The 72,089-nt window shown below is 39.0% G+C and overlaps 1 protein-coding gene and 1 non-coding gene across 2 annotated transcripts; one reads left to right on the top strand and one right to left on the bottom strand.

The window, feature by feature from the left end:
• Window positions 1-23,732: 23,732 nt before the first annotated feature.
• Window positions 23,733-39,520, bottom strand: LOC102390497 (hyaluronidase-4). The gene is made up of 3 exons (XM_006072804.4): window positions 38,600-39,520; window positions 32,665-32,754; window positions 23,733-24,149 (listed from the first exon to the last, which is right to left on the bottom strand). Exons 1-3 carry the CDS (start codon window positions 39,518-39,520, stop codon window positions 23,733-23,735), a joined length of 1,428 nt encoding a protein of 475 aa, XP_006072866.3.
• A 12,025-nt stretch (window positions 39,521-51,545) lies between these two features.
• LOC112586710 lies at window positions 51,546-51,765 on the top strand. The gene has a single exon (XR_003111199.2). It is a non-coding gene; the product is annotated as a small nucleolar RNA U3 (small nucleolar RNA).
• Window positions 51,766-72,089: the final 20,324 nt, after the last annotated feature.

The following is a 72,089-nucleotide window of genomic DNA, read 5'->3' as shown; positions in this document are numbered from 1 at the left end:
TATATTGTCACCCTGTTCATTTAACTTCTATGCAGAGTACATCATGAGAAATGCTGGACTGGAAGAAACATAAGCTGGAATCAAGATTGCCGGGAGAAATATCAATAACCTCAGATATGCAGATGACACCACCCTTATGGCAGAAAGTGAAGAGGAACTCAAAAGCCTCTTGATGAAAGTGAAAGAGGAGAGTGAAAAAGTTGGCTTAAAGCTCAACATTCAGAAAACTAAGATCATGGCATCTGGTCCCACCACTTCATGGGAAATAGATGGGGAAACAGTGGAAACAGTGTCAGACTTTATTTTTCTGGGCTCCCAAATCACTGCAGATGGTGACTGCAGCCATGAAATTAAAAGATGCTTACTCCTTGGAAGGAAAGTTATGACTAACCTAGATAGCATATTGAAAAGCAGAGACATTACTTTGCCAACAAAGGTCCGTCTAGTCAAGGCTATGGTTTTTCCTGTGGTCATGTATGGATGTGAGAGTTGGACTGTGAAGAAGGCTGAGCACCAAAGAATTGATGCTTTTGAACTGTGGTGTTAGAGAAGACTCTTGAGAGTCCCTCGAACTGCAAGGAGATCCAACTAGTCCATTCTGAAGGAGATCAGCCCTGGGATTTCTTTGGAAGGAATGATGCTAAAGCTGAAACTCCAGTACTTTGGCCACCTCATGCGAAGAGTTGACTCATTGGAAAAGACTCTGATGCTGGGAGGGATTGGGGGCAGGAGGAGAAGGGGACTCCAGAGGATGAGATGGCTTGATGGCATCACTGATTCAATGGACGTGAGTCTGAGTGAACTCCGGGAGTTGGTGATGGACAGGGAGGCCTGGTGTGCTGCGATTCATGGGGTCACAAAGAGTCGGACACAACTGAGTGACTGATCTGACCTGATCTGAATAGAGTTATATAATACCATCGTTCCATAGAATTTGGATCACTGAGAGCATCTACATGAAAGACTGAAACATTAGTGGTTTGAACAATTTCCCAAATGTCAGACCACAATTCCTTTCCCCATGATTCTCTGGAGTGAATTTGCCAGTTGTTTTTTACCCATAGGGGAAGCTAAGTAGCCAATCCATTGGCTACCAACCAAGAATCTGTGTATATATGACATTCAGTTAAAGTCTCTTGCTTTAATACCTGATAAACAGGTTGTAACTTGGCAAATGGCTACTTTCACCATCCTTAGTAGTTGTCATTAACTCAGTAGTGATCAGATTATATGCCACCATATTTCAATAGCGAGTGGATCTTATATATTTAGTTGATTCATCAGTGAACCATACGTGCTGTTTTTCTCGTGCAGTTAGAAAGTCAAAGGGCCTTCCCCATTTTATAAGCGACTCAGTTATCTCAGGCCTAATTAGAGCCTCTTGCTCGAGGCCTTCAACAGAATTTCAGAAATCTTTTCACTGAATGCAGCGACCCCATGTGGCCCAAGTTTGGCTCGGTTCTGACTATTCCATTTCCATTTTATTATGCTGGACTCCTGGGTTTGCCCAATCCTGTAGGTTTGGGGTGAACTTTGCACTTATTGCATGATTGGCACTTAGGTCTTAATATTACAGTATGATCTACAGTCAATTGTTCCATACCAATCAAAGTCCAATAATAAGCCAATAACTGTTTTTCAAAAGTAGCATAATTTCTCTCAGCCTCTGGAAATTTCCTACTCCAGAAGCCCAAAAGCATTCTTTTGCCTTGCTGTTTTCTCCATAAGCTTCAATTAGCATATAGTTCATCAATAAATATATGTGATTTTATGTCCCCTGGTTGTAGTTAATGGGGTATCTGATCTCCATCTAAAGGTAGACTACTGAGATAAACTTTAGAATAATTCAATTAAACTTTTTAGCGATAAAACATAACAAGGAACTGTCTGGGAAGTGAGTCTTGGTCAACATGAATCTCAATTAACAAAACTGGTAGTATTCAATATTCAGTGAAATATATAATTTGTTTTGTGAGGGCATTAATCCTGCAGCCAGGAAAGGCTTTATCCCATCAAATTAAAAAAGTGAGGTTTGTCAGGGAGCTGGGAAAAGCCAGGCAGCTGTCTTGGATTTCCCATAGCCCCAGGTCTTTGATTTACAGCTATTGTTTAGTCATTTTACATTCCTTGATTTAGGAGTAGACTATTGCCGTGTTCTAAGGACCTCAGGATAGCAAGAATCTGACACTGAGGGGTTAATGTTTTGCAGCAGCAGAAGAGCTTGATCTGTGTGTGTCACTGTCTTCATAGATCAGTGTGAAATAATACATATGAACTTTACCAAAGTAACAAAAGATTGTAAAAACAAATATAAATCACTTAAAGGCAAAGAAATTCACATAGGCTATTATCAAAAGTGACATTCCAAGAAAATCTTATTCTCTTAATGGAGAGAGAAAATCAAATTTCAGTCTGATACCAGCTTACTGTTAATAATAAAATTTATCTAGTTAATTTTAATTTCATCTTAGAAGGTCCTTTCCATAAATCTTGATGAGATGATAGTATTTTTTTGCAAGAGAATCAGAGTAAATTCGTAGCTGTCAATAATAAAGGCTTAAGAAGGCACATTTCAAATTTAATTATATTTCAATTGACACACAAATTTGTGAAGTGTTCCATATTTTTGGTGAACTCCAGGAGTTGGTGATGGACAGGGAGGCCTGGCGTGCTGTGATTCATGGGGTCACAAAGAGTCGGACACGACTGAGCGACTGAAGTAAACGGAACTGACCTGACAAAATAACTTTGGTCACTGCTGTGACATATAACACTTTAATACAATAACTAGAATTATTACTTAGAACATTTTATCAGGACATATCAGATATTTATGAATTCTTTATAATTTTTAGAATATCTGCATTAGTAGTATTTACTGTACACAATAACCTGAGAAGACTTATCCCTTATTTAACAACACTTCCCACATACCTTGAACACACCAAATGAACTTAATTAGTTTAATGTCTTTCTTTGGGAGGCCTCAGGGGCCCTCTGAAGCACCCCAAAGTTACGAGGGGAAATATTAATTAATTTACTCAATTATCCAAATGTCTGCTCTCTCAGCCTGCCTTGAAGGCAGAGTGCTGCTATGTGACTGTGGGCAGGACAATTAGATCCAATCTAGACTTTGAATTGAGATCTTAGGAATCAAATCAGCTAAAAGGTAGTTGTGCCAGTGGAAATTTGGAAATTTCCGTTATTCTGGTAACAGAAATTCCAATGTCCAGGAGTGGCAGGGCCTGCCAAAGATCCAGAATCTGATATCCACGGTGTGAACGTTCAGTTTAGTCGCTCAGTGATTTCTGACTCTTTTCAGCCCCATGGACTGCAATACGCCAGCCCTCCCTGTTCATCACCAACTCCCAGAGTCCATCCAAACCATGTCCATCAAGTCGGTGATGCTATCCAACCATCTTATCCTCTGTCGTCCCCTTCTCCTCCTGCCCTCAATCTTTCCTAGCATCAGGGTCTTTTCAAATGAGTCAGCTCTTCACATCAGGAGGCCAAAGTATTGGAGTTTCAGCTTCAGCATCAGTCCTTAGAATGAACACCCAAGACTGATCTCTTTCAGGATGGACTGGTTGGATCTCCTTGAAGTCCAAAGGACTCTCAAGAGTCTTCTCCAATACCACAGTTCAAAAGCATCAGTTCTTCAGTGCTTAGCTTTCTTTATGGTCCAACTCTCACATCCATACATGACCACTGGAAAAACCATAGCCTTGACTAGACGGACCTTTGTTGGCAAAGTAATGTCTCTGCTTTTTAATATGCTGTCTAGGTTGGTCATAACTTTCCTTCCAAGGTAAGCATCTTTTAATTTCATGGCTGCAATCACCATCTGCAGTGATTTTCGAGCCTCCAAAAATAAAGTCAGCCACTGTGTCTACTGTTTCCCCATCTATTTCCCATGAAGTGATGGGACCGGATGCCATGATCTTAGGTTTCTGAATGTTGAGCTTTAAGTCAACTTTTTCACTCTCCTCTTTGACTTTCATCAAGAGACTCTTGAGTTCTTCATTTTCTGCCATAAGGGTGGTGTCATCTGCATATCTGAGGTTATTGATATTTCTCCCGGCAATCTTGAGTCCAGCTTGTGCTTCCTCCAGCCCAGCATTTCTCATGATGTACTCTGCATAGAAGTTAAATAAGCAGGGTGACAATATACAACCTTGACATACTCCTTTTCCTATTTGGAACCAGTTTGTTTTTCCATGTCCAGTTCTGACTGTTGCTTCCTGACCTGCATACAGGTTTCTCAAGAGGCAGGTCAGGTGTTCTGGTATTCCCATCTCTTTCAGAATTTTCCACAGTTTATTGTGATCCACACAGTCAAAGGCTCTGGCATAGTCAATAAAGCAGAAATAGATGTTTTTCTGGAACTCTCTTGCTTTTTCCAAAGGATGTTGGCAATTTGATCTCTGGTTCCTCTGCCTTTTCCAAAACCAGCTTGAACATCTGGAAGTTCATAGTTCACGTATTGCTGAAGCCTGGCTTGGAGAATTTTGAGCATTACTTTACTAGCATGTGAGATGAGTGCAATTGTGCAGTAGTTTGAGCATTCTTTGGCATTGCCTTTCTTTGGGATTGGAATGAAAACTGACCTTTTCCAGTCCTGTGGCCACTGCTGAGTTTTCCAAATTTGCTGGCATATTGTGTACAGCACTTTCACAGTGTCATCTTTCAGGATTTGAAATGCTCAACTGGAATTCCATCACCTCCACTAGCTTTGTTCATATGGATATAGAAATTTTCCTCACCCATTTATTGAATAAATATCTGTATTCTTCCACAATGCAAAAAAAAAAAAATTCTTACTCAATGCAAAAAATGAGTAAGATTATTCAGTAACATGAAATATACTGAAGGTATAAATTATGGTTTGAAGAGAACAGAATTTTCAAAAGATTATAATTTTATGAGTCCATTAAGAATTATAGTCCTCAAAACTACCCTTTATCTTCGAATTTTTAAAATATATTCTGCCTCAGGGTACGGAAAAAAGTGGATGTGCATAAAGTATTCATTAATAGGAAAAAATCTTTTTCTTTAAATTTAAAATTCAGTTTATGTTAGAGAAGGCTACATATGTACACACACACACACACAAAAAACATCTATCCTCCCACAAAGCTTCCTACTTTTGCTTTTGCTCAAAACATTGCTTTCCACTGATTATTGTCTCCCCTTTGGTCAGCTGTCTCATCTCTGCTACAGAATATCTTCTTCCATTTACTACAAACTCACAGAGTGGTTCTTGTCTCCTATCCTGGAACACTGTTCATCTCCTTATTCCAATTAATGGAAGGTATACATTCCACGGCAGGTGGCAGACAGAGCTCCTGATAAAATGTGCAAGTGCTCAATGAATACAGGCAAAATGAAGGAAGAAAATGCAGTGCCCATGTCTTCAGCTTGCTGTGTGTCTCCAATCGATGTTGCCCACACAGTCAAGTCAAGGCACTGGTACCGTCTGTCACTCTCCTAATTAAACAAGGCATGTGGGAAGAGAGTTCCTCACTTGGCACCTTCCAGACAATTCTTTCTGTCCTTCTCCTGACAGTGAAGAATAGAGAGGAAGTTGAGGGCACCCACTAGGGGGAGGAGGCCCATTGTGTACAGACACAAGAGTCTGTAGAGAAGTGTCTATGCTCTGGTTACTCCTATGTCCCTTCTCACTCCTTCCTGCCCAAAGCTTTACTTGCTTGTGCTACATTAAAAAAAAAAAAAAGCACCCCTCCCCACTGCAAAAGCTGTCAGTACTCACAACTAGGCCCTGTTTTTTTCATATTAGATATAAACAGTCTCACGGATGCCAATCTCAAACGTGTTTACTCTCACACTAAGTGAGACTAAGTAAGACTAAGCAAGGCCACTTTTGCATCATGTCTAAGCAGAGACAAAACTAGGAACAAGTGCTACCCAGAGAACACCAAACATCCCTCTCTTGCTAAATGAATGACTTCTGTTCTTTATTCAACATAGAAGTGCCCCTGTGTCCTGACCACATCCAATCCTGAACAAATCCCTGTTTTCTCAGACCCTCTGCCAAATCACCCAACTGAACCTAAAGTCGGTCTGACCCCCTCTCACTGAGACACTCCAGCTCCCATGGGTGCATCTTCCTTTGCTACCACGTGTCATCACCCAACTCACGGAACAACAGGTGTTTCCTGGTGGTCTCTGGGGCCCTGGCACCTGTGTGAAAAGCAGAGTATTTAGTGTTCTGAAAATTTGTATCAAGCACCTTCTGTATACCAGGTTCCCATTCTAAGTACTAGGAATACAGCAGTGAGCAAAACAGGCAAAACCCTCTGCCTCCACAGAGCTTAAGTCCTTCCAGGGGTGCATGCATGTTCTGTTGTGTCTAACTCTTTGTGACCCCATGAGCTATAGCCCACCAGGCTTCTCTGTCCATGGGATTCTCCAGGCAAGAATACTGGAGTAGGTTGCCATTTCCTTCTCCAGGTGAAAACAGATAAAAAAGGTGAATAAATAAATATACAGCATATTGGAATGTGGTAATAGCAAAGAAAAGAATTAAGCAAAGATTCTTTTTAGATATGAATGCATCAGTAATCTGAAAAGAAGAGATATGAAAAGAAGATACAGCAGAAGCTTGGAGGATGTCCAGGAAAGCATGGAGGTGGGGAAGGAGATAAAAAAGCCCTGAGGCATGCACATGCCTGTCATGTTTAAGGGAATACAAAGAGCCCACTGACTAAGGAAAAAAGACAGAAAGATAAGAGAGAGGGTCTTGCATGTCCTTGTTGTGGTTCTGGCTATTAATCTAAGTGAGATGAAAAGGGATTGCAGAGTTTGGAGAGAAGAATGACACTGTCTTACTTGAGTTTAATCAGATTCCTCAGGCTGCTGTGTTGAGGCCAGCCTGAAAGGGAAAGTGCACAGCAAAGTAGAGACAGGAAGCCTGTGAGGAGGCTCTTGTCAATCCAGGACAGAGATGAGAGTGGCCCGATCCAGTTATTTGGAAGAACTTAACAATATTGTTAGCAATCACCAAAACAGAAAAGGAGAAAAGGAAAGATATAAGCACCTGAATGCAGAGTTCCAAAGAATAGCAAGAAGAGATAAGAAAGCCTTCCTCAGCTATCAATGCAAAGAAATAGAGGAAAACAATAGAATGGGAAAGACTAGAGATCTCTTCAAGAAAATTAGAGATGCCAAGGGAATATTTCATGCAAAGACGGGCTCGATAAAGGACAGAAATGGTATTGACCTAAGAGAAGCAGAAGATATTAAGAAGAGGTGGCAAGAATACACAGAAGTGTACAAAAAAGATCTTCACGATCCACATAATCATGATGGTGTGATCACTGACCTAGAGCCAGACATCCTGGAATGTGAAGTCAAGGGGGCCTTAGAAAGCATCACTATGAACAAAGCTAGTGGAGGTGATGGAATTCCAGTTGAGCTATTTCAAATCCTGAAAGATGATGCTGTGAAAGTGCTGCACTCAATATGCCAGCAAATTTGGAAAACTCAGCAGTGGCCACAGGACTGGAGAAGGTCAGTTTTCATTCCAATCCCAAAGAGAGGCAATGCCAAAGAATGCTCAAACTACCGCACAATTTCACTCATCTCACATGCTAGTAAAGTCATGCTCAAAATTCTCCAAGCCAGGCTTCAGCAATACGTGAACTATGAACTTCCAGATGTTCAAGCTGGTTTTAGAAAAGGCAGAGGAAGCAGAGACCAAATTGCCAACATCTGCTGGATCACGGAAAAAGCAAGAGAGTTCCAGAAAAACATCTATTTCTGCTTTATTGACTATGCCAGAGCCTTTGACTGTGTGGATCACAATAAGCTGTGGAAAATTCTGAAAGAGATGGGCATACCAAACCATCTGACCTGCCTCTTGAGAAACCTGTATGCAGGTCAGGAAGCAACAGTCAGAACTGGACATGGAACAACAGACTGGTTCCAAATAGGAAAAGGAGTATGTCAAGGTTGTATATTGTCACCCTGCTTATTTAATTTCTATGCAGAGTACATCATAAGAAACGCTGGGCTGGAAGAAGCACAAGCTGGAATCAAGATTGCCAGGAGAAATATCAATAACCTCAGATATGCAGATAACACCACCCTTATGTCAGAAAAGGAAGAGGAACCAAAAAGCCTCTTGATGAAGATGAAAGAGGAGAGTGAAAAAGTTGGCTTAAAGCTCAACATTCAGAAACCTAAGATCATGGCATCTGGTCCCATCACTTCATGGGAAATAGATGGGGAAACAGTGGAAACACTGTCAGACTTTATTTTTTGGGGCTCCAAAATCACTGCAGATGGTGACTGCAGCCATGAAATTAAAAGACGCTTACTCCTTGGAAGAAAAGTTATGACCAACTTAGACAGCATATTGAAAAGCAGAGACATTACTTTGCCAACAAAGGTCTATCTAGTCAAGGCTATGGTTTTTCCTGTGGTCATGTATGGACGAGAGAGTTGGACCGTGAAGAAGGCTGAGCACTGAAGAATGGATGCTTTTGAACTGTGGTGTTGGAGAAGACTCTTGAGAGTCCTTTGGATTGCAAGGAGATCCAACCTGTCCATTCTGAAGGAGATCGGCCCTGAGATTTCTTTGGAAGGAATGATGCTAAAGCTGAAACTCCAGTACTTTGGCTGCCTCATGCAAAGAGTTGACTCATTGGAAAAGACTCTGATGCTGGGAGGGATTGGGGGCAGGAGGAGAAGGGGACGACAGAGGATGAGATGGCTTGATGGCATCACTGACTCGATGGATGTGAGTCTGGGTGAACTCTGGGAGTTGGTGATGGACAGGGAGCCCTGGCTTGCTGCTATTCATGTGGTTGCAAAGAGTCAGACACAACTAAATGACTGAACTGAACTGAACACAGAAAAATAATATTATAAATCCATAAATTAATCCTATTAACCTAGTGAGTCAGTGATGTTGCTCAGTTGTGTTCAACTCTTTGCAACCCCATGGACTATAGGAGCCTAGCATGCTCCTCTATCCATGGGATTTTCCAGGCAAGAGTACTGAAGTGGGTTGCCATTTCCTTCTCCATATTAAGCATATTAGAAAACAGATACATTACATTGCCAACAAAGGCCCTTCTAGTCAAAGCTCTGGTTTTTCCAATAGTCATGTATGGATGTGAGAGTTGCACTATAAAGAAGGCTGAGTGCCAAAGAATGGATGCTTTTGAACTGTGGTGCTGGAGAAGACTCTTGAGAGTCCCTTGGACTGCAAGGATATCAAACCAGTCCATCCTAAAGGAAATCAGTCCTGAATATTCATTGGAAGAACTGATGCTGAAGCTGAAGCTCCAATACTTTGGCCACCTGTTGTGAAGAACCGATGCCTTGGAAAAGACCCTGATGCTGGGCAAGGTGGAAGGCAGAAGGAGAAGGGGAGGACAACGGATGAGATGGTTGGATGTCATCACCAACTCAATGGACATGAGCTTGAGCAAGCTCTGGGAGTTGGTGATGGACAGGGAAGACTGGTGTGCTGCAGTCCACGAGGCTGCAAAGAGTCGGACATGACTGATCGACTGAACTGAACTGAACTGAAATTAATCCTGCTAGTTTTAATTTTGATCGCAACCCTAAATTTGTGTTATATACTCAGTGTAGCTTTCTTTCATACAGCATGGTGATTCATACTAATCTGTAAGATTAGACAGAATACTTTGGGAAGACTTATAAAAACACACACACTCATATATCTTAATATTAAAGTGCTAGTGGAAGGAATTAGGCTTCCCAAGTGGCTCAATGGTAAAGAATCCACCTGCCAAGGCAGGAGACACAGGAGACATGGGTTCAGTACCTCCGCTGGTAAGATCCCCTGGAGGAGGAAATGGCAACCCACTCCTGTATTCTTACCTGGAGAATCCCATGGATGGAGGAGCCTGGTGGGCTACAGTCCCTGGGGTCACAAAAAGTCAGATACAACTTAGCAACTGAGCACACTTGGAAGGAATTAATTTTACAGATCTACAACTGTTCTGTTTGTTTTCTTCATGATATTGGGACTTGTTTCCAAAACCTTTAAGATGCCAAGTGTGTCTGCCCCTAAATCCATAGGATTTAAAAAGATGTGCTGAAGGTCATGATCCCCATTTTTATTGGAAATTTTTAAAGGCAGTGTTTTATTTCCAAACCTTTAAGGAAAGTGCTTTCCAAGTGATATTTTGTTGTCAATAATAAATACATATGCTAAATATTTATCGAATGGAAAATAGAGCAAGGCTGCTGAGTTTAACTCAACTCTGTAGAAATGATTGTTAGGCCGCTTTCTTATAATAGGCTTCTATTTTATTTTTTTTCTCTGATTGATGTTATTACCTTAGCCTGTTAATCACTGTCTTATGCTGATGAATCTTAATTTCTTTGTCATTAAATATTAACATCATGAAAGTTGGCTCTAAGTGTTCCATTTATTAAGAGTAAAAAATGTATATTATAGACAAGGTTTTCCCATACATTTTCTTAAAAACTTAATGCCTATAGTATTACAATATAATCTACTAAATGATAAGATCTCTAAAGCTCCACAATTCTTCATTAGGTTATGAATTTTCTCATAACTCTATTTCATGCCATAATCAAAGAACACAGATGTCTCTCCATCTGAACAAATTTTAGAACTACTGGACTATCTTGATTGTACAAAACTGCTTCTCTTCCAGTCTTCCTAAAAATGAGCTTCTTTTGTAAGTATATAAAAATGCCTATTTACTGTCACTTTGTGCTAATGGGAAAGTCAGTCTTCAGTTTGAAAGGCCATGTTTTTTATGAAGCAAGAGTGTTTTACAACCTGAAAGAGAGTGTAATTATCACTACATAAGTGCATACACTTGTCATTGTTGTTGTTTATTTGCTAAGTTGTCTCTTTTCAATCCCATGGACTATAGCCTTCCAGGCTCCTCTGTCTATGGAATTTTCTAGGCAAGAATACTGGTGTGGGTTGCCATTTCCTTCTCCAGAGAATCTTCCCAATCCAGATATCAAACCTGCATTGGCATGTGGATACTTTACCACTGAGCCAGCAGGGAAGCACCAGTACATACATTTAGTCTTTGTCAAAAAGTATTACTTTTCTCTTAGGATTTGAAATTTCTTACATTCAAGATCAACAGCTTTCTTGGAAAAGCATACAAGGTCTTAGTACCACATTTTGAATAAACTGTTCCCTCTGTCAAACCAGTTCCCATGACCTCCTCCAGGGATCCTGCTGTTGTTAACTAAGCTGCTTAAAATAACATTGAAAGTGAAAGTGAAGCCGCTCAGTTGTGTCAGACTCTCTGCGACCCCATGGACTGTGGCCTACCAGTCTCCTCCATCCATGGGATTTTCTAGGCAAGAGTACTGGAGTGAGTTGCCATTCCCTTCTCCAGGAGATCTTCCTGACCCAGGGATTGAACCCGGGTCTCCCGCACTGTAGGCAGACGCTTTACCATCTGAGTCACCAGGGAAGTCAGGAAAATAACATTAGGTTGATTTAAATCCTCACTTTTCTACTCAAAGTTATTGAGCTGTAAAGCAATTTAGTGGTCTGTGAAATGTTACTAAGGTTTTTTTTTTCAATGTTCATAGTCAAGATTATAACTTAAAACATCCCATTATCCCAAAAAATGATGTAAGCCAGAAGAGCTGGGATACCAGGCAGAGTAGGCAACAGAAACTAGAAAACTAGGCTAAGGCCAAATCTCAGGTCTAGGGACTGCTGCTGCTGCTGCTAAGTCACTTCAGCTGCGTCTGACTCTGTGTGACCCCATAGACGGCAGACCACCAGGCTCCCCTGTCCCTGGGATTCTCCAGGCAAGAATGCTGGAGTGGGTTGCCATTTCCTTCTCCAATGCAGGAAAATGAAAAGTGAAGTGAAGTCGCTCAGTCATGTCTGACTCTTAGCGACCCCATGGACTGCAGCCTACCAGGCTCCTCCGTCCATGGGATTTTCCAGGCAAGAGTACTGGAGTGGGGTGCCATTGCCTTCTGCACTAATATTTAAATGGGAGAGTTTGATCTGGGTTCTCCAGATACCAGATCTGAATGTCAGGGTACAGACTGGAGTGGCAGGGCAGGCACTTGAAGGCAAAGGTTGTGGCCAAGTCACATTGTTTTTTCTTAGGCAAGTATGACTTAATTTCAGTTTCTGCCTTTGTCCTGACAGGAATGGCTTGGAATCTAGGGTTGCGCTTGCTTTGTTAATGGCACTCTTTTCTCTGTACAAACATACATATTTTGGCAAGGTAGGAAATTTGAGCAAGGTGAAATGTGCAAGGACTGGCTCTAAACTATAACAAAGAATGAGTAAAGAATGAGGGCATATTCCTGGTGGAAATAGACAACTGGAAATTTCTATCTGAACTACAAAAATGCACAAAACTTTTACCTAGAAATGTAGCTTCTGCTGTTCATTGCAGCATTGCCCATCATTTCCAGTTTGGAAACAGATGTCCATCAGTCAGGGACTGGTTAAATAAAATGTGGCTTTCCACACAATGGAATACTATGCAGCTGTAACAAAGAGGTTGCCTCTCCATATTGATACAGATATTCAACAGGTACAATTACTCGTTAAAGTATATATTTGTTTTATATATATATGTCTGCATATATATTTAAAATTTTTGAAGTATATGCTTCCATTATTTTTCTGAGTAAAAGATATAATATGTATACATAAGTGAAGTGAAGTCGCTCAGTCATGTCCAACTCTTTGCGATCCCATGGACTGTAGATTACCAGGCTCCTCCATCCCTGGGATTCTCCAGGCAGGAATACTGGAGTGGGTTGCCATTTCCTTCTCCAGGAGATCTTCCCAACCAGTATATGATATATATAATACATATATGTAAATATATGATATGTACAAAGGAATATCTCTGGCCATGAAATTAAAAGACGCTTACTCCTTGGAAGAAAAGTTATGACCAACTTAGATAGCATATTGAAAAGCAGAGACATTACTTTGCCAACAAAGGTCCGTCTAGTCAAGGCTATGGTTTTTCCAGTGGTCATGTATGGATGTGAGAGTTGGACTGTGAAGAAAGCTGAGCACCAAAGAATGGATGCTTTTGAACTGTGGTGTTGGAGAAGACTCTTGAGAGTCCCTTGGACTGCAAGGAGATCCAACCAGTCCATTCTGAAGGAGATCAGCCCTGGGATTTCTTTGGAAGGAATGATGCTAAAGCTGAAACTCCAGTACTTTGGCCACCTGATGGGAAGAGTTGACTCATTGGAAAAGACTCTGATGCTGGGAGGGATTGGGGGCAGGAGGAGATGGGGACGACAGAGGATGAGATGGCTGGATGGCATCACTGACTCGATGGACGTGAGTCTGAGTGAACTCCGGGAGTTGGTGATGGACAGGGAGGCCTGGCGTGCTGCGATTCATGGGGTCGCAAAGAGTCAGACACGACTGAGCGACTGAACTGAACTGAACTGAATGCTCAAGAGTTGGCTACATTGTTTGCCTAGAGCAAGAAGAACATCTAGGAGAAGGAGAGGAGTGGGCAGCGGTAGGGTAAGATTTTTGGGAGAGGCAACTTCTGTTGAAATTTTTGTGCAGTGTTGATGTAACAGCTCTTTGAAACCATTACTCAAATTTAAAAATATATTAATAAATTTCTTTGGAAACAAGAAAGAAGATGCACATTGATTCTATGAGGAATAGGCATGGCTTCTTAAAAACTGAGTTGATTTTATAACGAAGATCATTTTTAATAGAGTTACTTGAGAAAATGGTATGTTTTTCTGCAATCAAAACTCTTTTCAGGAAATAACAGGGGCTTTTTTTTTTTTTTTTTTTTTTGGTAGTTGAAGTAAACAGCATCAGCCAGAGCTTTAAGTTACCACTCTATTCTGACACATGGGTATTAAGTACTAATTATAGGTTGTTTAATTATCTATGGTAAAGGAAAGCTAACTGTGGTTAATGGCTTAGTAGGTGTTCAGTAGGAACACAGAGATAGACCTGAAGAAATTGATTAGTGTCATTACGCACCACAAAAGGCAGTGCACAATATCACTACATTATTTATTACAAATGGGAAAAAACACTGTAGAGTAATAGGATTTCTCAAACTGTAAACAGTACAAAGCTCTAGTTACAACAATAAAAGTATTTGGAGGAATTGGTAATGAAAAAGATGTTGTTCTTTATTTCCTTGACTATGCACTGATTTTGGTGATTTATCCAAGTAATTTTAAAAAATTAAGTTGTATTTCACCTATTCAACTTCAGATCATTTTTATTCTTGTATTTTCTTAACCACTTCAATTCCATTGTATCTTATCCAATTGTACCTTTCTGATGGAAATTAACTATTGACCTCTCTTTTTAAATTCTTCAGTCTTTATGGCCTTGTTTTTATTACTTTATTCTTTGCCACACCTCCCTATCGTAAACCCTTTCTCAAATCTAATTTCTTTCTTTGAATTCTCTCCAACTACCCTGGTGTGTTTACAACACAAAATAAGGAAATCTCAAGGTAATATAACAGAATTATCTTCTCCATAACAGAAGCCAGTATGGAGCAGAGGTTATAATCTTAGACTCCAGGGCCAGTTACCATCATTAGCCCACTATAAAAAGTTTCACTATCTCACTTATTCAATTTTATTCACACAGTTTTAATTTGCCTCCCCAGCATATCACAGTACTGTCTTTGGCGGGAGTAGGGGATGGGGACAATGGTATGATGATAAATAATGAGAGTGTTTTATGTATCCAGATATAGTACTGACATCCATCCTCTGCCATGAGCTTAAGTCCAACATTTGAAATTTATTCTTGTGAACTTAAACCCTAATTTTTAAATTTATGAATATAGAATGAGATCTAGCCATTCACTCCTTCCTCCACTCCTCTCTGCAACTTTATAGCACTTTGGTTGACATTTTCATACAGGGCAGATTTTTTGGCCAAGATGGCAATCCCTCTGAATTGAACTGCTCTCTGGACATCTCACCACCATGGCCTGAATTCCTGATACTCAGTCGTTTCATGCCTGAGTTTGCAGTGCCCTTTGGCATTGCAGCTAATATCCTTGTCAACCTTCACTAAGCTTGCCTATAAACTGTCAAATGCATTAAATTAATCCATCTGAAAAGATTATGGCACATAAAAAAGGTATGCATTGGCATAATTATGTTGGCATGTATTTTTCTTCACTTTCCAGGTTTGGATCTTGTATGTTTGGCTATCTAGATATCTCACATCTCCTTTTAAGGCTCCTGGCTTCCACTTAGGGTATAACTGATGAATGAATGATAAAGTTCTTGATGTTGCAACTGGATGTGCTGATCAGCCAGAGCTCCATCAGATTTTAATAACAAATAGTAGCTACAATCATGTAACCAAGAAATCATGCTTTGTTTTTAAAAAATTATGATAAACTATTGAAACACAAAATATAGTAACTAGTCATTAATTTGTATGAATTTGAAAAAAAGGATTATAGAACTTATTCTCTACAATGGTTACCTGTTCATATGATATGAGAAATGCATTCTACTTTAATATTACTAAAGAAAGTTGAGTTTCTGCATTACTTATAGTAACATACTAACTATAAATGTGAAGTAAACGCTTTTTTATACAATGGATTTTTAATTCCTTAAAAATGTTTATTTGTTCAAGACTGTTAATTGCATGCAGTCTAATTACATAAGCCATGTAACTTTAAACTACTTAAAATTAGATCTTAGTTTCCAAATGTAACCTTGAGAGAATCTCCTAATACAATAAGAAAATTCAGAAATGTTCCATTCATAGTTTCTTGGTTGGACTAAGGATGAACAAGTTTATTCTGGAATGCCTGTGACAAAGTCAGAGCTGTTCCAGCCTAAGATAATAGCGAATTCTTGAACCACCCAAAATAATGCATCTAAGAAATAGTGGTACTTGAAAAGTGGAATTTGGTTTTTTAAAATATACTTGATGAGAGACAGCATGGGATTCATTAATTTGGATCTATTATGAACACTGGATCAATGCTTAGGTGGAAAACTTCAGTCTGTGAAAAAGACAATTGGAGATTGCTCTTGTTAGAAATTAATAGCATCTGCAATTCTATTATATGTAGAAAAATTCAAGAAATGTGTTAGCTTCTTAAGGAGGCTAGGTTTCAACAAACAAGTAATTATAGATGACGGTATAGCTATAACTTTAATTTCTGAATTTTCTAAAGTTTTTCTCAAGAAAGAATTCACTTCCTATAGGAGTTTATTGCTAAGAAAAATATAGCATATACTATGACAGAGGAGCCTGGCAGGCCACAGTCCACGGGATCTCAAAGAGTTGGACACGACTAAGAGACTAAGAACAATGTGATTCTCAAAACTACTATAAAGAACATGAATGTCGAATATCTGCACATGAATATTTTATAACTTGTTATTTTTTTAAATTTTCTTGACATTCTCCATTTAACATCTTTCAATTCTTTCCTTCTGACCCTACTTAACCATTAAGAATCTATGAATACTTCAAAAAGAGACCTTCTTTCTGTTATTAAACTGAATTCTAATTTATATACAAGACAGAACTAAATTCTCTTAACTATTTCTACAATATCAGTATTGATTAGTAATACAATATCTCAATTAATAATGGTTCTAAATTACAGTTAGTTGCTTGGGGACTGGCAATGAAGCAGTTAAACATACCAAGTTTCATTGCTTAAGCTATCTTATTCAACTCATAATTTTTCAAAATTTTCACTTTAATTTTGATGTATGTAGCCAATGAAGTAAACAGCTTTTTTCTCCATCATTAGGAAATTTCTTGACTTTCAGATTTATTCTCTCCAATAGATTAAATGATTTAAGATTTGTCTTTCTCATATGCTTTCATACTTGTTTTTGAAAATCTCAACCTTTATGTATATGTCTATAGTCTCTTCCCAACTACTGATTTTCTTGTTTGAAGTGCCTGTTAATTTTCATCCTAAATTTTCAGTCCCTTTATTAGTACTTGGAAATAAAATTTAAAACCTACTTTTATAACAACAAAAAAAACAATTTCTGAACCAATTTAAATGTCATGTTTCCTGAAAACTGGAATGCTAGTGAAGTTGCTCAGTCGTGTCCGACTCTGCGACCCCGTGGACTGTAGCCTACCAGGCTTCTCGGTCCATGGGCTTTTCCAGGCAAGAGTACTGGAGTAGGTTGCCAATTGCGATACTTGTTCCAAATAAATCCTCTAATACTATCCAGTAGAGTAGGTATATAACTCTGTGACATATCTTTTAAAACATACTTAATGATTGTGCAAAAATAAAATCTTTTGAAAAAAATAAATGCATTTATACTATAAAGAAAACTGTTTGGGTACATAAAGTTAGCTTGAGGGATTCTTCACAGTTATCAGTTATAACAAATATTAAAATTTGGGCTCTGACATAAATCCATATGTTCTATGGCTTATCTAAGTGAGTTTTGGAGAAGGCAATGGCACCCCACTCCAGTACTCTTGCCTGGAAAATCCTATGGACAGAGGAGCCTGGTAGGCTGCAGTCCATGGGGTCGCGAAGAGTCAGACACGACTGAGCGACTTCACTTTCACTTTTCACTTTCATGAATCAGAGAAGGAAATGGCAACCCACTCCAGTATTCTTGCCTGGAGAATCCCAGGGATGGCGGAGCCTGGTGGACTGCCGTCTGTGAGGTCGCAGAGAGTCAGACACGACTGAAGCGACTTAGTAGTAGTAGTAGTAGTAACTGAGTTTACTAACCTGCTTCAGAGAATACATTCTGATGCTATTGTAAGTTAAATATTAGATTATGATAACCCAACATATTACAACCAGAAATCATGCATGTGGAAGAGAAATGAAACAAGGCTTAAATAATTATTTCATCCTCAAATACAAATTTAGGTTAAATAAAACATGACATGAACTTGAGTTTAAGTTCTATGTATCACCAACAAATGTATTTTTTTTTTTACAATGTTAGGTTTATAAAAGCAAACTCACATTTTGAAAGGTATTGAATTTGAAAAGAAGATAAGTTGGCCAAAAAAGAAACTGGGGTATTCCAAGAAATGAAACAAAGGAAGTTTTCTTCTAACTCCTCTGAGAAAGCATGTTTCTAAAAACAGCCCTTAAACTTTTTTCGAAACAAAAAAATGTGTATTTTACCTTTGCTTTTGTTTGTTGCCAGTCCTTTAGTCACCTGATGCAGAGCAGAGATTCAGTGGCAAAACGATACCCTGTGGCTATTCAGAGTAATGTTTTTTACAGAGGTGACTCAGTCCTCCAAGTTAAACTGGAGGCTGGCATTACATCCCTTTATAATCAAAATCAGACTCTCTTAAAAGCACATAGGTATAAGTGACCACTGCTTTCTGAAAGTACCTGGTTGAAATTCACTGACTTAAGAAGAAAACTTTGAGACATCAGTTGGAAAATAGAGAGGTAAAAATAACTGTACATTGAAAAGATTTCCTAGGATGTGCTATCCTTGATTATTGGAATAATTAACTCTTCGTGGGGTTTTAGCTCTTATTCAGAGTAAATCCATTAATATGCCAGAACCAGTGGCTCAAGATGATAAACTGGGAATATGTATTTACTGTGTCATCTGCAGTACTTCTCCTTAAAAAAAGTATAAAGCTGAAAACGAGAAGGGGTGTCGTGTCTCAAAGAGCAAAAACAAAATTGAAACAGAGATTTATAACAGTAGAAATTTACTTTAGAGGTGTGAATGTCACTTCCACTGAACAAAAAAAACCTTAGGTGCAGAGATAACAGATCCACAAAACACAAGTGCATGGAGGATCAATTGTCTGAGCAACCAACTAAAATACTGCTTCCAGTAGAGCAGAGTCAGTCAGACCATTCAGTTTCCCAGAGTATGTAGAAGGACAAGTAAGAGAGACATGTGACCCCAGGACACTTAAATATAGAGAAAGACCTTCCCAGGGAGGGTTCAGAGGGGCTGTGGAACCAAATACAAGTGAAAGTGAAAGTTGCTCAGTCATCTCTGACTCTTTGCAACCCTATGGAATTCTCCAGGCCATAATACTGGAGTGGGTAGTCTTTCCTTTCTCCAGGGAATCTTCCCAACCCAGGGATTGAACCCAGGTCTCCTGCATTGAAGGTGAATTCTTTACCAGCTGAGCCACAGGAGAAGCCCACCAAATACAACAGCAGGGCTAAACTGAATATAGGTGGATCTTCCCAGCAGGCATGGAGGGGAGAAAAAAGGAAGGGCTGCTCAGTCCTCGAGGGAATTATACTCCTCTTCCAAGATAATTTTCTCCTTACTTTGATAATTGTGAAGGTTCCTAGCAACCTGCCTGTTTTCTGCTCACATACTCCAGATGGACTCTTACTTGTCAACACGCCTCAACCCCTTTCACAGTCTACAGCCCATTCTCTCACTAAGAGTCCTGTTGAGTAAATATATACCCACACAAGTGCAGGAGGTTGGCAGGGGTTAGGGGAATCCTTGTGACAGTGTGCAATCACTCTGTTCCTTCATAAATATAAATGGATAGCCAAGGATTACATACATATACAAGAAAGGAATCTTTGAAATTAAAAATATGAGTGTCAGAATATGATGAAGCTAGCATTCTAAAAGAAAAAGTGGGCAAATCCATGATACAAAACAAAAAAGACAAAAGCTTAGAATACTTGAAAGAAAAACAACACTGAGTATAGCTCAAGAAGAGCTAAGATCCATCTGGTAGTAATTTCCTAAATGAACAAAGAGAATGAAAATGAGCCTTTTGAAAAATAATGAAAGAAAATTATCCTGAGCTGAAGCGTCTAAATTAGAAAAGAAAGCTAGAAGGCTTTGTAAAGAATATCTCCCATATACAAATAAACACAATGATATGAATTTACTAAGGAACAAAAAGTATGATTATGACATACAACTTCTGAAATAAAGATATACATTCTTTCTGATTTTAAAAATGAGTGGTGTGGAACCAAGTATCTCATCAAAAGGTCTGTTTCCAATCAAGCTTTTTAAACAATTAATTGGAGGTAAGAAACAACACTGCTTTAGACATCAAAGTATCTTTGTTCAGGTAATTTGGAAATGAGATGGGCACCCTTAGGGCTCCTAACCATCATCTTAGAAGGTATATTTCATTTACTAAAGTGGTTTGTAGTATCTATAAGTATTTTGCTTACAGTTGTACCCTTTATTAATGTCTCTTGGAGAATTATAACCATAGGGATGGTGTTTAAATTCTGGTCTTTTACTTAAGAAAAATGGAGGTGTTTATGTTTGTCTTTGGAGTAGATATAATTGATGACTTTTTATGAGATGGTTGTCTGGAAACTCAAAGTTATGCAAGTCTAAATAAGTATGGGGAGGGAGGAGGGAGGAGGGTTCAGGATGGGGAACACATGTAAACCTGTGGCGGATTCATTTTGATATTTGGCAAATCTAATACAGTTATGTAAAGTTTAAAAATAAAATAAAATTAAAAAAAAAAAAAAAACAAAAAAAAAATAAATAAGTAACAAAAATTCAATGTCTTCCATGATTTGTTTTTAACTTGCAGATTTTTAAACAAACCAAAAATTTGGAAGAACCTGTTGTTAGAAATGTGGCATCCTTTGGTTTTAGTTTCTTCTGCTTCCTATTAAATTTAAGTAAAATAAAATTGTAACTTTAAAAAATTTTTTTGGCTGGGCTGTGCTGCTTACAGACCTTAGTTCCCCAACTAAGGATTAAAAACCTAGCCCTTGACAGTGAGAGCACTGAGTCCTTACCATTGGGTTGCCAAGGAATTCCCCAAATTTAATATTTTTTATTTAGAAAAAGTTAAATGATTATTTGTGGGTAATAGGATTTGGAGTTTCCTTTTTATTTCTATGTATTTTCCATATGTCAGCTCTTTTCTTCTTGTCTGCCTTAATTCTTCTTACACATTGACTATTAAATAGTGGAGAGCAGTCATTTTAGATTTCAGAAAGAATATAAATGATTCTAATCTTACACATAGGAGTTTATGCCTTTGCAATCTTGCCCTCTACCTTAGGTAGCTCCTCAAAGTATTTCTTCCAGACAAATACTATGCTGCCTAAAATTTAGAAAACACTACAAAAAAAAAAAAAAAAGAAAAGAAAACACTACCTATCTCATTATATGTAAATATCAATAAAAAATTATGTATCTCTTAAGCTTCACATTCTCTTAACCAAGATATGAAGAGGCTAACCTTAACCCTGACCCTAATCCTTTTTTCCTCTGATTTATGATATGAATCCCACAACAGTTGAAGCTAGTGAAAATGTGCTTAAAAATATAATTGCCACATCAAACAGACAATCATAGGAATTTCAGGGTGGGGGCTTCCATGGTTGTTTAGTGGTGAGGAATCTGCCTGTCAATGCAAGAGACATGAGTTTGATCCCAGGGTCGAGATGATCCCCTGGAAGAGGAAATGGCAACCCACTCCATATTCTTGCCTGGAGAATCCCATGGACAGAGGAGCCTGGTGGGCTAAAGTCCATCCATATGGTCACAAAGAGTCAGATATGACTGAGCAACAAACAGACCCAATATCCCAGTTCAGAAAAACAACTTAGAAAAACCTGCATAATTATATTATCCTGTTTGTGTTTCTTTCAAAAAAAAAAGAAAGAAAGAAAACAAAACAGTGGAGAACAGTGATGTGTATACCATCCTTTATGTATTCACTAATTAGTGGGTAAAACTGGCTATACCTCTCATTCTCTCCTTATCTTCAAAATGATGATAATATTTGCCCTTGCCTGCCTTACTGTAATTCATTGAATATCAAAACTCAAAAAAATAATTGTTAAAAATCCTATCATCACTGTAAGGATAGAAGGAGCTATTCCTTTTCACTTATCATGGTCTAGTATTAACTTTAACAGTGGTAAAATCATTTCTAGCTTGAGCAGGAGAATCTAATTACTGTAATTGTACCCTTGGTACAGCAGGATACCAACAAAATTGAGAAACTTACAAATAGCCCCCAATTTAGCTTACTCTATTTCACTGCCTCTTTAACTTTTTACTTTTCCTGAAAATGCATAAATAAATAGACAAACAAATGAAATGGGAGTCTGAATCTGACTGTGGTCTACTATCAACATTCTACGTGGGCTCAGTCAGTTCAATCATACAACTCTTTGTGATCCCATAGACTATAGCCCACCAGGCTCCTCTGTTCATGGGGATTCTCCAAGCAAGAATACTGAAGAGCGTTGCCATTTTCCCCTCCAGGGGATCTTCCTGACCCAGGAATCAAACCTGTGTCTCCTACGGCTCCTGCACTGCAGGCAGATTCTTTACTCTGAGCCACTGGGGAAGCCCATCAGCATTCTATACACCTGGATAAAGTACATATAAAAGTGTAATAATTGGAAGATATCAGGCAGGAAAATACCTTCCCTAAACTATGAAGGGAAACAGCATTTGATGGGTTTGGGTGGACTCCGGGAGTTGGTGATGGACAGGGAGGCCTGGCGTGCTGCAGTTCATGGGGTCAAAGAGAGTCGGACACGACTGAGCAACTGAACTGAACTGAATGTCTTTTGAGTCTTTATAAAATAAAATTATCTGGATTGTAACTAGGTCAGATCAAGTGCCCAAATGAATTTTACAAAAGACTTGCCATTCATTAAGAACTAAAAGGAAATTAATTGCTTGGATACACTGTACTTCAATGAAGAACAAGCATCACAGCAAAGAATCTCCTATATAAATTCCATCTTATGGGAGTATAATAGGGCTTACTTTCTGATATTGATGACTGCCAAATGAATTTTCAAGAGCCCTAGTGATACTTTGGCTAGAAATGAATTCTACAGTATTCAGTATAGATTCCCTCTGGTCCCACGACTCGGTATCCTGGGGTCATTTGTATTGTATAGGAATTCCCAGTCTCTGGAGCAGAAACAGCTATAACCCAATGGTTGCCTTCCTTAGCTCACATGTGCATTCCATATCTCATATGACCTTATTACAAATTTATCTGCTATTAACAATCGGAGTCTCAGAAACATTGTAGCACCATCTAATCATAATAGATGCTCTTGTTGCTATCCAATTTAAGTGTATATTTATTTTTTAAAAAATAAAAATGAAGGGACATCTTTCTTGATCACTTTCCTTCAGAAATTCCTCTTAAATTATTATTATTATTTTAATTACCTTCATTCAACCTCTTAGTTCAAATAGTTAATGACCTGACTCACTCTTCCTCCTGCATCAGCCACACTGGCCTAAACCTGCTCTCACATAACAACTCTTGCATTTGCTCTTCCTTCATCGGAGGATGCTCTTCTCAGACGTCTTGTGATCTGGTCCTCCTACCTTCAGGTCCTCTCATTAGGGAGCCATACCTGACCACCCTGTAAACAATCTCCACTGCTCTCTCTTGTCCCTTTACCAAGCTTTGTTATTCTCCACAGCACTTAGCACCATTTGATACAAATGAATTTGTTTATTATTGTTCATCTCCTCACAAGAATTTAAGTTCCCCAAGGACAGAGACTTTGGTACATTCACATCCTTATCCTTAGAGCCTCATGTGAGATAAGCATCCAAGAAAGAATTGCTCTATCTAATGGCTCTATAGAGCCAAAGATACCCACCAACCCAACCCCTCCTTTTTTTTTTTTTTTTTTTTTTTACTTTTAAGATAACAAATATTTTAGAAGTATATTGAAGTTAAAGAAAAAAAAAAAAAACCAGCATCTTCTGCTTTTCAGAATTTCAAGGAAAAAATGACATTGTCATGGGGGTAGAAAAATGAAGAGAATCACAGATAAGGTCATGCTGAGAAAAACTGATAATTTAAAGTTAGCAATACAGGCCTTATTCTTCCCTCTCAGGACATCTGAAGAAAGTTGCTGGCAAGACTCTCCATGCCAGCCATGATAGCAGTGACACACAAACCCATCCTTCATGTCCTTTATTGTCTTCAGTTTATTGGCTGGGGAAATGATGACTCTCAAGCTCTTGCGTAGGCCATATTTCTTACTGCTACTTCCTGGCATATGCAGATAGGAGGAGGATTCAGATGTTTTCCGAATACATCTTCCGTTATTGTTACATAGACTTCGACTGCAGAGTTTGGCTGCAGTTGTCACATTAACAGCATAATGGCCCAATGGCCCTTGAATAAATTTTTGCACAGACAAGCAGGTCTCCTGTGGGAAAAACAGAGATCTATTTAGATCACTTTCAAAACATGATTCAATTGTCCAGGGAGTATTTATTAATATTGACTTTTGTATTTGGTAAGCCTGAGGAGAAAGAGTTTCAGTGGATTTAGCATTTAAATGAAAGACTAAGCCCTTATAAAATTCCTTTAGTGATGATCCATGCCTTTGGTTAAGAATACTCTAATGAACCAATTTCATACCATTTTCTGGGGAGGAGGATTCCACATTTTTCCACAAGAGTATCCTATAAGAGATATTTGTACTGACACTTTAAAAAGAAAATCTTTAATGTGGGGTGATTTTTTTGAATTTGTGAAACAGTTTTGGTGCTGATACTTCATATATGTTAACATCAGGTGAGATTTTTCTCAGACTACCAAGTTATCCCATTCTTCTCCTTATCTCTTCAGAGGTAACAGTTCTCCTGAAGTGGGGAGGGGTACTACTTACATCCATGTTTTTATAACTTTATTACATGTAAATGTAATTATGAACAATGTGTATAATATTATTTTGTGTTTTTAAATTCTTATACAAATTTATATCATTTGGAATAGTTTATTTTCTACAACTTCCTTTGCAAACATTTTCAAGATCCTTTCCCCACATTCATATATGTAGCTCTTTAAAAAAAAAAAAAATGTAGCTGTGGTTCAGTCTCATAGTAAAAATACATCGTACTTTATGTATCCATTGGCTGGGTTGTAGGAGGGATTCTATAAAAGATTATTATTTATTACCAAATTCCTGAGTCATTTGTATAGCATATGGAAAATTAGATTGTCTTCCTATAAATCTGCCACTAGGCACCATTGATTGTCCACAACCTTGAGTTTTAAGGCTAGTGCACAGTTCTACCTACTGATGATCACACTGTGCAGCTAGGATGTGCTGGCCAAATTGAAATGACACCATCAGCTAGCCCAGAAGAATCTGGCTAGAATCTTCATCAATGCTTGCCTTAATCCATAAAGGAAGTACCATGGGAAAATCCTAGTAGATTCATTAACAAAAGTGTGTTTTCTATCAGCACTTCAATTATTTTGATCAATACTAACTCTAATGGAAGGGCTTCCCTGATGGCTCAGCTGTAAAGAATCTGCCTGCAATGCAGGAGATGCAGGAAACTCAGATTTGATCCCTGGGTTGGGAATATCCTTGAAGGAGGAAATGGCAACCCACTCCAATATTTTTGCCTGGAAAATTCTATGGACAGAGGAGTCTGGCAGGCTATAGTCCAAAGGGTCGGACATGACTGAGCAGGCATGCATACATAACATGAATGCATAATTAAATTCCAATTAATTTAAAACAGTAGGACAGTTTCTCTTTGAGAAGAGGCCCCAAAACTGTGAATCCATGTGGAAAGGATTCAGGGGTTCAGATGGAAAGTCATAAGGCAGAATAAACTACTAATGGCAGGCAGTTGAACAAGGTGTCACTTTGGGCAATAACAAGTTCTGAAAATCCGTGTGTAATATTTTTGTTCCAGGCACATTCAGTCTAGGTCAGCCTCACATTATGTTTAGGAATAAATGCTATTTTTAGTCAAGGCATGGCTCCTTATCTGGGGCATCTGAGGAAGTTTGTAGGACAGATGGGAAAAATAGAACAGGGAAACCACTGAACAAAACAAGAAAGGGAGAAGTAAGAAAGAGGGAGGGAAGAGGAAGAAAGAAGACTTGGGGGAGAGACGAATGAAAGAGAGCACAGAGAACAGTTAAACCCAATCAGGTTCAACTTGGGTTTCCCTGTTTTGTCCCAGCCCTCTTCCTTGAAATTCCTTCTTCACTTATCTTCTGGTATATCACACTCTCCTGGATTTTTCCTTTCTCACTGAATGCTCCTTCTTAATCTCATTTACTAGCTCATCTTCCCTACCTCTTAACCCTGGAGTGCCCTAGGCTTAATTTTTCTCTTTTCCAGCTATACTCTCTCTGGTTAAACTTACCCCTTCTCATTGCCTTAAATAGAACTCCCAGATGTGTATTTCCCAGAATTTATCTCTAATCAACTGTACACCCACCTACCTATTGCACATCTCTACCTGGATGTCTCATGAACACTTCAACAACCTTAACCCATTCCAGTGTGATCCCCTGATCCTCTTCCCAGCCTATCTCAACATATGTAAGCTCCCTCTCTCCAATGCCTCAGGAGCAAAACCTGGAAGGTGCAAGCTGTGTGGGGGTTGGAAGCATCTCTAACCTCATGCAAGAAAGAGCCAGACCCTACATGGCAGCCATGTGGGATGGTCTTCAAGAGACCACAGTAATTTTAAAAGCCAGCATATAAATAAAAATTACTTTGCCTACTTTGCCTCCTCTTTATCCCAGTCTCCTGCACTCATCCTTGAAGCAAATGAGCAAAGAAATGAATGGTACTCCTCTTCCCATAACTGAGGCCCAAGCTTGGGGTGTGGGGAGGAGAAGCAAGAAGTTTTAACCTGGATAATAACAACCACCATTTACATGGCACTTGGCATGTGCCAGGTAGTGTTTAAGTGCTTTACATGTATTAATCATGTAATTCTTATAACAGCCCTATGAGATAGATACTATTATTCTCACCATTTAACAGATAAAGAAATTGTAGAGATTTGTTCAAGGCCATTGGCTAGTAGGAGACAAAAAGTGAACATTGGAATCCAAGTCGTTCAGTCTTAGGCCTCCTCCTCTTACCAATACCAGCATGCTGATGTGTAGAATGCAAAATGAGAAAGAGCTGACTGTTTTTATATTTTTCGAGACAGAATGTTTTAATACTTGAAAAGTGAACTATTTGTTAATACCTGTGCATAAGTGCGTGCTCAGTCACTTCAGTCGTGTTCTAACTTTTTACGACCCCATGGACTGTAGCCCACCAGGCTCCTCTGTCTATGGGATTCTGCAGGCAAGAATACTGGAGTGGGATTTTTCCCACTCAGGTATCAAACCCATATCTCCTGCATCTCCTGCATTGCAGGCAGATTCTTTACCCACTGAGCCACCTGGGAAGCCAATTCTTTAATACCTAAAAATGAGGAAAACTGTGGCTTCTGAATTTTCACTTAGGTAGTACAACAGGCCACCAACTGAACATGTTCAAAGTCAGTTGTGGAAAATAATAGAGTTACTCCATGTGAGAATTGCTATCAAGAATAGAATGTTAATAAACGTTTATATATACATATATATATGTGTATATATATATATATTTTTTTTTTCCTCCCATGAGCATTTCTATCATAGATAATCAGAAAATAAAGAATCAATTTTGGAGAATCCATCCTTTGTGTGGTTGAAAAATATTTGTTTTTAAAATTTGGTATTCTCTTTCTCTCTCTCTCTCTTTTTTTTTTTTGCATACATATTATATCATTCTTGCTGTTGTTTAATTGTTAAGTTGTGTTGGACTCTTTTGCAACTCCCATGGATGTAGCCCCACCAGGCTCCTCTGTCCATGGGATTTTTCCAGGCAAGAATAGTGGAATGGGTTGCCATTTCCTTCTTCAGGAGGTCTTCCCGACCCAGGGATCGAATCCACATCTCCTATATTGGCAGGTGGATTCTTTTTTTTTTTTTTTTTTTATTTAATTTTTAAACTTTACATAATTGTATTAGTTTTGCCAAATATCAAAATGAATCTGCCACAGGTATACATGTGTTCCCCATCCTGAACTCTCCTCCCTCCTCCCTCCCCATTCCATCCCTCTAGGTCGTCCCAGTGCACCAGCCCCAAGCATCCAGTATCATGCATCGAACCTGGACTGGCAACTCGTTTCATACATGATATTTTACATGTTTCAATGCCATTCTCCCAAATCTTCCCACCCTCTCCCTCTCTCACAGAGTCCATAAGACTGTTCTATACATTAGTGTCTCTTTTGCTGTCTCATACACAGGGTTATTGTTCCCATCTTTCTAAATTCCATATATATGCGTTAGAATACTGTATCAGTGTTTTTCTTTCTGGCTTACTTCACTCTGTATAATAGGCTCCAGTTTCATCCACCTCATTAGAACTGATTCAAATGTATTCTTTTTAATGGCTGAGTAATACTCCATTGCCACTGAGTCACCATCTACCAAAATTCTTACAAAGTAGGTTTTCTTTCAGTACTTTTTTTTTAGATGAATACATGGATACTCAGAGAGGTTAATTAATTTTCCCAAGATTACACCCCTAGAAAGTAAAATTTGTATTCTTATTTAGGATTGTCTGATTGGAAAATCTGTGCTCTTTTTACAACACTGTAGCTGGTACAGACAAATTGCTCAATGTGAGTCCCTGTGCTCTCTGAGTTTTGTTAAAGTCAACTGAGCAGATAATTAGCAACCATTTGTCTCTGACGTGAAAAATTAAAACAAAAACCAGAAGATGGTGGAGGAATAAGAGAGGGAGACCTCTTTCTCCCCCATAAATTCATCAAAAGAACATTTGAACGCTGAGTAAATTCCACAAAACAACTTCTGAATGCCGGCAGAAGACATCAGACAGCCAGAAAAGCAGGCTATTGTCTTTGAAAGGAGGTAGGAAAAAATATAAAAGATAAAAAGAGAGACAAAACAGGTAGGGAAAGAGATCCGTCACGGGAAACGAGTCTTTAAAAAGAGATAAGTTTCCAAACACCAGGAAATACTCACTGGCAAGTCTGTGGTGAGCCTTGGAACCTCAGAGGGCAACATAACTGGGAGGAAAAATAAATAAATAATTAAAACCCACAGATTATGTGCCCAACGGTAACTCCCCCAGAGGAAAAGCAGCGCAGATGCCCGCATCCGCCACTAGCAAACGGGGGCTGGGCAGGGAGGCATGGGCTGCATTGCTTAGAGTAAGGACTGGGCCTGAACGCCCCGAGGGCAATCTGAGGGAACTAACTTAAGACAGCAAACCAGACTGTGGGATAGCTACCCTGCAAAAAGCCCTAACCTAAGACACCACCAGGCCTGCTCACAGAACAAAGGACTGACTAGAGCTCTCCGGCTGCAGACTGGCCCATCCCCCGCTGGAGACAGGCAGGCGAGGGCTGCCAGAGCTGGAAGGGGGCAATTGTGGCCCCAGAGAGGCATCATTTACCAAACTGCAAGCAGGCTTCGTTGCTAACCAAGACTTCTTGGGATTCTGGATGGTTGACATCCACCTGAGAAGGTGCACCGGTTGTACATCCAGAAAATCGAGCGGCAGGGACAGGAGAGGCAATAAGTCACCATGACCACACTCGCCAAACACCTGGTCACCTGAGCTGCTCAGACCTGGGAAGGGCACAAAATGCAGGCCCAACCACGTCTGCGCCTTTGAGAAGTACCCAAGTACCTAAACCTGAGTGGCTTAGACCTAGGAAGTGCATACAACCCAGGGCCGGCCTCAGACAATTCCCAGCAGAGCAGCCTAGAGCCTAAGAAGTGTAGACAGGGAAAGCACACACACTGTGAGCGGGGACAAACCCAATGTGGCCGAGACACTGCAAGCACATGCCAGTGTTATTTGTTTGCAGCGTCCCTCCCTCCCTACAGCATGACTGAACAAGTGAGCCTAAATAAGTGTTCACCACCGCCCCCTTGTGTCAGGGCAGAAATAAGACACTGAAGAGACCAGCAAACAGAAGCTAAAAGAGAGGGAACCACCTTCAAGTGACAGGTGCAATAGATTAAAACCCTGTAGTTAAGCACTGACTACATAGGAAGGGGCCTATAGATCTTGAGAAGTATAAGCTGGATCAAGGAACTATCTGAAAATGAACTGACCCCACACAGTTCACAACAACACCAGAGAAAGTCCTAGATATATTTTTGCTACTTTCATTCTTTAACTTTTTTTATTTTTAAGTCATCTCTTACTCCTTTAATTTTCATTTTTATAACCTACTATTACTTTGTAAAAAAAAGAACCTATTTTTAAAGCAAACTTCATATATATATATATATATATAAAATCATTTTTGTGACTTTGTTTTTTTTCTTTAATATTGTATTTTTGAGAATCCAATCTCTATACTAGATTTTTAATCTTTGATTTTTGGCATTTGTTATCAATTTTGTACCTTTAAGAACCCAATCTTCAGTACCCATTTTTACTTGGGAGTGAGATTACTGGCTTGACTGCTCTCTCCCCCTTTGGACTCTCCTTTTTCTCCACCAGGTCAGCTCTATCTCCTCCCTTCTCCTTCTCTTCTTTACCCAACTCTGTGAATCTCTTTGTGTGTTCCGGACTGTGGAGAACACTTAGGGAACTTATTACTGGCTGGATCTGTCTCTCTCCTTTTGATTCCCCCCTTTATCCTTCTGACCACCTCTGTCTTCTTCCTCCCTCTTCTCTTCTCTGTATAACTATGTGAACATCTCTGAGCGGTCCAGACTGTGGAGAGCACATAAGGAAGTGATTACTGGCTAGCTTGCTCTCTCCTCTTTTGATTCCCCCTCTTCTTCTCCTGGTCATTTCTATCTCCCTCCCCCCTCTTCTCTTCTCCATGTAACTCTGTGAACCTCTCTGGGTGTCCCTCACTGTGGACAAACTTCATCTTTAACCTAGATGTTTTATCATCGGTGCTCTATAGATGGAGAAGTCTTGAGGCTACTGTAAGAATAAGACTGAAAAGCAGAGGCAGGAGGCTTAAGTCCAAATTCTGAGCACACCAGAGAACTCCTGACTTCAGGGAACATTAATCGATAGGAGCTCATCCAATGTCTCCATACCTACACTGAAACCAAGCACCACCCAAGGGCCAACAAGTTCCCGAGCAAGACATACCACGCAAATTCTCCAGCAACACAGGAACATAGCCCTGAGCTTCAATATACAGCTGCCCAAAGTCACTCCAAACACACTGACATCTCACAACTCATTACTGGACACTTCATTGCACTCCAGGGAGAAGAAATCAACCTGCCTGACTTCAGGCTCTACTACAAAGCTACAGTTGTCAAGACAGTATGGTACTGGCACAAAGACAGAAATATAGATCAATGGAACAAAATAGAAAGCCCAGAGATAAATCCACACACCTATGGACACCTTATCTTTGACAAAGCAGGCAAGAATATACAATGGAGAAAAGACAAACTCTTTACCAAGTGGTGCTGGGAAAACTGGTCAACCACTTGTAAAAGAATGAAACTAGAACTCTTTCTAACACCATACACAAAAATAAACTCAAAATGGATTAAAGATCTAAATTTAAGACCAAAAACTATAAAACTCCTGGAGGAGAACATAAGCAAAACACTCTCTGACATAAATCACCGCAGGATCCTCTATGACCCACCTCCCAGAATATTGGAAATAAAAGCAAAAGTAAACAAATGGGACCTAATTAAAATTAAAAGCTTCTGCACAACAAAGGAAACTATAAGCAAGGTGAAAAGACAGCCTTCAGAATGAGAGAAAATAATAGCAAATGAAACAACTGACAAAGAATTAATCTCAAAAATATACAAGCAACTCCTGCAGCTCAATTCCAGAAAAATAAAAGACCCAATCAAAAAATGGGCCAAGGACCTAAACAGACATTTCTCCAAAGAAGACATACAGATGGCTAACAAACACATGAAAAGATGCTCGACATCACTCATTATCAGAGAAATGCAAATCAAAACCACAATTAGGTACCATTTCACGCCAGTCAGAATGGCTGCTATCCAAAAGTCTACAAGCAATAAATGCTGGAGAGGGTGTGGAGAAAAGGGAACCCTCTTACAATGTTGGTGGGAATGCAAACTAGTCCAGCCACTATGGAGAACAGTGTGGAGATTCCTTTAAACACTGGAAATAGAACTGCCATATGACCCAGCAATCCCACTTCTGGGCATACATACCAAGGAAACCAGAAGGGAAAGAGACACGTGTACCCCAATGTTCATCACAGCACTGTTTGGAATAGCCAGGACATGGAAGCAACCTAGATGTCCATCAGCAGACGAATGGATAAGAAGGTTGTGATACATATACACAATGGAGTATTACTCAGCCATTAAAAAGAATACATTTGAATCAGTTCTAATGAGGTGGATGAAACTGGAGCCTATTATACAGAGTGAAGTAAGCCAGAAAGAAAAACACCATACAGTATATTAAAGCATATATATGGAATTTAGAAAAATGGTAACGATAACCCTGTATGTGAGACAGCAAAAGAGACACAGATGTATAGAACAGTCTTTTGGACTCTGTGGGAGAGGGCGAGGGTGGGATTATTTGGGAGAATGGCTTTGAAACATGTATATTATCATATGTGAAATGAATCGCCAGTCCAGGTTCGATGCATGATACAGGATGCTCAGGGCTGGTGCACTGGGATGACCCAGAGGGATGGTATGGAGAGGGAGAGGGAAGGGGGGGATCAAGATGGGGAACACATGTACATCCGTGGTGGATTCATGTCAATGTATGGCAAAACCAATACAATATTGTAAAGTAATTAGCTTCCATTTAAAATAAATAAATTTATATTAAAAAACAAAAACAAACAAAAAAACAATATCTATAATATCTCCAAGATGCTCGTAGGGAAACCACTGCTTACCTTTGAATCAGAATAGTCATATCCTCCCCACAATATTACTCCTGATGCCCCCAATGCTGCACTCTCACCAATTGTATGCACTAAGTCCTCCTAAAAAAGAGAAGGGTCGCAAGTAGATTCTGCCAATCATATTTAATCACTGACAATTCAATAATGTCTCAGTCTATCAACTGTGGTAAAGAACATACTGATAACATTATCTTTGTTTCTAAAACAAAGGACTATAGAGCAGAATAGGAAAAGGTAATTCTGCCTGGGATACTTACCTGATAAATATGTATGATGTTCCAAGCAGTATTCTAGACACTAAGAATATAAAAATGAAATAGATTCCATTTCTTGTTCTTGAGAGTGTGTTTTAGTGTGATGATTATGATAGACATATATAATTGCAGGGTAACAAATTAAATTCTATATTAGCACCCACAAGACATACATAGATTAGAGAAAGTGGTTAATGTTGCATGGAAGTGTATTGGAAGATTTCCTTCAAGAGGTGAAATTTCAGAGTGGTCTTTGGAAAGGAGTATAAATTGATAAAATAGACTTAAGAGAGGAGAGTTTTTATCCAGTAGGAAAAAAAGAAAAGGCAGAGTCATATGTAGGAAAAAGTGCGATTCCTTGAGAAGTGTCAGTAACTCTTATGGTAGGTAAAAAGCACTGGGGATCTGGGGAGAAGTAAATGTATCTGAATCCTTGTATTAGGTTAGCCAAAAAGTTCTTTGGAGTTCAAGTAAAAATAAAAGACACATTTTTCATTTTCATGAAGAATTTTACTGAACAAAATATTCACTGTTTTGCTCCACTGCCTTCTGCTATTTTTCAGGCAACTTTGTAATTTCATTTTCCCAAAACTTTTTATCTTTTTGAGCAAACAACTCCTTTCCAGGGAGTTGAATTTTTTTTCCATTAAGAGAATTTTGTAAAGACTGAAATAAATGGACATCCAAATGTGTAGTGTCTGATGAATGTGGCAGATGAATCAGAACTTCCCAGCCAAGCTATAACAGTTTTGCCTGGTCATCAAAGAAAGATACAGTCTCAAGCTATCCTAATGGACGATAATGCATTTTATGTTTGAGTGCTGCTTTCAGTGGTCTAATTGAAACAGTAGCTGTTGGAATTGTTTGGTTTCCAGAAGGAGCTCATAATAAAAGCCACCCTTTCTAATCCCACCATATAAACAACATCACCTTCTTTGGATGCAGATAGGCCTTTGGTGTGGTTGGTGGTGGTTTATTTCACTTGCCCCATGATCTCTTCTATTCCACATTATTGTACAATATCCACTTTTCATTGCCCATAACAATTTGTTCTAGAAATGGAACATTTTCATTATGTTTAAGTAGAGAATCGCATGTGGAAATTTGGTTAAGAAGGGTTTTTTCTGCTTAACTTACGTGGCACCCAGATATCAAAACAATGAACATAACCAAGTTAGTGCAAATGATTTTCAAGATTTGGATATTTTGAGTATATTGGCTCTCTCCCAAGTGGTATAATGTTGATTGTTCTCAATTAATGGTTTGATATGATCACTATAAACTTCAACTTGTTTACTTCACCTTGGAGCATTGTCCAGTGAGAAATCTCCAGCATGAATTTTCCAAACCACTTTCGACACGTTTGATCAGACACAGCACCTTCTCCATACACTGCACAAATCTTTTTATGCATTTCTATTGTTTTTACCTTTCTTGAAATAATAAGCATAATATGCAGAAAATGTTTTGCTTCCATCTTCAGTATTAAAATGGCTACACAAAAATTCACTCATTTGGATAAGACATTTTTAACTTTTAATTTTTTATATTTTTAATGAAGTATAAATGATTTACAAATATTGTGCTAGTTTCAGGTATTTGGCATAGTGCTTTGATTTTTTTATGTATTACAAAATGATCACCATAAGCTTAGTCACCACCTGTCATCATATATAGTTACTACAGTATTATTGACTGTTTTCCCTATGCTATACATTATATCTCTGCTGCTGCTGCTAAGTCGCTTCAGTCGTGTCTGACTCTGTGCGACCCCATTGATGGCAGCCACCAGGCTCCACTGTCCCTGAGATTCTCCAAGCAAGAACACTGGAGTGGGTTGCCATTTCCTTCTCCGATGCATGAAAGTGAAAAGTGAAAGTGAAGTCGCTCAGTCGTGTCCGACTCTTCGCGACCCCCTGGACAGCAGCCTACCAGGCTTCTTTGTCCATGGGATTTTCCAGGCAAGAGTACTGGAGTGGGTTGCCATTGCCTTCTCTGACATTATATCTCTAGGTCTTATTTATTTTATAATTTCCAACCCTCTACCTCCTTCCATGGGACACGATCAGTTTCTTATCTGTATCTATGAGTCTGTTTTTGTTTTCAGTTTGTTTATACTCTGATATGACAGCTGTCACAATACAATCTAACAAAACTGTTTTGAATGAAGTTAAAGACAACTAAGTGCTACCAGAAGTATTGTATAGAAAAACACAAATGAACTTTCTGGCCAACGCAATAGATAAGTAACATCCAAATATAAGTGTCTTTTGTGTATATTTTATTACACAATTTTAAAGTGTTAGGGCTTAGCTACAAGAAAGTTTTGACACTGGAAGGCCACACATTTGCAACTAAGATATATTTTCAGCTGTCATAAAAACATATTGAAGAAGGAAGTCAAGATGACAGTCAGGGACCCCAATTAGAGATGATGAAAACTGTTCAGTGAGAAATAATGAGAGCTTCAACAAAGGCAAGGTCAGTCCTTGTAAAGCAGAGAGGACAGATTGAACAGTTCTTTGGAAATTAAGATGGATAAGATTTAGTTACCTACTGGATAATAGAAAGAGAAGGGAGGCATCCAAGTGACTCTCAAGTGGGATGACTAAGCAGATTATAATTCACCAGGATAAGAAACAGAGGAGGTCATGTTCATGATTATAGACCAAGAGCAAAGAAGCAGGAAATAGAAAGAGATGAAAGAGAGAAGGAATGATAGATGGACAGTCTGCATTCTTTCCTTCCCTGCAAGGTATGGAGAATCAGAGATCCAGTATAAAGGTAAAATATTCAAAAGCCAGAATGAGAAAATGGCCATGCTTCAGCAAAGCTCCTCTGCATTATATGAAGTCTCCAGTAACCTAGCACTGTGTTTCACAATTTGTCTACATAATGAAACAAGAAAAAAAAAATCATTCATTAAATGAAAATCAAGTCTCTCATTCAAATTGAGACACTGGAAAGAAAATATCCAGCAGAGTTAGCTTTAAGTGATTTCATAATTACAATATGAAGAACATAATAAATGATGTTGTGCTTAGTCACTCAGTCATGTCCAATTCTTTGTGACCCATTGGACTGTAGGCCACCGGGCTCCTCTGTCCACGGGATTTTTCAGGCAAGAATACTGGGGTGGGTTGCCATTTCCTTCTCCAGGGAATAAAAGATGTTATAACATAATAATGCTATTTAAACAATAAATGAGATTCATGCTGTTTGTTCATGTGAAAAGGGAAAGATTCATGTGAAAAGGGAAAGGCAATTGCATAGTATTAAAACACTTCAGCATACTATTACTCAGATAACACTATAATTTTGGTTTTCTGAAATAGAGCTCAGAGGTGATACTTCGCCCATAATTGACTTTGAAAATCAAATATTACCCCAAAATGGGGATGTTACAAATAAGAATTTCATTAAAATGTGGCTTATCTCATTCTATCATTTTCTATCAAGACAAAATATCTGACTGCATGGATTATTATTTTCTACTTATTATTCATAATATATTGTGACATACTGTAGACACTCAATATGTATTTTTTGAAGGAATAAATATAATTCCCCAATGGATTTGAGAAAGTGACATGATTTGAGAAATCTGTTACTTGAGGAATAATTTATTGAGAAGATTTTGGTAGATCTGACTGACATCATCCAATACTTGGAGAACTGACTTTTGAAATAGAGATTTGATTTATTCTGTATTGCACCAGAAGTTAAGATTAGAACTAATAGTGATAAGAAGTTATCCAGAGGCAGAGTAGACTTAACATAGTCAAGAACTTCTCAGGGACTAATTGGGTTCCCAAGTGGCAGTTTTCCTTCTAGAATAGGAAGAACCCCATGAAAAAGAAAGTCCTAAAGCTGGTAAGAAAAGATCCGTGTTTGAGGGTGAGGCAGATTAGGCATATCTGACATCCTCCAACTTTTTATCATGGTGCTATATTTCTTTTCCTCCTAAACACTGAATTAATATTCCATTTTGAATAATACTGAGTAATCCTACAAGAATAGCAATGTAAAGCTTACTAAACAGTATTTGGGTCAATAGATTTTATTCTGAAATATTTGAGGAAGAACTGATATTTCATTTAAATGTTCTTATCACAAATCTAAGTGATTTCAGTACTGCTTCTGTGTTGTGTACTAGAAAAACTGAATTGTGAGCTCACAGCTATTGATGGAGATTTAAGCGTTTTCTCACCTGACCACCCACCCAATAATTGAATCCCTACAGGAATATCCTATATAAGTGACTATCTAGATAAAGCTTGAATACTTCCAAGAGTCTACAAACCCATTATCTTCCAAACCAGTTCATTCCTACATCTTTGTGCTTCCTACCTTGTGTATGCAGATGACACCACTCTTATGGCAGAAAGTGAAGAGGAACTAAAAAGCCTCTTGTTGAAAGTGAAAGAGGAGAGTGAAAAAGTTGGCTTAAAGCTTAACATTCAGAAAACTAAGATCATGGCATCTGGTCCCATCACTTCATGGGAAATAGACGGGGAAACAGTGGAGACAGTGGCTGACTTTATTTTGGGAGGCTCCAAAATCACTGCAGCCATGCAGTGGCTTTTTCATGGGTGATTGCAGCCATGAAATTAAAAGATCCTTACTCCTTGGAAGGAAAGTTATGACCAACATAGATAGCATATTCAAAAGCAGAGACATTACTTTGCCAACAAAGGTCTGTCTAGTCAAGGCTATGGTTTTTCCAGTGGTCATGTATGGCTGTGAGAGTTGGACTGTGAAGAAAGCTGAGTGCCAAAGAATTGATGCTTTTGAACTGTGGTGTTGGAGAAGACTCTTGAGAGTCCCTTGGACTGCAAGGAGATCTAACCAGTACATTCTAAAGGAGATCAGTCCTGGGTGTTCATTGGAAGGAATGATACTAAAGCTGAAACTCCAGTACTTTGGCCACTTCATGCGAAGAGTTGACTCATTGGAAAGGACCCTGATGCTGGGAGGGATTGGGGGCAGGAGGAGAAGGGGACGACAGAGACTGAGATGGCTGGATGGCATCACCAACTCGACGGACATGAGTTTGAGTGAGATCCGGGAGTTGGTGATGGACAGGGAGGCCTGGCGTGCTGTGATTCATGGGGTCGCAAAGAGTCGGACACGACTGAGTGACTGAACTGAACTGAACCCTGTGTAAGTCTGAGAATACTTTTGTATAAACCACTTTCATTGCCTTGACACTCATCACTAGATTACATTTTAGATTTTTGAAGATAAAATCAACAATCTATATTATTTTTTAAGTAACATAATCAATTAAAACATAAAAATGCAATATATTGAAAACATCATTGGTAAATAATTTACCCAAGCTCTCCTTTGTACAGTTTTGATTTGGAAAATTGCTGCTACTGTTTCATGTTAAGAGTTTCTTTAATATGAATTTTCTTCCTAGTTCTGCAGGAAACCCTTGTAAATGCTAAGCTGGTAAGAATCATCACTTACAAACTCTTAAGCAAACATCTAATTGTCAATGACATTGTTTCAGAATTGGCTTGACATTTGAAGGACTACATGGTTTTAGTAATAGAATAGCATTCTATTATTAAGGGGATATAAGCATCCTAAAACATTATTCCCTAAATTTCATATTCTACTAAATTTCCATTTTTTAATGTGTGACTGTATTTTTTTTTTCTTACCTGTGACAAAGCTTCAATACTATTCAAATAAAATGGTCTGGAAAAAATAAAAACTGGTAAAACATAGTCATCTTTAGCCATTTCAGCAATTCTCATAGCTTCTCTAACTCGATAATGAACAAATTTCAAAGCATTTAAACTTGACTTCAATATTTTATCCAAATACACTGAAGTATAAAGTGCTCTGCTTTTTTCCCATAGCCACTGAAGCTGGTCATTGCGGAAAATTTCGTCACTCGGGCATTTACCTGTGTAGGTCTGTGGATTTATCCTATAATCATAATTGTAGCAGTCTGGATAGAGATAAAAGCCCCATAAACATTTTGGTCTCATTTCTAAAGCCAGTGTGAGAGTAGCATTCATAATACTCTTTCCAGCAGTTTCAAATTCCTTTTGGGCAACTGTTCTCACTTGCATTTCTGACCAATCAGGATGGTGGTTTCTAGTAAAGTCTAAAGAGTGGTTTTTATATATTACTCTATTGCCCCAATTTCTGTCCCATTGTGGCTTCCAGCTTTCCCAGTCAATGATAACAAGACCTTCTGACCTCCACCACGGAAAAACTTTTGCAATGTCATCAGCGGTCTTCCTCAGGTGTATAGGAAGGCTCATATTCTGTGGTAACCCTCCATTAAAGGATTTTCCCTCTGGAGAGAAATAAGGATAATACCCTAATTCATTTGGATAAATTATGGCAATTGTCGATCCACTCTGAGTCTCCAAAGGATTTGATATAATATTAAATAACTGAAGATTCAGATCCACATTGAAGAAATGCTGGCACTGCATTGTTGGGGCAGCCCAGAAAATGTTGAAAGGTCTTTTCGTGATCACTGGAGGCATTGCTGGCTTGAGGGCTGAATGAGTGAACACCGTCAAGAACAGCAGCACTCCTAACCATGCCACCCAGGGGTTACACATGGTTCATAGTTTTCACCATCACGTTAGGCAATCTCCTTAAAAATAAGAAGAGGAAGAAAAATTAAACATGATGGAGTCAAATGTTCCTTAAATCAAGTAAACTCATGGTAGTGTTTAAGCTACTCTTTGAGTTGTAGACTGACTTTTTACAAGATTTATGAGATTTATTGATATCTAGGCATAATTTCTACTTTTAACAGGGAAGAAAAATGAGGTGCTTTTTAAAAAAAAAAAATCCAGTGAATAGAAACCAAAGTAAAAATTTTCACACAACTCCTCAGTCATGAAAACTCTTTCTGCTAGTTGTTCTAGCTTTAATTTCCTATAATTCTGACTACATAACCATTTGGTATTTTTAACAAAAATTAAATGGAACCAAAAGAAATAGCTAATGGTACAAACAGTAAATAATACCTTGCTTGCTATTTCGAATTCACTAGACTCAAAAGTGGGCTTCTTCATTTCTTGGTTTGTTTGTTTTTAAAAGATGGTAGTTATATTTGGAATTCATACAGGCTAAAGTAGAAACAGGTAGAAATGGCATTTACCTGCTGTTGATTATGGATTTTGTTGCTATCTTCTCTTGGTACATAAATTTAGAAACCAACTGATGGTTTAATTCCCTGGTTTTCCCATGAAGAAGTTGGTCTGTACTTTCACCAATCAATTCCCAAGTGAAACTTGGCTAAATCCCTTCTAAACAGACAGTTGAGCCAAAAACTGCCAAAGAATCTTCCCAGACAAGGATGGTTTAACAGTTATGCATTCCAGCCAATGAGATCTCACCATGAAAGCAGTGTGGTTAAGTTATGTATCAAAATGATTTTATCATGAAGATTTTTTTTTTAATAAATGAATCACAAACTTGTCTATGATGTAATTAAACTCAGTGTCTTTTTGAGTCAAATCTTCTTTTTTTTTTTTTTTTAGTTCTTGCTGAATTTGTCTAATATATTATCTAATATATTAAATGCAGGAAGAGGTACTGACCAAAGTCATATTTTAACTTTTGCAACACAGCATCCCAAGTTTATAAACAAACTTGAGTAAGTCATTGTCTCTCTGTACATAGAAGATTTATTCATAGCTATGAATGATAACTTACTCTTTTAAATAAAGTAGTTATTATTTTTAAAATTAACATCATGAGGAATTTGTATCATGGCATCAGATGAGTCCCTCAGTCACCAGAGACACTCTATTCTCTTCACTCTTCTCTAGCCATGGATCTTAAGGTGACTCCTCCCCTCAAAAAAAGAAAAGCCAATTTTTTTCTTATCTTTGTCATTCAGGGAAAATGAAAGAGGACCCACTATCCATAAATATTACTCTTTATCTCCCTCTTCTCATGACAGCATGTATGGTATAAATGGGCATATATATTTAGTTAAGTGTCATATTACATTAAATTTATTAAAGAAAAGCAGCTATAAATCTAAAATAATGTGCTTTAATAAAATGCAATTATAAATTTTCTTTTCTAAAGTATTTTAATCATGCATTCTATTTATATAAAAGTTATACCCTGTCTCTGTGTCACTATTCTATGGAAAACTTATTAGTTTAGCATTATCTTCTTCACCAGCATACATTTTGTAACACTACTTCTACAGTAACAGAATTAAGCACTATGAATTGTTCAGTTCAATTCAGTTCAGTCCAGTCCCTAAGGCATGTCCAACTCTGCGACCCCATGAACTGTAGCACGCCAGTCCTCACTGTCCAACACCAACTTCCAGAGTTCACCCAAACACATGTCCATTGAGTCGGTGATGCCATCCAACCAACTCATTTTCTATTGTCCCCATATCCTCCTACCCTCAATCTTTCCCAGTAACAGGACCTTTTCAAATGAGTCAGCTCTTCACATCAGGTAGCCAAAGTATTGGAGTTTCAGCTTCAACATCAGCCCTACCAATGAACACCCAGAACTGATCTCCTCTAGGATGGACTGGTTGGATCTCCTTGCAGTCCAAGGGACTCTCAAGAGTCTTCTCCAATACCACAGTTCAAAAGCATCAATTCTTTGTGCTCAGCTTTCTTTACAGTCCAGCTCTCACATCCATACATGACCACTGGAAAAACCATAGCCTTGACTAGACGGACTTTTGTTGGCAGAGTAATGTCTCTGCTTTTTTAAATATGCTGTCTAGGTTGGTCATAACTTTCCTTCCAAGGAGTAAGCATCTTTTAATTTCATGGCTGCAGTCACCATCTTCAGTGATTTTGGAGCCCAGAAAAATAGACAGCCACTGTTTCCACTGTTTTCCCATCTACTTGCCATGAAGTGATGAGACCAGATGCCATGATCTTCGTTTTCTGAATGTTGAGCTTTAAGCCAACTTTTCCACTCTCCTCTTTCACTTTCATCAAGAGGCTCTTTGTTCTTCTTCACTTTCTGCCATAAGGGTGATGTCATCTGTATATCTGAGGTTATTGATATTTCTCCTGAAAAACTTGATTCCAGCTTGTGCTTCTTCCAGCCCAGCATTTCTCAGGATGTACCTGACCTGCCTCTTGAGAAACCTATCTGCAGGTCAGGAAGCAACAGTTAGAGCTGGACATGGAACAACAAACTGGTTCCAAATAGGAAAAGGAGTATGTCAAGGCTGTATATTGTCACCCTGCTTATTTAACTTCTATGCAGAGTACATCATGAAAAACACTTGGCTGGAAGAGGCATAAGCTGGAATCAAGATTGCCGGGAGAAATATCAATAACCTCAGATATGCAGATATACCACCCTTATGGCAGAAAGTGAAGAGGAACTAAAAAGCCTCTTGATGAAAGTGAAAGAGAAGAGTGAAAAAATTGGCTTAAAGCTCAACATTCATAAAACTTTTAGATCATGGCATCTGGTCCCATCACTTCATGGAAAATAGATGGGGAACAGTGGAAACAGTGTCAGACTTTATTTTTGGGGGCTCCAAAATCACTGCAAACGGTGACTGCAGCCATGAAATTAAAAGATCCTTACTCCTTGGAAGGAAAGTTATGACCAACCTAGATAGCATATTCAAAAGCAGACAGATTACTTTGCCAAAAAAGGTCCATCTAGTCAAGGCTATGGTTTTTCCAGTAGTCATGTATGGATGTGAGAGTTGGACTGTGAAGAAAGCTGAGTGCCAAAGAATTGATGCTTTTGAACTGTGGTGTTGGAGAGGACTCTTGAGAGTCCCTTGGACTGCAAGGAGATCCAACCAGTCCATCCTAGAGGAGATCATTCCTGGGTGTTCATTGGAAGGACTGATGCTAAAACTGAAACTCCAGTACTTTGGTCACCTCATGCAAAGAGTTGCCTCATTGGAAAAGACTCTAATGCTGGGAGGGATTGGGGGCAGGAGGAGAAGGGGACGACAGAGGATGAGATGGCTGGATGGCATCACTGACTCGATGGACATGAGTCTGAGTGAACTCCGGGAGCTGGTGATGGACAGGGAGGCCTGGCATGCTGCAGTTCATGGGTCACAAAGAGTTGGACACGACTGAGCGACTGAACTGAACTGAAGTGAACTCTGCATATAAGTTAAATACGCAGGGGGACAATATACAGCCTTGACGAACTCCTTTTCCTATTTGAAGCCAGTCTATTGTTCCATGTCCAGTTCTAACTGTTGCTTCCTGACCTGCATACAGGTTTCTCAAGAGGCAGGTCAGGTGGTCTGGTATTCCCTTCTCTTTCAGAATTTTCCAGTTTATTGTGATCCAATACAGTCAAAGACTTTGGCATAGTCAATAAGCAGAAATAGGTGTTTTTCTGGAACTCTCTTGCTTTTTCAATGATCCAGCAAATGTTGGCAATTTGATCTCTGGTTTCTTTGGCTTTTCTTTCTTTTTTTTTTTAATTTAATTTTATTTTATTTTTAAACTTTACATAATTGTATTAGTTTTGCCAAATATCAAAATGAATCCACCACAGGTATACATGTGTTCCCCATCCTGAACCTTCCTCCCTCCTCCCTCCCCATTCCATCCCTCTGGGTCGTCCCAGTGCACCAGCCCCAAGCATCCAGTATTGTGCATCGAACCTGGACTGGCAACCTTATCTTTGACAAAGGAGGCAAGAATATACAATGGATTAAAGACAAAGTCTTTAACAAGTGGTGCTGGGAAATCTGGTCAACCACTTGTAAAAGAATGAAACTAGAACACTTTCTAACACCATACACAAAAATAAACTCAAAATGGATTAAAGATCTAAACGTAAGACCAGAAACTATAAAACTCCTAGAGGAGAACATAGGCAAAACACTCTCTGACATACATCACAGCAGGATCCTCTATGACCCACCTCCCAGAATATTGGAAATAAAAGCAAAAATAAACAAATGGGACCTAATAAATCTTTGGCTTTTCTATATCCAGCTTGAACATCTGGAAGTTCATGGTTCACGTATTGCTGAAGTCTGGCTTGGAGAATTTGAGCGTTCCTTTACTACTGTGTGGGTCTTCCCTGGTGGCTCAGAGGTTAAAACGTCTGCCTGCAATGCAGGAGACCTGGGTTCGATCCCTGGGTCAGGAAGTTCCCCTGGAGAAGGAAATGGCAACCCACTCCAGTTTTCTTGCCTGTAGAATCCCATGGACAGAGGAGCCTGGTGGGCTATAGTCTATAGTCCATGGGGTCGCAAAGAGTTGGGCACGACTAAGCGACCTTACTTACTTACTAGCGTGTGAGATGAGTGCAATTGTACAGTAGTTTGCGTATTCTTTGGCATTGCCTTTCTTTGGGATTGGAATCAAAACTGACCTTTTCCAGTCCTGTGGCCACTGCTGAGTTTTCCATATTTGCTGGCATATTGACTGCAGCACTTTCACAGCATCATCTTTTAGGATTTGAAATAGCTCAACCTGAATTCCATCACTTCCACCAACTTTGTTCATAGTGATGCTTCCTAAGGCCCACTTGACTTAACATTCCAGGTTGTCTAGCTCTAGTCCAGTGATCACACTATTATGGTTATCTGGGTCATCAAGATCTTTTTGGATGGCATCACCAACTCAATGGACATGAATTTGAGTAAACTCTGTTAGTTGGTGATGGACAGGGAGGCCTGGTGTGCTGCGGTTCATGGGATCGCAAAGAGTTGGACACGACTGAGTGACTGAACTGACCTGAAGATCTGTTTTGTATTGTGTTGGTTGGTTTAGTCGCTAAGTCTTGTCCGACTCCTGTGGACCCAATGGATTGTAGCCTGCCAGGCTCCTCTGTCCATGGGATTCTCCAGGCAAGAATACTGGAGTGGGTTGCCATTTCCTCCTCCAGGGGATCTTCCCAACCCAAGAATTGAACTAGGGTCTCAGCACTGCAGGCAGATTCTTTACCAACTGAACTATGTGTGCTAAGTTGCTTCAGTCTTGTCCGACCCTGTGCGACCCCATAGACGGCAGTCCACTAGGCTCCCACGTCCCTGGGATTCTCCAGGCAAGAACACTGTAGTGGGTTGCCATTTCCTTCTCCAATGCATGAAAGGAAAAGTGAAAGTGAAGTTGCTCAGTCATGTCTGACTCTTAGCACTCCCATGGACTGCAGCCTACCAGGCTCCTTTGTCCATGGGATTTTCCAGGTGAGAGTACTGGAGTGGGTTGCCATTGCCTTTTCCAGAACTATGTATAGTTTTTCTGTATATTCTTGCCACCTCTTCTTAATATCTTCTGTTTCTGTTAGGTCCATACCATTTCTGTCCTTTGTTGTGCCTATCTTTGCATGAAATGTTTTCTTGGTATCTCCAGTTTTCTTGAAGAGATCTCTAGTCTTTCCCATTCTATTGTTTTCCTCTATTTCTTTGCATTGATCATTGAGGAAGGCTTTCTTATCTCTCCTTTCTGTTCTTTGGAACTCTGCATTCAGATACTTATATCTTTCCTTTTCTCTTTTGCCTTTCTCTTCTCTTCTATTTGTAAGGCCTCCTCAGACAACCATTTTGCTTTTTTTGCATTTCTTTTTCTTGGTGACGGTCTTGATCACTGCTTCCTGTACAATGTCATAAATCTTGGTCCACAGTTCTTCAGGCACTCTATCAGATCTAATTCCTTGAACCTGTTTGTCACTTCCACTGTATAATCGTAAGGGATTTGATTTAGGTCATACCTGAATGGTCTAGTGGTTTTCCCTACTTTCTTCAATTTAAGTCTGAATTTGGCCATAAGTAGTTCATGTACTGAGCCATAGTCAGCTCCTGGTCTTGTTTTTGCTGACTGTATAGAGCTTCTTCATCTTTGGCTGCAAAGAATTTAATCAATCTGATTTTGGTATTGACCATTTGATGATGTCCATGTGTAGAGTCTTCTCTTGTGTTGTTGGAAGAGGGTGTTTGCTATGACCCTCTTTGCGTTCTCTTGGCAAAACTCTGTTAACTTTTGAGTTGCTTCATTTTGTACTCCAAGGCCAAATTTGCCTGTTACTCCAGGTGTTTCTGGACTTCCTACTTTTGCATTCCAGTCCCCTATGATAAAAAGGACATCTTTTTTGGGTGTTAGTTCTAGAAGCTCTTGTTGGTCTTCATAGAACCATTCAACTTCAGCTTCTTCAGCATTACTGGTGGGGTATAGACTTGGATTACTGTGATATTGAATGGTTTGCCTTGGAATCAAACAGAGATCATTCTGTCATTTTTGAGACTGCATCCAAGTATTACATTTTGGACTCTTTTTTTGACTATGAGGACTACTCCATTTCTTCTAAGGGATTCTTGCCCACAGTAGTAGATATAATGGTCATCTGAGTTAAATTTGCCCATTGCAGTCCATTTTAGTTCACTGACTCCTAAAATGTCAATATTCACTCATGCCATCTCCTGTTTGACCACTTTTTATTTACCTTGATTCATGGACCTAACATACCTGGTTCCTATACAATATCGTTCTTTACAGCATCGGATTTTACTTCCATCACCAGTCACATCCATAAGTAGGCACTGTTTTTGCTTTGGCTGCTTCTCTTCATTCTTTCTGAAGTTTTCCACTCTTCTCCAGTAGCATATTGGCATCTACCAACCTGGGGAGTTCCTCTTTTAATGTCATATCTTTTTGCCTTTTCATACTTTTCATGGGTTTCTCAAGGCAAGAATACCGAAGTGGTTTGCCAATCCCTTCTCTAGTGGACCATGTTTTGTCAGCACTCTCCACCATGACCTGTCTGTCTTGGGTGGCCCTACGTGCCATAGCTGACAGTCCCATTGAGTTAGACAAGGCTGTGGTCTGTGTGATCAGTTTGATTAGTTTTCTATGATTGTGGCTTTCATTCCATTGAGGAAGAAGGATAAGAGGCTTATGGAAGCTTCCTGATGGGAGAGACTAACTGTGGGGGTAACTGGGTCTTGTTCTGATGGGTGGGGCCGTGCTCAGTAAATCTTTAATCCAATATTCTGTTGATAGGTCAAGCTGTCTTCCCTCCCTGTTGTTGACCTGAGACCAAACTATGGTGGAGGTAATGTAAATAATGGCGACCTCCTTCAAAAGCTCCCATGCAGGGGCTGCTGCACGCGGTGCGCCCAACACTGTAGCAGGCCACTGCCGACCCACGCCTCTGCTAGAGATTCCTGGACACCCACAGGCAAGTCTGGGTCAGTCTCTTGTGGGGCCACTGCTCCTTTCTGCTGGGTCCTGGAATGCACAAGGTTTTGTTTGTGCCCTCAGAGTATGTTTCCCCAGTCCTGTGTAAGTTCTGGTGGCTCTCAGTTCAGTTCAGTTGCTCAGTCATGTCTGACTCTTTGCAACCCCATGGACTGCAGCACACCAGGCCTCCCTGTCCATCACCAACTCTTGGTGTTTACCCATTAAGTCAGTGATGCCATCCAACCATCTCAGCCTCTGTAATCCCCTTCTCCTTCTGCCATCAATCTTGCCCAGCCCTAACTCTAACCCTAACCCTAATTTGTCTTTTCTAATGAGTCAGTTCTTTGAATCAGGTGGCCAAAGGATTGGAGTTTCAGCTACAGCATCAGTCCTTCCAATGAATATTCAGGACTGATTTCTTTTAGGATGGACTGTTTGGATCTCCTTTGTAGTCCAAGGGACTCTCAAGAGTCTTCTCCAACACCACAGTTCAAAAGTATCAATTCCTTGGTGCTCAGCTTTCTTTATAGACCAACTCTCGCATCTATACATGACTACTGGAAAAGCCATAGCTTTGACTAGATGGACCTTTGTTGGCAAAGTAATGTCTCTGCTTTTTAATATGCTGTCTAGGTTGGTCATAACTTTCTTTCCAAGGACCAAGTGTCTTTTAATTTCATGACTGCAGTCACCATCTGCAGTGATTTTGAAGCCCAATAAAATAAAGTCAGCCACTGTTTTCCCATCTATTTGAAGTGATGGGACCATATGCTATGATCTTAGTTTTCTGAATGTTGAGTTTTAAGCCAGCTTTTTCACTCTCCTCTTTCACTTTCATCAAGAGGCTCTTTAGTTCTTCTTTGCTTTCTGCCATAATGGTGGTGTCATCTGCATATGTGTAAGGTTATTGATATTTCTCCTGGCAAACTTGATTCCAGCTTGTGCTTCATCCAGCCCAGGATTTCTCATGATGTACTCTGCATATAAGTTAAATAAGCAGGGCGACAATATACAATCTTGATGTACTCCTTTCCCGATTTGGAAACAGTCTGTTGTTCCATCCCCAGTTCTAACTGTTGCTTCTTGACCTGCACACAGATTTCTCAAGAGGCAGGTCAGGTGGTCTGGCATTCCCATCTCTTTCCGAATTTTACACAGTTTGTTGTGGCCTACACAGTCAAAGGCTTTGGCATAGTCAATACAGCAGAAGTAGATGTTTTTCTGGAACTCTTGCTTTATCAATGATGGAATGGATGTTGGCAATTTGAACTCTGGCTCCTCTGCCTTTTCTAAACTCAACTTGAATATCTGGAAATTCATAGTTCATGTACTGTGGAAGCCTAGTTTGGAGAATTTTGAGTATTCCTTTACTGGTGGCTCTATGCTGGGGTTAATGCTGACCTCCTCCAAGAGGGCTTATGCCACACCCAGGTCTGCTGCACCCAGAGCCCCTGCCCTTGTGGCAGGCCACTGCTGACCCGGGCCTCTGCAGGAGACACTCAAACACTCAAAGGCAGGTAGTCTGGCTCAGTCTCTGTGGGGTCTCCTGGTGCACTCAAGGTTTTGTTTGAGCCTTCTGAGTGTCTCTGGTGGGTATGGGGTTTGATTCTAAACACAATTTTGCCCCTCTTACCATCTTGCTAGGGCTTCTGCTTTGCCCTTGGACGTGGGGTATTTTTTTGGTAGGATCCAACATTCTCCTGTCGATGGTTGTTTAGCAGCGAGTTGTAATTTTGGAGTTCTCACAGGAGAAGATGAGCATACATCCTTCTACTCTGCCATCTTGGGTTTTTTCCTGGATGGTTCAGGACTCTTGAATTCACTATCAGTTCAGTTCAGTTCAGTTGCTCAGTCATGTCTGACTCTTTGCGACCCCATGAGCACGCCAGCCCTCCCTGTCCATCACCAACTCCCGGAGTCCACCCAAACTATGTCCATTGAGTTGGTGATGCTATCCAACGATCTTATCCTCTGTAGTCCCCTTCTCCTCCTGCCCTCAATCTTTCCCAGCATCAGGGTCTTTTCAAATGAGTCAGCTGTTTGCATCAGGTGGCCAAAGTATTGAAGTTTCAGCTTCAACATCAGTCCTACCAATGAACACCCAGGACTGATCTCCTCTAGGATGGACTGGTTGGATCTCCTTGCAGTCCAAGGGACTCTCAAGAGTCTTCTCCAACACCACAGTTTAAAAGCATCAATTCTTCGGTGCTCAGCTTTCTTTACAGTCCAACTCTCACATCCATACATGACCACTGGAAATACCATAGCCTTGACTAGACAAATTCACTATACTCAACTTATTTACTCCTGATGAACTAAAAGATCAAACTGATACTAGGTTGAGAGTCATAGCAAAATAATTAGGTGTGTGGAGCTTAATGTCTTTTAGTTTTGAAATACTAGCAAGGTCAGTTTTGACAGATTTAAGAGATAATGGTAGTGCTAGCTTTTACAATAGTATTCTACTGTAGATATTTCATAATCTAAAAAATACATTACATTTGGATAGCATTGTATCTTTCTTTTTAATTTATTAAGCCATCTTATTTTTTTCAAACAGTTTAAAATAGGCATTTGTTAATGTTTAGCTTTGCCTTTAGAACCTTTTGTTTCTGATTTTAAAATTAAAGAGTCAATAATAGGGAAAGAGCTATAAGCTGCTCAACAGTGACATATATTCATGCTGCAAACTTTTGAAGGGAAGTCTTTAAAAGACAAAAAAAACCCAAAAACTTCCCAACTTGGGCTCCCCAACATTGGGTTAGGTTTTAAACTTTAGATTAATAATAAATGTAGCTCTAGAATACACAAAATAAAGTGGTTTGAGCTTGATTTTCACCCTCAATGGGTACAAAAATTCAAAGTATAAATTTAAATTTTATTAAACAGGATTCTCAGAAACAGAGAAGCCATTTTTTGATAATATGGAAGAATGAGAAGAAAGTGTTCATTTAAAAACTCTCTACCTGAAGATTATGAAAAGGTTTATAATAGAGAAAGCTGTAGGGAAGAGAGAGATATTTTTAAATTTAATTTTTCAGAACTCCATATGGATATTTAAATTTAGAATTATCAAGCAAATTTATTTTATAAAATATCAGAAACTTCTGGGGAAATAAAGAAAAAACTTTCTGGGGAAATCTTTATTTTGGGAGGTATCAAGTATTGTATTGGTTGCTTTGGCAGTCGTTACACTTGGAGATTTCATGCTCAGCTTTCTCCCAAACTCATCAATCTCTTCTTCTTCAAGGGATGGATAAGAGATGAGGCAGAGGAAAGATAGAAGTGTTCCTACCATACTATTCTGGAAACTTGTTTCTCTTCAGTACATGAAAATGGTGGGAACAAATTTCTAATACATGTCTATAGGGTGAGCAGATGTTCTGATGTGCTGGCTTAGTTGCTCAGCTGTATCTGACTCTTTGTTAACCCTTGGACTATAGCCTGGCAGGCTCCTCTGTCCATGGAATTCTCTAGGCAAGAAAACTGGAGTGGGTTGCTATTTCCTTCTCCAGGGGATCTTCCCAACCAAGGGATCAAACTTGGGTCTCCCACATTTCAGGCAAATGCTTTGTGTGCTAGGGAGTGTCACAATTACACCCATTATCCCAGGCAATTATTTGTAGTGCACCTTTTAATTCTTAATTTAGCTGCAATTCAGACAATAAATATGCACATCTAGCATATGTAGTAAGTGCCCTATATAGACTGAGGGGAAGAATAACACAGATCTTTCTCAGTTTACCATGGGATTAAGTCTTTGTGGCTCAGCTGGTAAAGAATCCACCTGCAATGCAGGAGACCTGGGTTTGATCCCTGGGTTGGGAAGATCCTCCAGAGAAGGGAAAGGCTATCGTCTCCAGTATTCTGGCCTGGAGGATTCCATTGACTGTATAGTCCATGGAGTCACAGAGTTGGATACGACTGAGCAACTTTCACTTTCACAAGTCTCAATAAGGCCATTATAAGTTGCAACTCCATTTAGTAAACCTAATCTATAGAACATCATAGCTGTGTGCAGCCTACCTTAAACATACTCAGAACACATACATTAACCTCCTGTTGGGCAAAATCAACTAACAAAAGTCTATTTTATAATACAATGTTGAATATCTCATGAAATTTATTGACTACTCTAAGGAAAAGAAAAAAAAAATGGTTGAATGGGAGCAGAATGGTTATAAGTGTATGAGCTATTTACCCCCATGACCATGTGGCCAGCTGGAAGCTGTGGCACTGCAGCTGCCCAGCATCACAAGACAGTAAGTAGGACAAATCACTAGACCCTGGAAAAGATCAGAATTCAAGACTGGAAGTATGGTTTTCACTGGATGAATATTGCTTTTTGCATCATTGTAAAGCAGAAAAATCATGGAACCACCCTAAGTCAGGAACTATCTGCACCAAAAATAGAAATTTCAAATTTCAAGGATCATTTCTATGAGCTTCCCTCATTGCTCAGACAGTAAAATCATCTGCTTTCAATGCTGGAGACCCGGGTTCAATCCCTAGTTCATTATGAAAGAAGTTTCTCTGAATGTGTAGAGCACCTGAAACCCTAAATAAGAAGCTCAGTGTTCCCTTGTGAGTGTGAAGCTGCTTTTTGGTGTTGGTTCTGCAACTGCCATTTGCCACTGATGATCATTCTTCTTTTCCTTTAGGGAGCAAGAGGGAGAGGACACTGCCTGAGTAAAACAAAGGACAAAAAATAAGCTTTAAAGTACTTTCTAATTTGCCTACAAACTGGAGGAATATATGAAATTGCAAAAAATGTAAAATTGAAACAATAAATTGGTGACATCAGTTCATATGAGAATTTTATTAACTTTATTCTTTATTTATGGGAATTTAACAGCTTAGAAATGAGTAGGTTTTTTATTTTAAAATTTAACTAGAGAATTATTAGTAATCTTTGTTAAGCCAATTTATACTTTTTCCCCTCTTTCTTCTCATGAGAGGAAAGTCTTCATATAATCTTTGGTTCAAGTTAATGAGCACATTGAAATATTTTATATATTTGCAAGAGAATGTTAACATTCATTGATACAGAATAAACAAAAATTTCTTTTCTGGATTCATAACTACAATGCTACCCCCAACCCCACTCAATACCACTTACATTTAAGAAATAATAGTTTTGGACACATAAATTGATGGAACAGAATAGAGAGTTCAGAAATAAACCCACTTATATATATAGTCAATTAAATCATGAGAAGGGAGCCAAGAATATACAATGGGGAAAGGAAGCCTCTTCAATAAATGGTGTTGGGAAAACCAAAAAGCCACATGCAAAAGAATGAAATGGGACCACTAACTTATACCATATGCAAAAATTAACTCAAAGTGGATTAAAGTCTTGAATGTAGGACCTGAAACCATAAAACTCCTAGAAGAAAGTACAAGTCACAAATTCCTTGAATTATTTTTTATAATGACTTTTTAAAATTTTATACTAGAAATAAAGGCAATGAAGTTGAAAATAAACAAGTTGGATTACATCAAAGTAAAATTTCTACACAGCAAAGGAAACCATCAGCAAAATTAAAAGGCAACCTACTGAATGGGAGAAAATCTTTGCAAAACATAAAGGATCAGAGGTTAATATTCAAAATATACAAAGAATCAAAGCAACTCAATTAAAAAAAAAAACAATGATTTTAAATGAGCAGAAGACCTGAATATTAATTTTTCCAAAGAAGACATAGAGAAGGCCAACAGGTACATGAAAAGGTGCTCAACATCACAAATCATTAGGAAATCAAAATCAAAATCACAGTGAAATGCCACCTGACAGCTATTAGAGTGAATATTACTAAAAAAGCTAGAAATAGCAAATGCTGGTGAGGAAGGATGTGGAGAAAGAGAACCCTTGTACACTAATGGCAGTAAAGTAAATTGGTGTAGTCACTGTGGAAAACGGTATAGAGTTCCTCAAAAATTAAATGTGCTGCTATCACATGATACAGCAATTCCACTTCTGGGTATTTATCTAAAGAAAACAAAAATACCTAACTAGAAAAGATATATGCACTCCCATGTTCAATGAAGCATTATTTACAATAGCCAAGATATGGAAACAATCTGTGTTCATGGATCAGTGGATTAAAAAATGTGATACACACATATGTATATATAATGAAATGTTATTTAGACATAAAAAGTGATTGTCATTTTCAACAACATGGATGGATCTTGTGGGGATTACATTAGGTAAAACAAATCAGACAGAGAAAGACAAATACAATAGGAGCCCATTTATATGAGGAATCTAAAACCAAGCTCATAGATACAGAGAACAGACAGCTGGTTCCCGGATTGGGGAGTAGGAAGGAGGAGATGGGAGAAATGGGTAAAGTGAGTCAGAAGGCAAAAACTTCCAGTTATAAAAGAAGTAATCCATGGGGATGTAATGTACAGCAGAGTGATCATCATTAATAATACTATATTTCATATTTGGAAGTTTCTAAGAAAATAAATATTAAAAATTCTCATAACAAGAAAAAAAATTTTGTAACTATATATGGTGACAGATAGTTAACTAGACTTATTATGGATACCATCTAGCAGTATATTCAGATATCAAATCATTATGTTCTACACCTGACATTAATATAATGTTGTATGTCAGTTTTGGGGCTTCCCTGGTGGCTCAGACTGTAGAGGATCCCCCTGCAAAGCAGAAGACCTGGGTTCGATCCCTGGGTCGGGAAGACCCCCTGGAGAAGGAGATGACTGCCCACTCAGTATTCTTGCCTGGAGTGTTCTTGCCTGCTCCTCAGTCCATGGGGTCGCAAAAGAGTCAGACATGACTTAGCGACTAACACTTCACTTCATAAGTTATATCTCAATTTCTTTTTTGTTTTAGTTTTCAAATGTTTTAGTTTTCAAATGTTTTAGTTTAATAAGTTTTTTTCAAGTGTTTCCGTATAAACCAAAAATTAATGAGAAATATATAAGTAAACATCAAAATTGATAACATCTACATGAGTCAATAAGGGACAAGAAATGAGCAGTTGATAAAGGAAAATTAAAGAGGCTTCAAGAGAATGAAATAGAAATACAAAATAATAAATTATGTTTCAAAATAACATTGAGATTTGAAATGGATGAGTATTATACTAGAAAGAATTTTTAAATGCAGAGAAACAGTGACTGCATTCTAATTAAATCATAACAGATGATAGACTTTTTTGACTTTTTAAGTACCAAAAGAAACATCTATTTTTACTTTATAATGAATTCATGTACTAAAAAATGTATTCAGAAAAAAATTCATATTGGGATTGAAGTCAAAGAAAGACCTAGTTTAAAATGCAAGACATTCATTGTAGAAAAATATGTCTGCTAAAAAGAACAAAAAGAACAAAAAATATGGAGCCAAAATGGATAAATAAAAAGTGATTAACAAAAATGTTAACAAAAGAATTCATAATTGCCTTTCAAAGTAGTATATATTTGAAAAGATCTAGGAAAATGAACTGCTCATGAAAGAATAATGAAGTGAAAATATTACCTAAAAAGGAGTTATGAAAATAAGTCATTTTTTTCTTGCCTCATAACAAGAAAATTACAGGCAATGTACAATTAAAAGATAACACATCTTTATGTAAGGCCATGAGAGGAAGGAAGAGAAGAGAATACTTTGAATGTGAATCAGTCAGAGAGAAGTGGCACTACTATTTAACAATATGAAAGGAGTTTGGAGTAAGTCTACTGATGTATTTAGAGTTAACTGATAAATATGGGTGCCTCACCTGAATGATTGTAATACCCTCTTACAAGTCTTCCATGAGCTTCTCAGGTGGTGCAGTGGTAAAGAATATGCCTGCCAATGCAGGAGGCCCAAGAGATGTAGGTTTGATCCCTGGGTCTGGCAGATCCCCTAGAACAGGAACTGGCACGTACTCCAGTATTCTTGCCTGGAAAATTCCATGGACAGAGGAGCCTACAGTGGACTACAGTCCATAGGGTCACAAAGAATCAAATGCAACAGAGGGCATGCACACACACACACACACACACACACACACACGTCTCCCAACTTATACTCCTGCATCCTCCAATCTAGTTGCAACATGGCAACCACAGAGTCCTCTTAAAATCTTAAGTCAGACAATACCCCTCCTGTGCTCAAAGCTCTTCAATGATGCCCCATGTGCCTCAGCATAAAACAAGGTTTTATATGATTCTGGAAGGCCCTGAATGATTAGGACACAGTTACCTACCTCTCTGACTTCCTCTCCTTACTCTCCCCAGGATCACTCTCTGTAGTCACACGGGCACCCTTGGAGTCATGACAACAGACCAGTGAGGTGTCTTCCTCAGAGCCTTTGCACAATAAATATTGTATCTATTGTCTATCTCTACAACTCTAGAATGCAAGCTTTGAAAGGGTGAACACTATGGTCTCTTTCGTTCACTGATCCATCCCAAGAACATGGTAGAGTCTCTGATACATAGTAGATTCTTGCCTAGTGAATACATGAATGATGAAGAGTTAATAAAAATAGATTTCCAAGATATGTTGAAGTAATAGGTTTATAAAATAAAGCAAATGCTACACAAATTCATCAAAATTTAATAATTGGGGGAAATGTTTGCACTGTGCTTAGTTGCTGACTAAGAGTCAGTCATAGCTGACTCTTTTCAACCCCACAGACTGTAGCCCACCAGGCTCCTCTGTCCATGGGGATTCTCCAGGCAAGAATACTAGAGTGGGTTGCCATTCCCTTCTCCAGGGGACCTCCTCCACCCAGGGATCAAATCAAGTCTTCTGCATTGCAGGTAGATTCTTTACCATCTGAGCCACCAGGGAAGCCCATAAAACACATAAACACCAAACAATAATAAAAAGCAACATAAAGGCTACAGCTTTCTTTGGTGAAACTATGGCAGAGGAAAAAAATCTTTGAAAGACCTTGCATCAGTAATTATATGATCTTGTCTGGGAATTACATATAACACTTCCATCACAACCCATTACCCATTAACTAGAAATAGCCACGTGGCCCCACCCAACAAAAACAGGGACCAGAAAGTACATTCCTACAATTTATCTGAAGGCAGGAAGCTAGAAACACTTGATGAATTAAGTGTTCATGATTAAGTATAGAATCCAAGTTTCCTGCATTGCAGGTGGATTCTTTACCATCTACCGAGCTACCAGGGAAGCCCTAAGATATGTTACAGACATCCTAACAAATTTCATTAATGATTTGGACTTGAGGACATTAATCTGTTACCCACATCTTTCCTTCCTTCCTTCTTCACTTTCTTCCTTTTTCCCATCCCTCTTCCTCCCTTCAGCAAATATTTAGTGAACCCTTCTATGTGCAGCTAATGGTACTGGACTATGAAGACACAACACTTCATAGCAAGATTCCTGCCCCCACAGAGCTTATAGTCCACCAACAATAAACAGGTGAGCAAAATTTTTAAATGTAAATAGTGATGGGTTGTGGTAAATGTTATAATGGAGATAAATACTTGATAAAGAATGAGCAGGATAGTCAGGAAAATCTGAAGAGATATTGGAGATGAGATCTGGGGACTCATCTGGGGATTGCAAAGATCCAGCTGAATTCTGAAAAGAATTCCAGACATAAGGCACATGATTGAGAAATAAGAGAGTCTTGTATGGTCTAAACCGTAAGAGAGAGAAGGAAAGTGATGAGGAATGAAGTTAGAGAAGCAAGCAGAGACCAACCTCTGCAGAGCCTTACCCATGCAGAGCCTTGTTGATGAAGGTGATGGGTTTTGATTTTATTCCAAGATCAATGGAAAGTAATCAAAGGGTTTTAAGCAGGATTAATATGATTTCTTTTATGCTTTTAAAAGATTACATTGACTTCTAGGAGAAATATAGAATGGATGGGAGACTATTAGGAAGTCAAATGCAGAAATAGAGTAGGTTTTCATTAATTTTAGGAAAGGAAAGGAATCAAACATATTTAATAAGAAAGTCAACAAGATTTCCTGTTGGATTAGCTGTAGAGATAAAAGGGAAAACTCAAAGACTGAGGAAATTGACTGAAGAGTGAGGCCATTTACTGAAATGGAAGAGACAGAGAAGAAATAAATCGGAATTGAGGATAGTCAAGAATCCTTTATTTAACACACTAAATTATAAAGGCTTCTCAAATATCCAAGAAGAGATGCCACGTATGCTAGACGTTTTAACCTTGATTTAACATTTATTAAAGCATCCCAGGTAGTGCTAGTGGTGAAGAACCTGCTTCCCAATGCAGGAGACACAAGAGACACAGGTTTAATCCGTGGTTGGGACGATCCCCTGGAGGAGGGCATCGCAATCCACTGCTGTATTCTTGCCTGGGGAATCCCATGGACAGAGGAGCCTGGCGGACTACAGTCCATGGGGTCGCAAACAGTCAGACATAATTGAAGCAATTTAGCATGCACACACACACACTTATTATGAGCATTGGATGCATTATTTAATGTATATAGCATGTTCATAACTTTAAGTCATATTGTGTCATATATACATTTCACATATATATATTTATTTATGAATGTACTTATTGTCTTAAAAAATTACATAAAATGCAACTGCTTTCTCTACAACTACTTTGGTTTTCAGTTTCAATCCTCTACATCTGAATAAGAAAAAATTTAACTGTCCAATTCCATTTAAATTTAATCCAATCCAACATCTTTAAAAGTATAATGTTTGTTTCCATAGTATAAAAGTCTCAGCTGGTCTCCTCAATTTTGCCTCTCCTCTAGAGATGGTGTCCTTTCATGCAGGGGTACATGGGGGCAACTCCTACAACCTCACAGCAGCAGGGAGCCATCAGGGGTCTCAAGTATCATGCCCTCTGCCTCTTCTGGTTTCAGTGGAATTTCTTTATCCGTCAGGATGTTGCTGAAAGCTCTCCAGCCCAGTGTTCAATTTCTTGAGGTCAGCTTATCCTATATAGGCTCAAAGGCAACGCAGCTCCAGGCCTTCCTCCTCCTGACCTTGGTTCATTCTCAGGTTGAAATATGACCGCCCACATGAGTGCTTCCTCCCAGAGCCTCAGATGGAGAGTAGAGGGTGAAAGTGAACCTCCCCACTCTTGGTGTTCTTCTCACTTAAAGAATGCCCAGATCTAGATGGGATCCACAACCCAGAGAGGGAAAAATGTGGAGAGACATCCGCTTTCTTCGCTCTCTTACTGTTCTCTTCTTCCCATAATTACCCTACCTTTGAAAGTGGTGAGTTTTACCCAGAGAGGGTCTGGCTGCTGTCACAGGTAGAAGGGGTAAGATGTCTCCATCACTGGTGAACTGCTAAGCCAAATCCTCCAAGCTTATAAGGCTGTCATCCTACTACACAATCCAAATGTATAAGTCAGAATCAGAATTTATTAATATATTCTATTTGTATTCCTCATATAACAAATTTTAGATTTATCCTGCACAGATAGAAACTTTCTTTTAAGACCAAGATAAAAGTCATGAGTTCAGAGAAGTCAAAAAGAAAATTATTTATTTTAAAAATTTCTCAAAATATATTTATTATCTAATTTAACCAACTCTCACATCAAACTTCTAAGATCAGTGTTTTTATTAATCCTATTTTAGAAAGGAGATGAATGACATGAAGTTTCTGTAACACAAGTTATAAAATGACTTTGTTGGGATTTCAACCAATTCTATCTACCAAGTTCCTGCTAAAACGCCTTTTCTTGAAATTTTTGTGGTTAATCCTTACAAAGAGAAGAAAATGAAAGTCAAGGATTCCAACACAATATGTAATACAGATGAATACAGATCGATTTAAAATCTATACATTAACAAGAGCCCCAAAGCTAAATAAATCTGAAATGGATTCAAGTCATGTATCGGTTAGGAATGATGTAAGAAAGTAGAACATATTTGCTGAGAGAAAGCTGGCGTTATTCTGGGCATGTGCTCAAGGGTTACTATCAACCCAAAAATCTGAGTAGCTTAACATAAGAAGTTTATTTTTTGTTCACATTACATCTCCCACTATTAGGTGGCCAACTTTCTGCACCGCACAGTCATTCAGAGACCCAGGCCAGAGGAGCTGCCGCCATATTGGAGCTGCACCAGCCTGGGCATGCTCCTTCCTCAGGGGTTCTGTTAGGGGGAAAGGGGAAACGAGCCCTTGCAAAGGTGTTTCAAATAATACAGTTACACCCATTAGGATTTCGCTGGTCAGAACTAGTCCCTCGGACCCATCTAATTGCGAGGTGAAGAGAAAATGCAGGAGAGCAAATGGAATGTTTGAGCTGCTCCGCCACGGCGCCCTGAACATAATCAGCGTATCCAGCCTCCTGCCCCCTCCTGACTTCAGCTCTTTCATTTCCAAGGTTGCTTTTACATTCAGGATAAATATTATTATCCTTGTTTTAGAGACCGCTTTACATATCATGGTCAAGGAAGAATACTGCAGAATCTTTACAAATCTTTATTAAAGACTACGTTCTAAGATCATTGTAGGTAATATCGTGTGAGTGTTTTATAATGAAGCAGTGTTTATGGAATGAGAAGACGTCTATTCTTATACCTGTCAGTGGTAAGGCACCACACAAGTAGAAGAGTGGAGTCTGCTGATTGCATGGTTTCTATCCCCATAGCTTGCCTTTAACTTTGGCCTTACTTCTGGTTTAAACACACAAGAGTGACTTCAGAGTTAAACATCTGAATGTGTTGCAACCGGCTTTTCACCTACAACTGACTGGGTTCCATTTACAAAATTCCTTATTACATTATGAGTCTCGAATAACAGAAGTTTGAGAATTTGAATATTAACACGTGGAATTAAACCTCCTGAAAAAAAGTTTCTTCAGAAGTTGAGGTCTTTAGGAAATGTAAGGAAGTAGCACCACCTGGTGGGTAAGAATGACAGGAGAATCTGGAAATTTGTTAGGAAGAAATGATAATTGCTATAAATATAATCATGTTCCCAAATAAAAGCCTTTAGAGAGCTTTGGAATTGAGACTTGAGGAATGAAATTCTCTTCCTAGGAAACAGGGACAAATAGAGGGTGTATGACTTAAAAAACAACAACAACAACAACAACAACAAAACTCACGTTTTCGTTTCTGATTGACAGCTACTCAGTGGGGCCTGGGGAAACCCAGGTCAATGAAAGTGGCCTATGGTAATGATGAAAGGGTGGTTTACAACTAACCCGACACTATTATCACCAAAGAGCTGAGTGTCTTGGAAAGCTTAGAAAGTTTACACATGGAAGACCAAGGCACTGACCACAGGCTCCAACTCACTTAGTATCTGAGTCAGCAGGAGGTCCGTCTTCACATCTGTTTATTGGTCAGTATCGGAAATTAATGGTAAGATTTTTTTGACAAAAGCAAGAACAACAAAAATTTTCCGTTTTCAAGTATCTGTGCATCATTTATTTAGCTGATATCTTCTCACAGTGTGAAGATTGCGTGTTAACCTGAAACAAATATTTCTGCCAGGTATTTCTCCAGCAAAGATAGATTTGTTTGGGATCAGTAAAGAATCCCAATTCAGGGTCTGCAACCAGGTCAAGCCACTAGAGGGGCAAAGGAAGTTGGGAGGGCTCTAGTAAACAAAGAGTCCATGACTTTTCATCAGCTGAGTCCTTGCCAGGAAAGAATAGGAGTCTTCTCTTGTTGGGGTACAAGCTGAAATGGCTCCCACCATAGTGCAATACCATGACTCTCCCTGGTAATTATTGTACATTCCACTAATTCTATTTCTGATTAAGCCAGTCAAGCTGATAATCATGTAGACTACATTAATAGTAAGCTCTCAAGTCCTGAGGAGCTCTGTTTAACAATAGGGACCAAGAGATATTTGGATCTCAGATTTTATCACTGTAAAATCAGTTTGCTTGGCATAAAGATAAAATATGCTTTATAGTCATCTGTCTAGCAAATACATCAAATTGTTGTTAAGTGAAGAATACAGAAGGGGACTTCTATTTACTGAGAGTCTATTTACTATTCACTTCTATTTACTATGTTGCACATGCTAGTTGCTATAAGGAATATTTTGGACCAGGTCAAGGTTCAGCATGTCATAAGGTCCTCTATGTGTGCCTGATAGCAAAACTTCTTCTCACAAAATGTCCCAGGGGGGTTGTGACCATCGCAGAATGCTCTTAAGGACTGATACAGATGCCCTAATACACATTTTGTTTTGCACAGGTCCAGGATATCTGTAGGTGAGAACTTAAACCCAGTCCACATATTGTATTCGGGCATCCAAACCAGTCTAGGGGGCTGGGATTCCTTGAAGAAGGCTGGCCTGGAGAAAGGGACCTCAGAAGCTATAAGAAGACATGGAAGAGCAACTCTAAGCTGGTAACTTGTCTGGATGTCAAAGGGAGGCAGGATGTGGCAGCAGGAGGCTGCACATGACCTTCCCTGATATTGCTCCTCATCATCAAGTGTGAGTGTGCTATGGCTGAGACCTACCTGAAGACCTGGCTCTAGGGAACTTACTTGAAATATCTTTCATCACGAGACCCGACAGGAATTTTTCTACTGTTCAGAGAGGGAAACATGAGAGCAGCGGCCTGGGACTAAACACAGAGGATGTGAGGACAAAGTGACTGCAGGCAAACCTTACCCACAGGGCCCCCATACAAAATTAAGTTAATGGAGCTGTCACCAAAAACCTGACTTTTTTATTAGTTTAGCAGCTATAGACTCAAAGCCTTGATATTCAGGATATTATCAGAAATGTGAAATACTTGTATGTTCTGTCAGCTAAAGTTTAAGGCTATAGATTATGTTCATTTAACCAATACAATTAATTTTACATAAAAAAAAATTGAGGCCAGATGAAATAAGTCATCTAAGTGCACAGAGATAATAAGCAGCAGAGCCAGGATCAACACCTGAGCTGTGTGACTGCAAAAATCAGGATCATTCCTTATATCCTCTGCTTCATGAGATACAGAAGGTTTGGTGGAGCATAATCAACATGCATTATAGTCTTCCAAATAACACTGACAAAAAGCAATGTATGTTGAGCAACTACTCAATGCCTGTGCATCAATGTGATTACTGAATAATTAATATATTGATTTTATTGGGTTTTCACCAAAGAACAATGCCAAGGCTCTATGCCTCTGAAATTCAGATTTCTTTTAGCCTCAGAGTGAGAGTATAGAACTCATTCCAAAGTCCTCAGCCAAAATAGGGATTAAACTGGATTGTCCCAAAGGAGATGAAAATGGAGGCTTTGGGAGAGTGGCTCAACCCTGGAGGTGGTCCCTGAAACATGGGGAGGATTGTAGATTTCTTCAAGTGCCTAGACTCAGCATTCTGGAGACAACAAGCCCTTGTATGAGAATAGATGTTTGAATACCTGTGAGAATTATCTTTAAATGTTGCATCTTGAGTACCTCCACTAAGACATTTTTGGCTATGAAGTCATCAGAAAGGAATACTTTCAAGTATTAGTATATATTGGTTAGCTCACCCAAGGAGGCCCCTTTCAGTTTATGGCATAGAAGCAGTGTCCAACTATTGTGGAGCATTTAAAAGACTGAGCTGCCATCCATTTCTTTGAAGGTTGTACCCCAGTGTATAGCAAGCAGATGGAGCCAATGGGGAAAATAGTCATCCCTATTGACCCAGAGCCAGGCCCTTCCCCATTTTCCTAGGAATATGTAAGCCCCAGGGATTTTGTAAGAATCAGTGAAGATAACCTCATCTAATCACTTAAATTGGATTCAGTAAGTTGATCTTGATACATTGTGATTTGGAGAAGGCTTTATTTACAAAAAGAGAATCATGACATCTCTTGCACCTTGATTGTTATGGAACTAGTCATATCCACTGTACATATGGTAGGCTTCCTAGGTAGCACTAGTGGTAAAGAACCTTCCTGCCAATGCAGGAGATGTAAGAGATGTGGGTTTGATCCCTGGTCCTGGAAGATCATTGGAAGGACTGATGCTGAAGCTGAAGCTCCAATACTTTGGCCACTTGATGCAAAGAACTGACTCATTGGAAAAGACCCTGATGCCGGGAAAGATTGAAGACAGGAGGAGAAAGGGACAACAGAAGATGAGATGGTTGGATGCCATCACCAACTCAATGGACATGAGTTTGAGCAAGCTCTGGGACTTGGTGATAGACAAGGAAGCTTGGCATGCTATAGTCCATGGGGTCACAAAGGGTCGGACATGAGTGAGCGACTGAACTGAAGTGATACATATAGTAACTCACTTTCTATTCACACAACATATTCTTAAGGTTCTAGTATCTTCCTCCTTTTTAAAGATAAATTAGACCTTAAAGAAATTGAGCAACTTGCCCTTGTTCACACAACTCTTGAGCCTTTCTTAATATAGATAATTTAGGCTTTTTTTTTTTTTTTTTGACTTGCCAGCCTTATAAAAGGCACTGCAGTACAGCTTCTTCCACATGCCTTGAGAATTTTATTCAAGGAGTCTGTCACCACAAGCTATATAAACAAATGGCTATCCGGCATTAATAGGATTTGTAGCAGAATTAATATTTTTAAAATGTTTATTAAAAAAATGTTTATTGATAGTCAATTATATATAGGGCATAACAGGGTTATCTGTAATAAGGAGGTCTTAGAATTTAGTTGGAGACAATTACATATCAATAAAAGTACAGTTAACTAAGTGTCAGAAGAGTGTTACAGATAATAAGTACTATAGGAATTTGGATTGGAAAAGTAATAGATGGTACAATGAAAAGATGAGATGAGTCATAAGATATCAGTTCCCTTCTGACACCAACTGTGCCACTTTTAGCTCCTTAACCTTCAAGATTCTGAATTTCTCCGGGCCTCAAATTTATCATTTAGAAATTGTTGATAGCAATGTGTTCCATGATTTCCTCACAGGGTTTTTAACATTATATGTGAAAAAATGTTTACAAAACTATGATGAACTATACAAAGATACTATTTCTCTCTTTTTATTACTGACAGGTTTTCATGATTTATGGTAACTATTCATATGAAGATACTTTTGTGTGTCAACTTGGCTATAATGCCCAGTTGTTTCATCAAATATCAGTCTAGATGTTGCTATGAATTCTTTTGTTTATGTTTTTTATGTTATTATTTAAATCAGTAGACTTTAAGTAAAGCAGATTACTCTGCATAATGTTGCCAGGCTTCAGCCGATCAGTAGAAGAACTCAAGAGAAAAACTGAAGTTGCCCGAAAATAGAAGGAAGTTTGCTTCCAGGCTGACTTCAGACTCAAAGGCTACAACAGCAACTCCTGCTTATTGGTCAGCTCTCTAAATATCAGACTTGCCACCCCCTGCAATTGTATGAGACAACTCTTAAAAAAGCTCTCTCCCAAATCAATATGAAATGTATATATATATACATACATACATATATAAATGTATATGTATATATGTGTGTGAGTGTACATAAATAAACAGTCTTCCCTAGGTGTCCATGGGGGATAGGTTCCAGAAGCCACCATCGATACCAAATCCATGGATACTCAAGTCCCTTATATAAAATGACATAGTATTAATACAATGAATACCATTGGTGCTCCTTATCTGCAGATATGGAGACCTCACCATATGAGTATATATACATCATTGAATATGTACACATGCACACACGCACGCATCCTATTGGTTCTGCTTCTCTGGAGAATATTGACTAATATAATAACTGTTCTGAATGAAGAGCTTACTTTGACAAGAAAAACATGTAAAGCAATCAAAGAAAATTCAGAAAATACTATTTTATTCTTAACATATTTTCTGTTGGTAGATTTTTTAATTATATATGAAATAGTAATTAAAGAGTATATTTCATGATAATACCTTTCATTATTTAATGAAATATTTACACACATTTAATATATCCAAGTAGGAAGTATAATGAAATACAAATGTTCGCTACTGGGGGAGCTGATTCGCCTGTTGCAGCCTGAATGTGTGCCTTTGCTCAAGGCACTCCTTGCATTTGAAATACTTTCCCTCCTAGACATCCTTTGTGTAAATAGTAAGCAATCCATTTTTCTAAGGCATAGTTGAATGACTCCTCGAAGGGGGAAATGCCCAATTGCTCTACTGAAAGTTGTCACTCCCTCTTTCACTCTGTTCCTCTTACAGTATTCATCACTTTATGTTCTGAAGTACAGTTATTTGTGTTTGTGTTTTTCCATCTCTGTAAATAGCAATTTTCTTGAGGACAGTAGTCACTGATAAATCATAGTTTTCATCAGGTTCTGCAGCAGCTTGCCTAAGATATCTTGATAAATACATACTGCGTAAATAAACCTTCATGGGTCATTTTGGTCTCTCAATAAGCTCTTTTCTCTAATTTGTCTATAACAAGTGCCATAAGGAGTTTCTATCAGAGTTACTGTGATCACTCACATGTGGCAGAGCTCCAGTGGTGAGTATTTATTTATTAGGTAGTGAAAGAATGAAAAGCAGCACCATGGGGCTTTAGCTGCAAGGTTGAAAGTTAACTTAAAATGATATTTTAAATGAGGGAATTTTATGAACAGAGGTAGCTGAAAGCACATAGGCTTTGAAGTGCACTCTGGTGACTTCACAATAACCAAGGTACTTCCTTGTTGTCCCATGTTTTTGATATTTATCAGTGAGATAAACTCACTGCTAAATATGTAACAAAAGCAAACCACAAGTATCCATGTACACATCAAATATTTCACTTACAAAGATATTTCTGTGTCCTCAATGAACAGTGTGTACTTTCTATCTGAATTTAGAGCACTTTATTAACTTTTCTTATTGTTGTCACTCAGTCACTCTTTAGACTCCATGGACTGCAGCACATCAGGCTTCCCTGTCCTTCACTATCCCCTGGAGTTTGCTCAAATTCATGTCCATTGAGTCAATGGAGCCAACTCAATGCCCATCTAACCATCTCATGTCCATTGAGCCATCCAACCATCTCATTCTCTGTTGCTTCCTTCTTCTTCTGCCCTCAGTCTTTCCTGGCATCAGGGTCTTTTCCAATGAGTCGGGTCTTTTCTAATGAGTTGATTCTTTGCATCAGGTGGCCAAAGTATTATAGCTCAGCATCAGTCCTTCCAATGAATTTGTTGTTCAGTGGCTAAGTTGTATCTGACTCTTCATGACCCCATGGACTTCACCACTGCAGGTTTCCCTGAACTTCACTATTTCCTGGAGTTTGCTCAGATTCATGTCCACTGAATCAGTGATGCTATCTAACCACCTCATCTTCTGCTGTTCTGTTCTCATTTTGCTTTCAATCTTTCCCAGCAGCTTTTCCAATGAGTCAGCTCTTTGCATCAGGTGGTCAAAGTACCTGAGCTTCAGCATCAGTCCCTCCAATGAATTTGTTGTTGTTCAGTTGCTCAGTCATCTCTGACTCTTTGTGACCCCATGGATTGCAGCACGCCAGGCTTCCCTGCCCTTCACTATCTCCCAGAGCTGGCTCAAACTCATGCCTATTGAGTAGATGATGCTGTCCAACTATCTCATCCTCTGTTGTCCCTTTATCCTCCTGCCCTCAATTTTTCCCAGCATCAGGGTCTTTTCCAATGAATCAGTTTTTTGCACCAGGTGGCCAAAGTATTGCAGCTTCAGTTTCAACATCAGTTCTTCCAATGAATATTCAGGGTTGATTTCTTTTAGGATTGACTTGTCTGATCTCCCTGCAGTCCAAGGGACTCTCAAGAGTCTTCCCCTGCATCACAGGTCAAAAGCATCAATTCTCTGGCACTCAGACTTCTTTATAGTCCAACTATCACATCCATACAGGACTACTGGAAAAACCATAGCTTAGACTATATGGCAGAGAAGGCAATGGCACCCCACTCCAGTACTCCTGCCTGGAAAATCCCATGGACGGAGGAGCCTGGTAGGCTGCAGTCCATGGGGTCGCTGAGGGTTGGACACAACTGAGCGACTTCACTTTCACTTTTCACTTTCATGCATTGGAGAAGGCAATGGCAACCCACTCCAGTGTTCTTGCCTGGAGAATCCCAGGGACGGGGGAGCCTGGTGGGCTGCCGTCTATGGGGTCACACAGAGTCGGACACGACTGAAGTGACTTAGCAGCAGCAGACTATATGGACCTTTGTTGGCAAAGTGATGTCTCTGCTTTTTAAAACATTATCTAGGTTGGTCATAGCTTTTCTTCCAAAGAACAAGCATCTTTCAATTTCATGGCTACAGTCACTGTTTACAGTGGTTTGAAGCCCAAGAAAATAAAGTTTGTCACTGTTTCCATATTTTCCCCTAATTATTTGCCATAAAGTTATGGGACCAAATGGTCACGATCTTAGTTTTTTGAATGTTGAATTTTAAGCCAGCTTTTTCACTCTCCTCTTTCACCCTCACCAAGAAGATCTTTAGTTCTTCTTTGCTTTCTGCCATAATGCTGGTGTTATCCACATATCTGATGTTACTGATATTTCTCCCCTCAATCTTGATTCCAATCGCTTGTGATTCATCCAGCCCAGTATTTTGCATGATGTACTCTGCATATAAGTTAAATAGGCAAGGTGACAATATACAGCTTTGACATACTCCTTACCTAATTTTGAACCAGTCTGTTGTTCCATGTCCAGTCCTAACTGTTGCTTCTTGACCTGTATACAAGTTTCTCAGGAGACCGGTAAGGTGATCTGGTATTCCCATCTCTTTAAGAATTTTGCAGTTTGTTGTGATCCATGCAGTCAAAGGCTTTAGCATAGTCAATGAAGCAGTAGTAGATGTTTTTCTGGAATTCCCTTGCTTTCAGAACAGAATATAAACTATTAGAAATCCAAATTTAGTAGAACTTTTCAGTTAAGAGCTATAGGATGAGAAGTTGGCGAGTGGGAAACCCAACAATGTATTTGTTGAAGAAAGAATGCTGCTGCTGCTTGGTTGCTTCAGTCATGTCCAACTCTGTGCAACCCTGTGGACTGTAGCCAGCCAGGTTCCTGTGTCCATGGAATTCTCCAGGCAAGATTACTGGAGTGGGTTGCCATGCCCTCCTCCTCCAAGGGATCTTCCCAACCCAGGGATCGAACCCAGATCTCCTGCATTGCAGGCAAATTCTTTACCACTGAGCCACCAGAGAAGCCCTGAAGAGAGGATATGCATTATAATAAAATAATAACAACAGGCAAATGAGAGAAAAATCAGGAATTGGCCTTGGAAAGCATATCTTTGGAAGGAAGTAAAGATGGCTTTAGGAAGTGTAAAGTGATAAAAAATGAAACCTGACCTAATAAAAGAGAGTGATAGAACATATCCAGAGAATAAAGCTCCTTGTGACTATGCTTTGCTTCCTATTCTTTGGCACAAAATAGTTTTAGTCATAGCCTTGGCTTAAACTGTCTTAATTGAAGTTCTTTCTCCAATGAATGATTACATTTTAAAACCTTGACTGGCATAAATCCATAACATATTATAGCCCCAACAATTGTATATTTTTAATTTCTCTCTTTACTTACATGCTTGGTCTCTCTTTCCTATTCCTGCCCAACTAGCTTAGAAAACAAGATTGTTCAATACAGGCAATATCACCACTTGATTATCCACTTTCTTCATTCTCAGTGTAACAATTCATTTTCTTTATCACTTGTAGCTTTGTTAATTCAAAAGAAATAAAAGACAAGAGCTTCCAGACAAAGGTATGGTCATTTTTCCATGAGAAATTTACAAGTTTTCTGGTTAATATATACTTTGAATGGTAAATAAAATGTTCAAAATGATCAGCTTCTGTCTTTAATGTTGCATTTTTGCAGTGGAAGTGTATTCTATTATACTATTATTGCTTGCATTTCTATCACTCACAGTCACTGCCACCTTCAAAATAAACTTGTTTTCTTTGCTTATGAAACTATTATGTATCAAGAGTGTCAAGAAAGGCAAGTAAGATGGGACAGGGAGCTGATACCTGGCAAAAGCTCTCCCAATGAAAATGGAAGAATTTTGAAGGAACTTACCTGGCTGTTTTTTGTTTGTTTTTCAGTCACTCAGTCATGTCCGACTCTCTGCAACCCCATGAATCACAGCACGCCAGGCATTCCTGTCCATCACCAACTCCCAGAGTTCACTCAGACTCATGTCCATTGAGTCAGTGATGCCATCGAGCCATGTCATGCTCTGTCGTCCCCTTCTCCTCCTGCCCCCAATCCCTCCCAGCATCAGAGTCTTTTCCAATGAGTCAACTCTTCGCATGAGGTGGCCAAAGTATTGGAGTTTCAGCTTTAGCATCAATCCTTCCAAAGAACACCCAGGACTGATCTCCTTTAGGATGGACTGGTTGGATCTCCTTGCAGTCCAAGGGACTCTAGAGGGGAGCTTTACCATTGACATCTTGATCAAAACAGAAGTCTCAGCTGGGATTTAAAAATTTTGCATTGGGAAAGCCAAGATTATTTAGAAGAAAAGGAGATAGAAAACTACACAATATAAAGTAGTTTCTTACAACTCTGAACAGTCTTACTTTAGATTTTCCCTCCGTTCCTTTCTCTCTTCCCTTCCCTTCTATGTTTTTTCCAAATTTTAGACAACAAACATTTATTAAGAATCTGTGCTAGGCAATGGGGAATCATGTAATTGAAAAATCCAGATACATGGGATTGTATGCACATCCAAATATCACTTGCCCACATGTTCATGAGAGTAAGGAATTCTATTTGCAGTGTAATTTCCCACTTACATTTCCCATATTTTAAGAAAAAAGAGTTGGGAGAACCCTGCTGCTGCTGCTGCTAATAAGTTGCTTCAGTCGTGTCCAACTCTGTGCGACCCCATAGACGGCAGCCCACCAGGCTCCTCTGTCCCTGGGATTCTCCAGGCAAGAATACTGGAGTGGGTTGCCATTTGGGAGAACCCTAGAGAAAGCAAAAATAACAATGAAAGGGAATCAAATAAGAACTTAATTTGCAATATTGTGGACAAAACCATACTTACAATTTGGAGGAAAGGTTAAAGAAATATTTTGGGGTTGAGCCAAAACTTATGGTTATTATAATTTTCCACCTTCATTTATAGAGAAAAAAGAAGGGCAAGTAGTCAACAAATTGCATTTAGAAATGTTAGGTAGGGAGTTAGACATGAGTAACAAGGAGTGGCCTAGCCAAAAAGGATGTAAACCAATGTCTAAACTCCATCCTAGACATGCCCATAAACCAAGTCAACAGATACAGATAAGATGTTGAAAATTTTCTGACAGAAAAAAATCAATTAAGACATACATAGTCAAGGCTAACAGGAGGTTTAAAACAGGACTGGAACCCAGTAGTTCTCAGCATGGGATAGATTCTTCAACTCGTAGCTACTGTTCATTCATCTGTCCTCCTATATAGCTTCTTTTTTTCACAATGCTTTTCCACATCTCTCTCTCCCATCTTTAAAACAGTTTGGTAGTCTACAAGTTTAAAAACTGGCATTCTGGCATAAAAATTACTATCTTTCATATTTTAATAATTAGAAACTAATATTCTTTCTTTAGACTTGTAATTTTAAAAAATTTTGGAATTTCTCCCAAAACATTTCTGGGATACATACAGCCTACATGGCATAACTTAATAGCCTAATTAGAAATTCTTCTAACAAAGAAATTATGCCCCAAATCCACCACTATAAATTTGAAGAATTACAATGCAGATTCTTTACCGACTGAGCTATGAGGGAAGTACTTGAAGAATTACATAGGATGCCAAAAATGAAGGACAGTTTCAAAGTAGCAGGCTTAGATGCAACAAGGTAAAAATAACACTTCAACTCAATAGCTTGTTCCCTTAGCTAAGTGAAGGCAGAGCAGACCACAGGAAATGATGGTCAATGACAAAACAAATAGTATTTGAGTAACAACTCTGCACTGGTAATTTACATATGCAACCTTGGTGAATTTTATAACTTTCAAGTAGGATTAATGATTTCTATTTCTTTATTAAATAAAAATTATTTTCATTTTATGGATAAAGAAGCAAACTTAGAAAAGCAACTTGGCCAAACCCATAAGGTTAAAGTGGAAGAACCAGAACTCCAATTTAGGACTACCTGAAACCTATATTTTTGTCACTATCCTGGTTCACAGGTTTGAAACTATTAGGGCTCTAATCTCTACTTCTCAGGAATTTATAATGCTTTCCACTCTCAATGTGGCTTTAATTCATAGGAACCTCACTTTTGATACTAGAGGCAAACTGATTCAGCTTCTAAGTTTATCTTGTTAGTTCTGAAATTCAGGGTCAACTCCTAGTTTATATTTCTAATATTTCCCTTCTAAACCTGATTATTTTATAAAAAGTTTGCTTGCTTTTAAAAAATCACTTTTTAACCTAACATTATTAATGAAGTTTAATCCAAATTTCATGTGAAAATTCCCAGGACTATATGATCTCATTTTCTTTTGTAGATTTATTACTACTTAGCTAATTTCATTATGGGCAGCTTTAATTTTTTGTAACATTTCTTTTTGCTTGTGGCCAGGCCTTCAGGCTGTGTGGGATCTCAGTTCCCCCACCAGAAACTGAACCCAGGTCTACGTAGTGAAAGTCAGAATCCTAACCAGTAGGCCACCAGGGAACTCCAGATTTTTAACTATATTTTTAAAGAAAGTGAAAGTGAAAGTCCTCAGTTGTGCCCTACACTTTGAGACCCCATGGACTGTATAGTCCATGGAATTCTCCAGGCCAGAATACTGGAGTGGGTAGCCTTTCCCTTCTCCAGGGGATCTTCCCAACCCAAGGATCGAACCCAGGTCTCCCATATTGCAGGTGGATCTCCGACATCGCAGGTGGATTCTTTACTAGCTGGGCCACAAGGGAAGCCCAAGAATACTGGAGTGGGTAGCCTATCTCTTCTCCAGGGGATCTTCCGGACCCAGGAACCGAACCAGGGTCTCCTGCATTGCAGGCAGATTCTTTACCAACTGAGCCATGAAGGAAACCTCATATTTTTAGAGTGGTTTAGCAATCTGTTTAGTACATTCATAATTTATACTGCGAGCTTTCAGAAATGTTAAAATCAAATAGTCTACCAAATTTTATTTGGCATGCATGTCTTAAGTTTAATATAGGGAACTTT

The sequence above is a fragment of the Bubalus bubalis genome, chromosome 8, assembly GCF_019923935.1.
Source record: "Bubalus bubalis isolate 160015118507 breed Murrah chromosome 8, NDDB_SH_1, whole genome shotgun sequence".
Classification (NCBI taxonomy): domain Eukaryota; kingdom Metazoa; phylum Chordata; class Mammalia; order Artiodactyla; family Bovidae; genus Bubalus; species Bubalus bubalis.
The sequence above is the reverse complement of the archived record's forward strand: the minus strand, read 5'-3'. Positions and strand labels throughout refer to the sequence as shown.

Excerpts from the sequence above, each read along its gene's own strand:
- LOC102390497 (XM_006072804.4), bottom strand. The coding sequence starts at position 39,520 with ATGTGTAACCCCTGGGTGGCATGGTTAGGAGTGCTGCTGTTCTTGACG. Across the intron at positions 32,755-38,599 it reads GTATTGAAGCTTTGTCACAG|GAGGACTTAGTGCATACAAT; the intron begins GTAAGAAAAAAA and ends TCTCTTTTTTAG. Across the intron at positions 24,150-32,664 it reads ATGACTATTCTGATTCAAAG|GAGACCTGCTTGTCTGTGCA; the intron begins GTAAGCAGTGGT and ends TTTTTCCCACAG.